We start from the raw sequence: 72,089 nt of genomic DNA, 5'->3' as shown, positions 1-72,089 counted from the left end.
AGCTTGATTATATCAAGAGAAATTAGTTCTTTTGGCATGTTTTGAGATAGATTAATGACAGGAATATAGAAACATAATAAAACAACGTCAACACATAGAAGGGTACAGTTTTGAACACTAGGGAAAAGAAACTAGTGTATAAGAGAAAGGAAATGAAAGCAAAGTAGCCCTGTGGCTTGGCTGTGAGCAGGGTGAGGTGGAAGGCTTGAGTTGAAATTCTAACTTTGCCATTGAACTGTGTGATCGCATGAGTGTTGCTTGTTATTAATATTTTGATTGTTACGTTAACATTACATTTTGATTTAAATAATATCAATGAGAGGATGGGGGATTGCAAGTGTGTGCAAGTGAGAGGGAGAGAGAGGGAGAGATGTGAAGCAGAATTAAATTTAATTCCTCATCTTCCAAAGAACAATGTTGAAGGACAAGTCAAAAGTTGAAAATCAGCCAACAGCAGTGTAATGATTTTACTAGCTGACACATTCAGAGCATACTTATTCTATATAAGGATTATCCTTTAACACACACACACACACACAATCACTCATTTAATCTTCATCATAAAAGTGGTGTCAGCTAGTAGCAAGAATCATCAGTAGGTGAAATGAGTCAAAGATGGTGGTGGTGGTTTATTCCCTAAGCTTTGCCAACTTAAAAAATACAGTCACAACCTGAAAGTTAGAGAGTTGTTTTATTCAGTAGGAATGTTTAGGACTCCAAGCCTGGGAGATAGCTTCTCAAGTAGCCCTGATAAACTGCTCTGAGAAGATAAGGAAGGAGTCAGGTTATATAGAAGTTTGCAACAAAGGGGCCGATAATCAATATCCAAAGTAGAAAGTGTTAGTCGCTAAGTCGTGTCTGGCTCTTTGTGACCCCCTGGCCTGTCCATGGAAGTCTCTCGGCAAGAATACTGGAGTGGGTTGCCATTGCCTTCTCCAGGGTATCTTTCTGACTCAGGGATTGAATTGAGGTCTCCTGCATTGCAGGCAGATACTTTACTATCTGAGCTACCAGGGAAGCAGTATCAAAGAATATCAAAGATTATTGTTACTTAAGGAAAATCAGATATCTCAAGGAATTTAGCACTCTTTTGTGTACAGAAAGATCCAAGCTTCTGGGCTCACTGAAATCATTTCCTTCATAGGCATGTCAGCTTCCTGGGGCCAGCATCCTGCTTTTTTCACATCCCCATCTACAGGAGTGGCTGTAGTCTGATGGCTATTAGATAGTAGGTATTTTCCTTCCTGAATTCTTTTAGGGCTTACCAGCTCACACCAGAGGGCTGCAATCCCTAATAACTGTGACATCTTTGTTTACTGATTTTGGCAGGAAATACTCCATGACACAGTCTTGTCGACTTATTGCAACTCCATGGGGTTGCAATAAGTCGACAAGACTGTGGATTTCCCAAGGAAGAATACTGGATTGGGTTGCCATTTCCTTCTCAAGGGCATCTTCCCAATCCAGGGGTCAAACCCAGGTCTCCTGCATTATAGGCGGATTCTTTAATGAAAGCTAGACTAAATATAAAATGTTTTTGTTTTGTAAATATAAGATGTTTTTGTATTGTCTTACTTGCTGTGATAGAAAAGTGCTTTAATTTCTGTTATTACCAAAATTTTGCTTTCCATGGGGTCACAGAGTCAGACACGACTGAGCAACTGAACAACAAGGATAGGAAATCATGAGCTGTTGAAAATTGCTCTCCTCTTACCACCTCTCTTCTTACCCTCTTCTGATCTATAGACTCTGAGGTAAGAAGTGCTATAAGAAAGCTGAGTTCCAGTCAAATGGGGGAAACTTTTTTACATACAACTTGCATGTTCTGATATTGTTTCAAGATTCATTTCAATCCTGAAGACCTTCCCCAAAGGAAAAAGAACAAGTGGCCAATGAATGGGGGTTCATTTGCTCCCGAGTCATCTCAGTCTGAAAGGAATGAGCCACTTCAGATCCACTGTTAGCTATTTCTGTTCTGAGGATGAATTCTGTATATTGTCACCCTGCTTATTTAAATTATATGCAGAGTACATCATGAGAAATGTTGGGCTGGATGAAGCCCAAGCTGGAACCAAGATTGCCAGGAGAAATATCAATAACCTCAGATATACAGATGACACCACCCTTATGGCAGAAAGTGAAGAAGAACTAAAGAGCCTCTTGATGAAAGTGAAAGAGGAGAGGGAAAAAGTTGGCTTAAAACTCAACATTCAAAAAACTAAGATCATGGCATCCAGTCCCATCACTTCATGGCAACTAGATGGGGAAACAATGGAAATAGTGACAGACTTTATTGTCTTGGCCTCCAAAATCACTACAGACGGTGACTGCAGCCATGAAATTTAAAGACGTTTGCTTCTTGGAAGAAAAGCAATGACCAACCTCTACAGTATATTAAAAAGCAGAGACGTTACTTTGCTGATAAAGGTCTGCCTAGTCAAAGCTATGGTTTTTCCAGTAGTCATGTAAGGATGTGAGTGTTGGACTATAAAGAAAGCTGAGCACCTAAGAACTGATGCTTTTGAACTATGCTCTTGGATAAGACTCTTGAGAGTCCCTTGGACTGCAAGGAGATCCAACCAGTCCATCCTAAAGGAAATTAGTCATGAATATTAATTGGAAGGACTGATGCTGAAGCTGAAACTCCAATCCTTTGGCCACGTGATGTGAAGAACTGACTCTTTGGAAAAACCCCTGATGCTGGGAAAGATTGAAGGCAGGAGGAGAAGTGGACGACAGAGGATGAGCTGGTTGGATGGAGTCACCGACTTGATGGGCACGAGTTTGAGCAAGTTCCGGGAGTTGGTGATGGACAGGAAAGCCTGGCATTGCGCAGTCCATGGGGTCACAATGAGTTGGACATGACTAAGCAATTGAACTGAACTGAACTGAACTGACAAGGGTACAAAAGTAAGAGTTGTTAATGGATGGCATTTTACTTTGACATTTTCCTTTTCTCCACTCACTAAATCAAAGTGCTAATTTTTCTTTTTAATGTCTGGGATCATGCCAGGGTTGAAACAGGAGAGTAGGCTAGGGAGAAATAGAATATACTTTTTAGAAATTAAGTTATCTTACAGAAGCAATCTCCCAATGCCATTTGAGTCCACAATTTTCAAACTGATCTAAGCAAGTGTTCTAATGATAGCTGTTGTGTACTATATCTATGTGTCTATAGGTAATTTTTCCTCAATCCCTGAATGAGTTAAAAGTCTGATGATAAAAGGGAAAAGAAGATTATTATTTTTTTAATATTTTATTGGCTTACATACAGCTATTACAGCAGTTACTTTCTGACCCTTTTATTTATCTTCTATCCATATACAATTCATCATACTGTAGCCTGATAAACTTCTAAGAATATTACTGTGCTTGATAAAATCATAACTTTTTTCCAATTATTCATAAAGAAAAAAATCTAAACTTCTTAATTAATATCTGAGGTTCTCTGAGAGTAAGAGGGTAAGTATGTGTCTTATTTTTTTCTTCTTCTGTAGTATCCAGCAAACGATTGAGCATGTAATTAAGACTTAGAAATATTAACAAAGATTTCACTGAATTAACTTAAAATTTAAGGCTTTCTTTTGTCTTACCCCAATCTGCTTTCTAATATTTTGTTCTATAATTACTCTTATATGACTCTTCCCTCTTTCTAGTGTTTTTAATTTGTATTTTAAACTTTAGATTTGTCTATCCATCCTTTTTTCATTCATCTGTTTATCCATTCATAGATATTTTCAAAGATGATAAATCAAAATACTCTGAGTTGCAAGTAATGGAAAATCTAATTCCAATTGGCTTGAGTGTTAATTAAATGGCATTGTTACCAAGTCCAAGCTCCTTCTGCTCACCTCAAGATAAGTCAATGAATCTCAGATGAAGTGTTGGCGTCATTAAGGGAGCTGGCTGACCCAGAAGATGGCAGCTAGCACCTCACAATAACCATCTTGCAGGGGCTGGGTTGCCAGGTTATTTTATGGGTCAGAGATGGAAAAGAAATGCAAAAAAGCAAAATGGCTGTCAGGGGAGGCCTTACAAATAGCTGTGAAAAGAAGAGAAGCGAAAAGCAAAGGAGAAAAGGAAAGATATAAGCATCTGAATGCAGAGTTCCAAAGACTAGCAAGAAGAGATAAGAAAGCCTTCCTCAGTGATCAATGCAAAGAAATAGAGGAAAACAACAGAATGGGAAAGACTGGAGATCTCTTCAAGAAAATTAGAGATACCAAGAGAACATTTCATGCAAAGAGGGCTTGATAAAGGGCTGAAATGGTCTGGACCTAACAGAAGCAGAAGATATTAAGAAGAGGTGGCAAGAATACACAGAAGAACTGTACAAAAAAGATCTTCAAGACCAAGATAATCACTATGGTGTGATCATTCACCTAGCGCCAGACATCCTGAAATGTGAAGTCAAGTGGGCCTTAGAAAGCATCACTATGAACAAAGCCAGTGGAGGTGATAGAATTCCAGTTGAGCTGTTTCAAATCCTGAAAGATGATGCTGTGAAAGTGTGGCACTCAATATGCCAGCAAGTTTGGAAAACTCAGCAGTGGCCACAGGACTGGAAAAGGTCAGTTTTCATTCCAATTCCAAAGAAAGGCAATGCCAAAGAATGCTCAAACTACCGCACAACTGCACTCATCTCACATGCTAGTAAAGTAATGCTCAAAATTATCCAAGCCAGGCTTTAGCAATACGTGAACCGTGAACTTCCAGATGTTCAAGCTGGTTTTAGAAAAGGCAGAGGAATCAGAGATCAAATTGCCAACATCCACTGGATCATCGAAAAAGCAAGAGAGTTTCAGAAAAACATCTATTTCTGCTTTATTGACTATGCCAAAGCCTTTGACTGTGTGGATCACAATAAACTGTGGAAAATTCTGAAAGAGATGGGAATACTAGACCACCTGACCTGCCTCTTGAGAAACCTATATGCAGGTCAGGAAGCAACAGTTAGAACTGGATATGGAACAACAGACCGGTTCCACATAGGAAAAGGAGTATGTCAAGGCTGTATACTGTCACCCTGCTTATTTAACTCCTATGCAGAAAGAAAAACATGAAAAACGCTGGGCTGGAAGAAGCACAAGCTGGAATCAAGATTGCCGGGAGAAATATCAATCACCTCAGATATGCAGATGACACCACCCTTATGGCAGAAAGTGAAGAGGAACTCAAAAGCCTCTTGATGAAAGTGAAAGAGAAAAGTGAAAAAGTTGGCCTAAAGCTCAACATTCAGAAAAATAAGATCATGGCATCTGGTCCCATCACTTTGTGGCAAATAGATGGGGAAACAGTGGAAACAGTGGCTGACTTTATTTTTCTGGGCTCCAAAATCACTGCAGATGGTGACTGCAGCCATGAAATTAAAAGACACTTACTCCTTGGAAGAAAAGTTATGACCAACATAGATCACATATTCAAAAGCAGAGACATGACTTTGCCAATAAAGGTCCGTCTAGTCAAGGCTATGGTTTTTCCAGTGGTCATGTATGGATGTGAAAGTTGGACTGTGAAGAAAGCTGAGTGCGGAAGAATTGATGCTTTTGAACTGTGGTGTTGGAGAAGACTCTTGAGAGTTCCTTGGACTGCAAGGAGATCCACCCAGTCCATTCTGAAGGAGATCAGCCCTGGGATTTCTTTGGAAGGAATGATGCTAAAGCTGAAACTCCAGTACTTTGGCCACCTCATGCGAAGAGTTGACTCACTGGAAAAGACTCTGATGCTGGGAGGGATTGGAGGCAGGAGGAGAAGGGGACGACCCAAGATGAGATGGCTGGATGGCATCACGGACTCGATGGATGTGAATATGAGTAACTCCGGGAGTTGGTGATGGACAGGGAGGCCTGGCGTGCTGTGATTCACAGGGTTGCAAAGAGTCGGACACGACTGAGCGACTGAACTGAACTGAACTGAGGTAACTAAAGACTATTCAAGGGCAAGCCTCAGGCAGGGGAAGATGTTAGGTTCATTTCCTCACAGTCCTTCACTGGTGGGAGGCTCAGGTTATCTCCCTGAGGCAGCCCATTATGTATGCCTACAGTAACAACAACAGCAACAAAATACCAGGATGAGGGTAAAGTCACAGAAGCAGATCTAGCATAAATTTAAAATTAACCCTTCCCGATTACAGGATTCATTGACTCAAAAATTTGGAAAATCACTCTAGTCAGTTCCTGCCTGGAGAATCCCAGGGACAGGGGAGCCTGGTGGGCTGCCGTCCACGGGGTCTCAGAGAGTCGGACACGACTGAAGTGACTTAGCAGCAGCAGCGACCAAAGCACAATGGATGACCGAAGGTATTGACACTCAGGATCTCAGTGAATGATCACAGTCTCTCCAATTTACACAGTAAAACCTACCCATTATGGTTCTCACCATGCTGTAATGGTGAATCTCCTGCTCATACTCAGTAGTTAAGTCATGTCCAGTCACTAAGTCATGTCCAGTTTCTAAGTCATGTCCAACTCCTTGCAACCCCATGGGCTGCAGCCTGCCAGGCTCTTCTGGCCATGGGATTCCCCAGGCAAGAGGACTGGAGTGGGTTGCCATTTCCTTCTCCAGGGGATCCTCCCGACCCAGGGATTGGACCTGTGCCTGTTATGTCTCCTTCATTGCCAAGCAGATTCTTTACCACTGAGTCACTGATGGTATTTTTACTATTATTATAATCCCACTAGCAGGCACAAACAATTGTGTAGATGGCATAGGATTATTCAACTATGATTTATCAGTGCCCTGCTATTCTTTGTACTAACAGAAAAACCACACATATAAATATTATTTGAAACATGTTTTCCTATTGACTTTCAAAGAATTAAAATTAACCTCCTGGTGTATGTTAGTTGCTCAGTTGTGTCCGACTCTCTGAGACCCCATGACTGCAGCCTGCCAAGCTCTTCTGTCCACGGGATTTTCCAGGCAAGAATACTGGAGTTGGAGGAAACAGACAGAACAGGCTCTATCTTGAAAGCAGGACTCCATCTTGGGCCAGACTGTGGTCTTTGAGCTATATGCCCAGTATCTATGGAAATGACATACGAACTGGGAAACCAAGTCCCAGGATGGAAGAGCCCCAGGGCTCCTACCTAGACTCTCAGTCGCCTAAAAGAATACCCTAATTATCTGTGTAACCGAATAGAATCGTGCATTCTATTATGCTTATTGGGGTATGACCACAGGTCTATTGATAATTGTCCACTGTTAACTACCTAGGCTTAAAGCATATGAATCACGGGTTAACTTTGATTATATCTTTCTTTTTCTTTGTTCAGACTAGTTTCAGGAAATTTGGGGAGGTGGGTTTTGGCATGTACACTTCGGGTGTATAAGATTTTCACAAAAACTGGTGGGGGTCCTTGGCTAAGGGGAGACTCTGCCTTGGGCCCGCTGGTGTAATAAACGGCACTCCACTATCTGGATTGTCTTTCTGAGTGAGTTTGTTTCCCAGAGCGAGTGGTTACAACAGAATAGGTTGCCATTTCCTTCTCCAACCTGCTGTTCAGTTCAGTTCAGTTCAGTTCAGTCACTTAGTCGTGTCCGACTCTTCGCGACCCCATGAATCCCAGCACGCCAGGCCTCCCTGTCCATCACCAACTCCCGGAGTTCACTCAGACTCACGTCCATCGAGTCAGTGATGCCATCCAGCCATCTCATCCTCTGTCATCCCCTTCTCCTCCTGCCCCCAATCCCTCCCAACATCAGAGTCTTTTCCAATGAGTCAACTCTTCGCATGAGGTGGCCAAAGTACTGGAGCTTCAGCTTTAGCATCATTCCCTCCAAAGAAATCCCAGGGCTGATCTCCTTCAGAATGGACGGGTTGGATCTCCTTGCAGTCCAAGGGACTCGCAAGAGTCTTCTCCAACACCACAGTTCAAAAGCATCAATTCTTCGGCGCTTAGGTTAGCCCTTTCAGCCCAAAGAAAATTCTCTATTTGAGCACTAGAGGGCAGCAGTTAGAAAACATTAATAGCCGCCACTGCATTTCACTACATTTTTGTTGTTTCTTCTCCAAAATTGCTACTTGACCAGAGTATGCTTACAGCAGTTAAATAGTGTATATTTTAAATATTCTATACCATTAACAAACTGTGTGTTCATATATTTACTTTGGAAAGTGTCACTTTAAATATTCTAAAGGTGAAAGCTTTTCACCTTCTGCCTCTCATAACTTACTTAAGAAAAACTTAGAAAGCAGAGTGAAGAAGTTAAATTGACAGTCTCTGGTGTGTGTAGCCAAGTGGGAGATTTCAATAATGTTATATGCTTTCCTTCGAGGAATATAATATCCCATAATCTGGAATGATGATGAAAGCAAAATAGCGTCCTTATAGGAGAGAGGGATTTCAATTAGGTAATATTTCATCAGACCATAAAAATATTCCATATTATAATACTTTGTCACTGTGTCTGTTTATTAGTCTGTAAAATACATTAAGGCAGGGTGTTCTCTGTTTTAGACTTCTTCATGTTGAAGTATTTATTTTATTCTCTTTACAAGTGGCACCTCTTATTTATTAATTTTTCCCAATTTTTTAAATTCAATCATACCTTTTACTTTAAGAAAAAAATTTTGAGAGTTTAAAGAAGCGAATGTTTTCAAAATCCTTTTGTAATATATCCCATTGCTCTATGTATATATGCTGCTAGGTCGCGTCAGTCGTGTCCGCTCTCTGCGACCCCATAGACGGCAGCCCACCAGGCTCCCCCGTCCCTGGGATTCTCCAGGCAAGAACACTGGAGTGGGTTGCCATTTCCTTCTCCAATGCATGAAAGTGAAAAGTGAAAGGGGAGTCGCTCACTCGTGTCCAACTCTTAGCAACCCCATGGACTGCAGCCTACCAGGCTCCTCCACCCATGGGACCCTCCAGGCAAGAATACTGGAGTGGGTCGCCATTGCCTTCTCCGATAGTATGGGATTCAAAACAAGGAATATGTTTCTGAAATTAGAAGAACAATAGTTGGTCTTCATTCACTTTAACACTTGGATTTTTCCAAGGCACAATGCTGTGAAAGTGAATAAGGATTTTTTCCCCTTGGGTACACAAGGAAAGGAATGGCATAAAATGTATATATCTTTCTAATGGTAACTTATTTATAGAGAGTAAGATGCACATAGAAAAGACTAATATGTATGTTGGTAGTTAATACATATATATATACTTGATTACAGTTTACATTTATTTAAAACTTCCTATTTCCAAATTTTTAATCAGACAGACCACAGGTAAATCAAAACATAATTCATATTAGGCTATTAAATATAGAAGTGCAGAGTACTGAGTTATATACACAGATGTGAGTAAGACAAACTAAATTATTTCTTCTATCTCTGGTTCTCAAGAAATTGTACCATAATTTATTGGTAATTTCTCTAAAGCTAACACTGCAAAGTAAAGTCAAATAAAGCTGAACTAAACTGTCCACTTAAAAACCCTTAGTAAGAAAAAAGTCACAGATGAATCCTAGGGCTTATTTGCAATGCTTCAGCCTGAAAGAAGTATGTAATTAGAATGAACATTGATTAAAGAATGCAAAGTCAAATAAAGTCATTCTATAAAAAGGCTTCTCAAAGCAGTTTTCTCTTTAAGAATATGCAAGCTGTACAACCTGTATAGAAAGCTATAAACCATACTAAGTCCATTAGTTTACTATACCCCAGGAAAGCACCTAGCTCACAGTGGGTGCAATATTTGTTGGGTGAATATTTGTTGATAGTAAACAGAAAATATTGCATTCAAAACAGCCTCAGAATTAGTCTCGTTGAAATATTCTTCAAAATAAAATTGCTTTAGAAACACCTTACCAGTGATTGATAAATAACATTAATTATGATAAAAAGGAAACATCAAACATTACTATTTCAAAAAACTTATAGCTATTACAACTAATTCTATTGTGAGTAAAAAACATTAGCCCATTTTTACCCCCATGATTGCCATGTCATTTCTAAATCTTAACAGAGTGAAGTATAATGACTCTTTCATTAACTGAGGGATTCCCAGACAACCAAATTATTTCCAAGGACGTTAAGTACCTGGTCACACAATTGGAAACACATTGCCCACAAAGGATACTTCATATTTTTAGGTGTATATCTTAATAAGTACCAAAAAAAGAAGAAGGAAATGGGAAAAGGAAGAGTAGAGAAGAAAAGAAGAAGGGACTTCTCTGGAGGTTAAGATTTTGTGCTCCCAATACAGGGAGCTGGGGTTTGATCCCTGGTCAGGATTTCCCCGGTGGCTCAGAGAGTGAAGCATCTACCTGCAATGCAGGAGACCTGGGTTCGATCCCTGGGTAGGGAAGATCCCCTGGAGAAGGCAATGGCAACCTACTCCACTACTCTTGCCTGGAAAATCCCATGGACTGAGGAGCCTGGTAGGCTATAATCCATGGGGTTGCAAAGAGTCCGACAGGACTGAGTGACTTCACTTTTACTTTTGTTTCAGGGAATTAGATCTGACATGCTGCCACTAAGACCTGGTGCAACCAAATAAATAATTTTTAAAAAAAAGGAAGAGAGAATAAAGGAAGGAAGGAAAGAAAGAAAACAGTTTTAATTATTAATACATAGACAATTGCTTCTAAAATGATAACATATCCTTCCACCAGAGGGCAACATTTGCAAGACATTTAAATGATCTCTCAAAAGCATTTCCTAACAAAAATATAAACAAATGCAAACTTATAACACTGCTATTGGGTAATATGTAATTTTGAAGAACACAAAATTTGATGATGATAATAATTATTTAAACAGTTGCTTATAAAACAATAATACCTAGTAAAACACAAGCAATAAATTGACTTCTTTAAAATATAAGAAGATAGAACTTTCAGAAAGGAATATATTGCTCTATGTCATTGGACTTTTTTTTCAGTTCATTATTAGCCATGTAACTCAAATATAATTAAAAAATTTTAGGGTAGAAGAAATGAAAAAATACTGTTTTACATCAATGAATAAATTAATGAAAAAGTCATAGAATTTTACATGTGGAAGGGATGATAGAGATTACATGCAAGCCTTCATTTTTTACAAATAAGAAAATCAGTTTATTAAAACTAAGTAACTGATTCAAAGTTGCGGGTATGATAATCAGCAGAACCAGGATCCAAACACAGTCAGCTGATCTCACATTTTTTACTCTACACCATTGATATTCAAATTGTGATCCAGGGGTGCAGCCATGGAAACTTGTTAGAATTGCTGCACTTTGGTCTCCACTGCAGAACTATTGAGTCAGAATCTGTATTTTAACAAGATCTTAAATGGTGAAAAACTACTCTAATCCATGCTGCTTCTTCATCACTGGTTTCATGACTTCAGGCAAATCATTAACTCTCATTTCCCTCCTCAGTAAACTGGAAATGAATTTTAAAAAAAAACTGGGAATGAAATTAGTTTGAAAAATCATTATAAAGAGTAAATGAGATCATGTAAATGAAAGTCATTCATAAATTATAACACTACACACATTAGTTATAGTCAATGAAACCTCCTTTTATTGATAACAGTGCTTGGAGAAAGGGGACAATTCTCTTAGATGAATTGTCTAATAATGCAATTCAAGGCTAAAATTGGATGGAATATTAAGGGTAAGGGAAGGTGTCCAGATAATGGAAGACTTTTTCAGTATTCCTAAATTAATACCATTTGTATACCTATGAACATTTCCTTGCATAAAATGAAAGCTGGTGATATTAAGATCACAAAGGTACATATTTAATGTTTGGATTTGGGGAGCATGAATGAAGAAAATATGTCAGATTAGTAAGTAATATCTGAATATTTGTCTCTTATATTGGGTGTAGCTATTAACCTAAGAATAGCCTAAATGGTAGTCTAGTAACAATTCTTGTAATTTTTCACATAAAACATTTTCTGCTTGTTTATGAATTTGCTCAAGATATCCCCTCAGCTGGGATCTCTCTAAGTGCCATCATCTTTCCCCACCCAATTTCCTGGACTGTCATCATTTTTATAGGACTAAATTTCTCTTCAATTATTAAGAAAGGAAACATCACTTCCTGAAATATTTTCTGTACACTTTCACTTCCAGGCTGGGTTACTTAACTTGTCCAATTTCACCCATAAATAGTTGTAATTGTATTTATGTGTCTATTTCCCATGCAGTTTGTGAGATCTTTCAGGGAACAGTCCCAGAACCTAGTGAAATTTTAAGCACTAAATAATTATTTTAAAAATGAATAAATGAATATTAGCAGTAATTCTGATTCAAACACTTACCCTTTCATCAAGAGAATGGAGAAGAGCCAAATGACAAAGATTTCAATGAGGTGAATGTAATTATTTTACACTACAAAAAATGCTTTTGTGTTGGATTTGTGTCGCCTATATATGACACTGAGCAATCAGGTTTGCTAGTGATTTAGATCTCTAGTTATTTGGGCTGAAACTTAGGCAGGAATTCTTAGAAAAATCATTTTTTATATCACCATCTTAACTTCACAGAAATTTATCTGACTTCTATTTTGTATATAATTTTCTGGAATTTCAAGATCACTGAAATCCCTAAATGAATTAAATTTAATGAATTTGGTCATGAAAGATTTGAAAAACAGATACTTTGAAAAGCACTAGATGAGTCAAGTCCTGATAAGCTGGAAGAAGGTTGTTTGGAATAAGGTAGTTTAATGTTTCCCCCTTCTTTTTATGGTTGATCACCTTTGGGGATGGATACTGTTTTGAGGCATTCCAGAGTTTTAGGAAAATCTTGTTTAGTATACTAATAGAATATATATATATACACACACAAATGCACATCAAAATAAGAGAAAGATGCCCTCCAGTATCCTTTCCTTTATTATATTCTTAATAAAATATAATTTGATAAATGTTAAATTTAATAATAGCAGATGGCCTCAGCTACTTTAGAAATTTTTCCACTATCCATTCAGTACATGCATATTCATTGGATTATTTGGCCTATCTGGAGAATATTCTTACATGATTCTGTATTTATATGCATATTTCTGAGATTTGGTACCAGAATCCCTAAGAAAAATCTACTCCCCCTGTTGGTTTAAAGGAAATTCAAGGATTTTGACTTTGAGAATGTAGCTCAAGGACAATCTGTTTTGTAACTATTTGCCTGAATTACATCTAAGAGGTTTGTGATTCATGTCAAATGCATTAATAATTAACATTAATCTTGCATAGTTTCCTCACTTTGCTTAATGAAATAGATTCATTGGTGCCATACTTACATACCTGAGAGCAAATGCCTTTCACGAATGTCTCTGTAATTCTGCTTTAGAAGATGTTACAAAATAAAAAACTTATATTTGAAAAGATTGTAATTTAAAATAAATCTTGAAAATATCATCAGCAATAATTTGTTAAAAAGCACAAGGTGTAGCCACAAATGTCCTCAATATATTGATATTTTAGTACTGTGTGTGCTGAAAATTAGTTAAAAGTGAAGAAGCATACAATTCCAAGGAATTTATATTAAACTGCTTGTCTTTTATTCAACCAAGATCACTGAGGAACAACTATTCTTTAAAAAAAAAAATTTCTCTACTCTCTCTCTCTCTCCCTCTCTCTGCCTTTTTCTGTCTCTATTATTCCTCTTTCTTGCTTCCTCCTTCTCTTTCTTCCTTTCTACCTTTTTTTTTTTTTCTCTTACCTTTCAGGGGTTAAAACAAAATACATGAACAATATAATTATGCAGTTTGTGTATATATAATTTATATTAAAGGGAGCCCAGGTGCCCCAAATCCCACAAACATAAGTAAAATATGTTGTATTCTTCCTTCCCTGAAACAGTCAGAGTTGGCATCAGCATGCTGGGCACAATGTAGCAAACTAGAAGTAACTTGTCAATTTTTAACAAAATCTTTCTCCCTTGCAGAGCTAAATGCACCATTCTCCCTGAAAACCCTGGCGACGATGACATCTTCTCACTTGGTTTCCATAGCATCCATTCCTGAATCCCCAGTATGGTCCTTGGTCAGGGCCATCCTTCCAGTTCCCCTAGAAAGTTGGCAACCTGACCAGCCAAAAGAAACCGCCCCTTTTCCGAAGACTTACTCTGTCCGTGGTGCTGAACCATTTTGCCAAGAAGCGCCCAGACGGGCGCTGTCAGCGGTGCTGAAAAAAATCTTTCCTGACGCTGCCCAAATCACAACAGTGTATCTGTTATTTACTCACGTCCTCAAAGAGCAGCAAGCTTTCTCCATCTTAATTCGACTCTACCGCAGAGCAGAGTTTGCGCTGGCGTGATGGGAGGAGATCATGGGCAAGAAGGGAAAACTAACAGCGGCATCGCTCACCTGAGACCTAAGATGCTCCCATGAGTTTCGGAGGTGCTCTGCTTCTTACAGCAAAGGCACCATTTTAAAAAGTACTATCCTTTTGACTTCGTCCTTACACAAGATTTCTGTGATATTTCCACCCGCGTTAGAAAGGCAGAGGGTTTGTCAGCAACAAGGCTTTTAAAACCGAGGATTTACATTGTTTTCGAGAGGACTGACTTCCAGGACAAGGAGTCATCTGCACCCGCTCAAATACCATGGCACTGCGTGCGCCCTTTGCCACCGGATCCTCCCCTTCCAATGAGACTTTCTGATTGTGTCTACCAACTCTCCTATTAGGAAACCCGTGGGTTGCATGCAGCTATTCTGTTGTATTCTCGTTCTCACTCTTCCTCCCCTCTCTCACTAGCACTCTAGCAAGAGGCACACCGATACCATTCTGCTGAGGAGGAAAAAAAAAAAAAAAAACACCTACAACTACCTTAAGCGATTAAGACAATATGCGCAACTCTCGCCTTTCATAGCGATCTCTGTTTAAATCTGGCAAGAGCCGACACCAAGCTTTGCAAGAATGGAGTCGGTAAAACAAAGGATTTTGACACCAGGAAAAGAGGGGCTAAAGAATTTTGCTGGAAAATCTCTCGGCCAGATCTACAGGTAAGGGAAAGCAAACCTATGTTTGCCTGGGACTCAGCATGAAAAAAAATCTGCAGAGCTATTTCCTTAAACCCTGGTTGCTTAGATATTGTAATACGATCGGAAAATCTTTCTTTTTGCTCATTGCTGAAGTGAGGCTGCTCTGGAAACCTACTTATTAATTCAGGAATGTTGCACTAAATTAACCTGTCTGCTGTTTGTGTGTGTGTGTGTGTGTGATTTTTGCTGTGGTACCTGCAGATTCTTATCCTTTCCTACTGAGGATTTATCCTTTTTACAATTGAGAAATGACCTGCACCTGTTCAAAGAGCCTTTCTTTTGTTGCTTATAGTGACACCAAATTAAATTCCTTTAATGCAGAAAAAGGAAAAAATAACACAACCACCTAAAAAATTAATAAAATTCTGAAGGGTAGTGGCAGAAAGAAAGCTGGGTTTTAGTTTCAAAACCACTTAGAGAATCCCCCAGTGGAATCTTCCTTCTGGACTGAAGGAATAATCAAAATATATCAATAATTGATAGCAATAGCAGTTCCTCTTTTTAAATCTGAAACAATGTATATATATTTTTAATTATTTGATCTCTCTTAAATGTCTATTTCTTGTGTGGGAAATATCACAGTGCTTTTAAGAAGAGCCATAATAATAATCAGCCAAATGACTTTGGAAGTATTAGAAACGTTTTAAAATTTTAAATCCTCTCTGTAGTCACTGTACTATTCTGTAAATTTTAAAACTTTAAATCTGTTCAGGAATATGACACAAATACACCCTTTCTTAATAACAGGAGCAAAATCAAGAAGAAAGGGCAGAAACAAAAGGAGAAATGATTCTAAGAGAGTGCTAATCTTCAAACTTGGTAAATTGAATCCTTTGGAAATGTATAGGAAATGTAAAGAAAATGACTAATGCAAGTCCCAGTTTTCCCAATCTCTCCAGCTCTGGTGGGCTTCTTGTAGGCACCATCATGCACCTATGCGGCAGTAAATGCTGCAAGGGCCCTGCAGCTCCACAGATGCCCTGGAAAGAGCTATCTTTCCCAGCCCAACTGCCATCAGTGGAGAGTTCAGGTGCAGAGTTTAACTTTGCATATATGAGCAGATGAAGCCAATGTGAAAAAAAGAATCTCATTAATGGAATTTTACTCTCCTAAAATAAATACATTGCCATATGCTCTAATGCTGGAATTAGACTTTAGGAATAAGTACTAACATAGCTACAGTTAGCTTTATGGTCTGTTCCCCAGTTTGTATTTTGCAGAATTTGCAAGTCTGACTTTTTTTCCTAGTAGCCTCAAATTGCTTAACAGCTGTCTCCCAAGCTAGGTATTCTTGAAATTGATCTATTTTGCTTTCCCTGTGTGTATGAAAATGATTCTGTGTGGCAAGATACATGGTGGATTGGAAAACATCTGCAAACTGTAAACTGAGAGGTTCTTTGTTTAAATATCCATCTCAAAGGTTCACGATGTGTTACCCTTCACATTCTTCTTTTTAATAGAAATTTCACGGATATACTGTGGACCAGAACAGCACTATCAGCTTCTAAGTTAAACCATTCCATCACTCTACTTTCCCCTACCCCCAAGGACAAAACCCAGAGCGATTGAATCAGAGGGGTGAAATCTTGTGAAACACTACACAAGTTAAAAAAACACACACACAAACAGAAACATAAAACTGGTATCTTCTACCTTGATGTGGGACATCTTCCCAGAGTTGATTTGGGGGCGCGTTCGTGTATCTGGGAGTCGCATTGTCTTTGGAAATGGGCCCAGGACATTTTTCGGTGTTTGTAACTGAGATAGTAATGACGCAAGATTGTGAATAATTAATTATTCATGTTCTGGCAGTAGGAAGCTTTGGTGTCGGCCATATGCGGCGGAGGCCTTTGTTTCAAATTCGAGTAAAAAGAGGGAAAAGAGTAAGCTGTGTCACAGGAGAGTGAACGTTGAACTGGCATCCTGGGGTTAGAGGAAGGGGAAGGGAGAGGGCGTGACACTCACGGAGCCTTCGCAGATCTCCGCGGGGGCACTGGACGGGACAGGCCTTGGTCCCCGGGGGCTCCCGGGCTCAGCCGGGGACGGTATCCCGGCGTCCTCCGTCCGGGGGGGTTAACTTAGCCGGAAAGGAAGGGGTACGCGGGTGCAGGAGCGTGCCTGGGCCCGCCGCCGCGGAGCAGCCCTCGGGAGACTGGAGGCTGTAGGACAGCGACTCGGGTAGAGCGCTGCGGCGGGGAGGCGTCTACACAGGTGCTGAGAAGGCGCCGTTCGGGTCACCCTTTTCCAAACTGCAGACCCCACAGGAAAGTCAGGCCCAGGCGATGGATGTGGATCAAGGCACTGTGGGGTGAATCCCCGAGGGAAGGGGGATTGGCTGCCAGAGAAGATAAAATATTGAAAGTTGAAGAGATGCCGTCGCGGGGAGGGAGCCCGGGAGTCCCTGAAGTCTGGTGTGGCCCCAGCTCCCTAACTCCTGAGGGTGGGCAAGGCGGTCAGGGACCCCCTCCCCCAGCTCTGACAGGTTCCGGGAACTGGGAAGGTCCCGGCGTAGGCGGGGTGCCTAAACCCCGCGTCCTTGCCTCCCCACGCTGTGCCGCGCAGGGTGCTGGAGAAGAAGCAGGACGCCGGGGAGACCATCGAGCTGACGGAGGATGGGAAGCCCCTGGAGGTGCCCGAGAAGAAGGCGCCGCTGTGCGACTGCACGTGCTTCGGCCTGCCGCGCCGCTACATCATCGCCATCATGAGCGGCCTGGGCTTCTGCATCTCCTTCGGCATCCGCTGCAACCTGGGCGTGGCCATCGTGGACATGGTCAACAACAGCACCATCCACCGCGGGGGCAAGGTGATCAAGGAGGTACGCGACGGCTGGCCCGGGGGTGTCGCAGACCCGCTTCACCTGTTTGAGCCTCGCTCTCCCCGCCGAATGCGGAAGGCGTGGTTGCCCCTTCAAGGCCCCCTCTAGCCCTGCCCTTCTAGATGTGGCCGCGGCAATGTTATCGATCCCTGTTCACTTTGGAGCACGCCGCTTCTGTTCTCTGGGCCTTCTTTTTCTCCCCAGCAACGTGGAAAATAGTAAAGTGGAAAAAGCTCAATAGCTTTTTGAGGATAGAGATTTCATACAAGGACTTGATCCTCAATACCGTCCGTAAAATCTAAATCGAACTAGTTTTCTTTTACCCGGAGGAACAGAGCAGCAGATCAGTTATTATTTCCCCCAACTCTCTGCAGTTCTCTCCCAACATTCTTAATCACCACAATGAAACAAAACCGAAAAACAAATCAAAGCAACCGTGCACACCTATCGGCAGTTTTAGCCAAGAGGTCTTTAGGAGCCGCCCTGACTGGCGGACAAAGAGGAGCTTGACAGGCTCAGGGTCACCGGGAATCGAGTGCCGCCCTCCCGTAATCGTACAATGTGCGTTGAGTGGTGCCTAGAGGGGGCGGGGGGGGGGGGGTCAAAGTCAAGGGCACGGAAACCCGCGGGTCCGGAGACTTCCTGTATAGAGACCTGAGAGAATTTAAGTGGCAGAGCAAGGGTTGGGGGTTGGGATGATAAATTCGGGATGGGCTTGTGGATGGGAAACTGTGAGCGCTGATGGGCCCTGGGTTATTCTTGGAGATCCTGCGAAGGGCGTTTGGTTTCAGAATTTTATTCAAAGGGGTTAGAAAAAGGGTCTCCAGTTTCCCACGCCGAATAAGGGCTCTTTCACCTTTCCTGTGCGGATAGTTAGCCCCAGTTTACTTAAGGTTCGCCTTGGATGGCAAGCCATGCTGGCGAGGGCGGAGTTAGGCCAGGACCTTCAGACACACCCCTCTTCTGCTCGCCAGACTACCCCTGAGTGCCACCTCTGTCTCCACTGACTCCCCCGGTCTCCCTGGGCCTTTTCAAATCTTTCTGGCCCAGACCCATCCCCTTTTCAGGGACCACCATCCTTCCCACTAGCTCCTCCGACTTCCGCGCGTTCCATCCCAAGCTCCCCAGCCCCTCTTCCCCAGCTTTTTCCCAGTTGGGTTCCATTCTCCCAGCGATTCCACCGCTGCAGCCGAACAGGTCGGCCTGGGCTACACGGACCCCCGTCAGGTGTCTCTGTCCCCCGCTAGCGAACAGAATCTCCTCGCGGAGAGTCCTCATTTCCCAAACTCAAGCCCTGCCGGCTCATCATTCATAGAGGCGATCCGACCTGCCAGGCAGTCGTCGGGGAGCAAATTCAAGGCACCCAGCTTCGCTATGAATCCATTTCAAACGAGCACTGTTTTTCAGTGAAAAGAGGATTTTCTTCTCTGTAAGAAGGTATAGATTTAATTTTGTTAGGAAACGAACATTAAGCCATCCCCACGACTAGAAGTCAGGGAGTACCTCGGGCGGTGAGGGCCGTTCGGCAGAGAACTACTGATCGTGAATTTCCAGCCCAAAGCCCTGACTAAACGATCTCCCTCCACCTGTTTCTTTTTTCCCTACTCCATAGAAAGCCAAATTCAACTGGGACCCGGAAACCGTAGGGATGATCCACGGTTCTTTCTTTTGGGGCTATATCATCACCCAGATTCCGGGCGGCTACATCGCTTCTCGGCTGGCAGCCAACAGGTAAAGCTCCGGGGCCCGACGGGGGGCAGAGAGGTGGGATTTATACCCCCCGAAGGGTAGCGGAAGCCGGGGCGAGAGCCCCGTGGGACTGGGGAACTCCTGGACGAGGTCTCCTAGTCCCCTGGAATACACTCTCGGGGCTGGAACATGGTGCCTCCTTCCAGAATAAGGCGCCCTCAAGGATGTTGGTGCAGGTTCCCGCCGCCCCCTCCCAGCGCGGGTGTAACCGGCTTCTGATGAAATGGTCGACGTGCCCCAAGGCCTGGTAGGTGCTGAGGCCGGCCGGGGAGCCGGGCAGCTGAGACCGTGCCTCCCGGTGCACAAAGGGTGGGGGCGTCACTGCGCGCCGCGCCGCGCATCCCGCGGGTACCACGGCTCTGTGTGATGCTGACCTGGCAGGGCGCATCGAAAGCCCGCCCAGATGGTGCTCTGGGTCTGCCGGATTTGTTTCTATGGAGGCAGCGCCCCGGGTGCGATTCCACCTGTTAATGAGCTCGGCGGAGTAGGGGCGGGGTGGGGAAGGCGCTCAGCTGCGTCCAGCGGCCTCCAGCCTGGCTGCGGTGGTGACGGCGGCCGGGGTCCTAGCGCCAGCCCTCGAGTTCCCCCGCCGGCATCTGCAGAGGCATCCCGAAGTGCGAGGCAAAACGACTGATGGGGTGGGGTGGGGGTGTCAAGGAGCATAGCCTGGCCCTCCGACGGTGAGAATCAGCCTCACTTGCTTCATTGTGTGCACTTAAATCTAAGTGTTAAGCTGAGAAAGAGCAGATGCTCTCGCCTTTCCTGGTATTGCTGCATAGTGGTTGGTGGTTTAGTCGCCAAGTCTTGTCGGACTCTTTCAACTCCGGGGCGGGGGGGGCGGGGGGGGTAGCCCGCTAGGCTTCTCCATCCATGGCATTTCCCAGGCAAGAATACTGGCGGGGGTTGCCGTGCCCTTCTCCAGGGGATCTTCCCAACCCAGGGATCGAATCCTGGTCTCTCATATTGCAGGCAGATTCTTTACCCTCTGAGCCAACAGGGAAGCCCATTTGCTGCATAGAGACCCCAAATAAAGATTTTGGGTCTTCTTTCAGAGCCTACCTAGGACTTCACCTCTCTCCTTCCCCGCCAAAGGTTAAGTGTTTCTGGGAAGTGATCTAGAACTGGTCACCTCTCTAGTCTTGATCTCCTCTCTGCTTCCCTAAACTGGTCTCTCATCCCTCAGTGACATCTCCCTTCCCAGGCTTTTGTCACCTGCAGTCCCATTCAGGAGAGGCGTTTTCTGGCCCCAATTTTCTCAGTCATCTCCAAGACCTAGGGAGAGATTCTTGGGAATTTATTTTCGGCTTAATGCCCCTAGGGTGAGGATTTTTGTCCTCAAAATGTTGAGGAGAGTGCAATAGACTAGAAATAATGCCCCTTGAATATTATCTTTACCCTAACATTGTGATGGCTAATACTCAGGCTCAACAGGATTAAAAATATACATATATATACTTTTAAAAATGGTATCAGTTTAAACTGAAAATTATTAACTGTGTAGAGAACCCTATTTTATGGATGGGATAAATTTTAAAAATTGACATAAGGCAGAAAAATTTAAAGAACTATTTTCTTAAATATTACTGGCAATAAATATGTTACATTTTGACTTTTATATCCATAATGCAGTGCCAATAATTTTTTCCTAAAAATATTTTCCAAAACAAACTTCCCAGAAAGTACTCCAAACATACATATGTAAAATATTTTTCACTTCAGTGGAAAACCATGCATAAATTCACACACACACAAGGAAACTCAATAAAAGGCGAAATAAAAATATAATGGCTATGGCTTTAAGTTTTTTTCAGAGTCAAAACCTTCAGCTTGCCAAATGTTAAAATGCTAACATTTTCCTGCCAGGAAAAAACATCAGGGATGCTTTAGCTTTCGCTCTTTCTAACACTGGGAGGTCAGTAAACAGGTTTTTCTAGGTTAAAAAAAATGCAAGCTCATTGCTATCACTTGTGTCATGTCTAGTAAAGAAAAGGCTGATGCTGACTCAGGTTCTAATTTATTTGAAGATTTTCCTCAAGAGAAAATGTCCTGAAGCTTAGAATTTTTATTTGGATCCAAAACCACATTATCTTTAAGTAGATATTTAGAAGAGAGAAACAATATTTTTCATATACAATGTTTTGTGTTATCCAAGGCAGAGAAAACAAAGTCAAATTTTATTGTAAAATATTGTGAACAGATAAGAAAGTGAACCTGTTCACTTTTTAAGATTTTGATTATCTGCTTTATTTTTAATATTTTAAAAAATATTATTAAAAGCATACAATGAGAAATATACACTGGAAACCTCTTGTGAAAACAGGTTTAAAAATGCATAACATTTCCTTTTCTGATTATAAAAGGGTTACATATCAAATAGGAAAAGTATAGTAAAAAGAAAGGACAATAAAAATCTTACATAACTTAATCACCCAGAGACACTTTCATTGACTAGTTGGTAAATGTCCAATTAGTCCTGTACATGCTACGTATAATTTTATCTTAGAAGACTTTTTTTAACATAAAGTTTTATAAATTTTTAGAATTGGCTTGAAAGCTGTGTGTTTCCATTTTCAAAACAGCAAAAGCAACATAGCAAGACCAATTTTCCACCTACAAGCACTGCGCACCCATTCTGCCTTGCCTACAGATCATTTAATAATAGAACAAGCTTTCCCTTGAGTGGGATGCTGGGGACAGAGTCCTTTCCCTCTTGGTGTAAAAAAAGCTCTCTTTGGAAGTGTTTGCCATCAGTGTTGTGGGTGGAACTGGAGTAGAAGAGCTGACGCCTGTGGAGACATCTCCCCTAGAGAGAAGGGCTTCTGGTCACACCTCCTGGCAGATTTCTCAATGAAAAACAAACAGCAATGATTTGGCTGCTCCATTTTATGAATTAAACAAAAACAGCCCCACTCTTGGTCAGAACACAGATTTCTTGGTTCTTTTTCTGGTCCAATTCTCAGAATTCTTGCTTTTCTGCTCATTGAGAAGAGGAAGTAGGGGAGTTGTGAGGGAAAGGAAACTGGGTCTCCAGGAAAGCTCCTGAATCATTATTTTCTTTACCTTGCCTTAAAGGGCTATTGCACACCCTGGATAGGAGAATTTGGTCAACTCCCTCTATAGAGGGTTTTAAAGTGGGGAATCAAAGGAAGATTTCTTACAAAACCTGTAATGCTTTTAGATGAGAACATATTTCATACAGTGATTAAAAAGTATTGGGGGTAAATTAATTTTGTCTTTAAACAATAAGACTGTAGGGCTTATGGTAACTCAGATACTTACAAATGTGAAATTACTAAAAACTATCTTTATCTTGCATTTAGAGAGTGATGAGGAGCCTGGTCAATGACTTAATGGAAGAAACAACAAAATTTTTGCAAAGGCATAACCAAAGAAGGTCAGATTTATCAAAGGAAGTTTGGTCAACATTATGTTTTTAGTGGATGATGTTGTATTCAGAGACTATTCTTGCCTCTGTCTAGGTGGAAATATTACTTAAGCACTATTTAAAAACATTCCCTATTCTGCTCCTGTTCTCCTGATTTCCCAACTCTGCTTTAATTTTTTATGTAGCACCACTGCCAGCTATCATACCAGTATTTTTCTTAATCATCTATAACTAAGAAATGACTGCTTTCTACAGTAAAATGTGAGCTCCAGGAGTGCAAGTAGCTTTGTCTTATATTAACACCACTATATCTCTAGCATCTCAAAGAGTGCCTGGCTTATGATAGATACTTACTGAGTAAATGAAATAACATCTCAACAAAGTGTTTCACACTCTAACTACAGATTCTAAAGCCATTAGGGTTGTGTTCAGACTCCTGAATGTACTACTTAATAACCGAATGGCATGAAACTTTATTTAAACTCTCTGAGCCTTGGTTTGTATTTCTGTAAAAGGAGTTGTTAAACTATTTACCTGCTGGGAGTATCATGACGGCTAAATAAGAGAATATGTGTAAAATTCTTAAGCATGCCTGGTACTCAATAATTGTTGACTGTTACTTATTTCTAATAGCATTTTATATTCAGAAAACAATGAAAGAAAAAGACCCTGATCATTCAGTATCACTTGTGTTTAAATTTGCCTTAAGAATTAGTAATGCAAAAAGATTATTTCTCTTGTGATAAAAATAGCTCTTTTCTCATATCAGATTTCTGCCTTTAAAATTATTTTCCCATATATATTATTCATAGTTAAAATTATTGTTTGCTGAAAGTGCCATAAGTCTCATGTAAAGGCTTGTAAACAGCTGTCTTTAAAAATACTTTTAGCCAACAGTATAGGGATTATAGAATTTCAGTATATGGAATCTTTGAATTCTAGCCAGGCATTATAAATGTGCTTAGAGAAATCCATATAAGTTTGAGGTTAGACTTCTCTGATAAAAATTAAAGATTATTTCCCACACCCCTATCCTTTATTCAAAGAGAGTTCAGTTCCTAGTGGAACATTTTATCTTTTCAGGTATTCTTGGGTTTCTAACTTGACTTTTGCTAAAGAGAAAACAGTTCTTTATTCAGATAACAAACTGACCATCACATGTATCTGTAGCATGTAGTGAACTCCTGATAACAGAAAAAACAGCAAGTGAAGAAGAACTAAAGACCCTTTTGATGAAAGTGAAAGAGGAGAGTGAAAAAGTTGGCTTAAAACTCAACATTCAGAAAACTAAGATCATGGCATCTGATCCCATCGCTTCATGGCAACTAGATAGGGAAACAATGGAAACTGTGAGAGGCTTTATTTTGGGGGGGATCCAAAATCACAGCAGATGGTGACTTCAGCCATGAAATTAAAAGACGCTTGCTTCTTGAAAGAAAAGCTATGACAGACCTAGACAACATATCAAAAAGCAGAGACATCATTTTACCGACATGGTTTTTCCAATAGTCATGTATGGATGTGAGAGTTGGACTATAAAGAAAGCTGAGTGCCAAAGAATTGATGCTTTTGAATTATGGTGTTGGAGAAGACTCTTGAAAGTCCTTTGGACTTCAAAGAGATCTAACCAATCCATCCTAAAGGAAATCAGTCCTGAATATTCATTGGAAGGACTGATGCTAAAGCTGAAGCTCCAATACTTTGGCCACCTGATACAAGGAACTCTCATTTGAAAAGACCCAGATGCTGGGAAACATAGCAGGCGGGAGGAGAAGGGGATGACAGAGGATGAAATGGTTGGATCCCTTCACTGACGTGATGGACATGAGTTTGAGTAAGCTCTGGGAGTTGGTGATGGACAGGGAGGCCTGGCGTGTTGTAGTCCATGGGGTTGCAGAGAGTCAGACACAACTGAACTCAACTGAACTGAGGGTTCAACTCATTTGATCCTCTCATTTTATCTATTGGGAAAGGAAATAGAAAATCAGGGAGGTGGTGACTTGTTCAAAGTCACAAAGAGATTGTGACTAAAACTCAGGTGTCCAGTAATACATGACTACAACCTCTCTCAGCATTGAAAGTTGACATCTCTGCCTGATATTATATGGCTTATTGCAATATTCACTTTCAGTAGCAAGTTGAGCCCTCTACTCTCTGAATGAGTGCCTACAATCCATCATACCCTAAATCCAGGACAGAAATCCATGAATTAGAGAGAGAAGCCTTTAGCAGGCCCCAGGGATTCTTAGATTTTTGTGGCAGGAGAAACATACTATATCTGTGTGTGTGTGTGTACTGGCTCCCAAATGATTTAGCCATAACCCAAGTGATTCTGTTCTTTTCCCTGCAAAAGGCAAAATGCATACATGATAATGACTTAGACAAATAGTGTGATTTTTCTGGAGGGAAAAAAACATGGTATTTGGAAGTTTTTCTACTGACCCAGCCCTTTGGCAGTTTGAGCTTCTAGAAGATTGTAGAGATTTGAGCATGACTGGGATAGTTTAGACCCTCTGTCTAGAAGAAAGAGGTTCTTGCTTGCAACTCTAATTGATACAGCTCAATTTGTACTACCGCTATAAAGAAAAGAGGATTTATACTTAAAAATTAATAAATTCTAATGTACAGATTATAGAACTGTTTACTAACATGCATTTGCATTTATATAAGTGGAATTTGATATACTTTAGGTAAATATTCTGGCTTGCCTGATTATGAAAACTCCTCTTGGGAGAATGATTTTCAGAAAGAGGAACAAAGGTACTTTAAATACAATGCCTTCATACTTTCAGCCTAGAGAGAAATAATGTTACTGGTACTATTCTGTCATTTTCTTTCACAAAAATAAAATAATGAAGATATTTATTATAATAAGCATTGGAAATAGATCCTTAAGTCTCATCACCAAACTCTCTCTTTCTCTGTCTCTCACCTGTTTATCATCTTTTGCCTTCTACACTTACTTAGCCATTGCAACACTGATTGCCTGCAGGAGTTTCTTAACTCTTCCAGTGAGAAGCATTTACAAATTCCTTTTGGTGAGAAAATAATTCAGACTGTGACTATAAAGCCTGCTGCAAAATACCACCATCTTGCTATGAGGGAACTGGTTCATAGTGATCCAGTCCTTTAGGGCCAGAGGTGACTATCTCTATTTCAGTCATCTGGCTGCCTATCAAACATCTAGCCATTTCCCCATTGTGGGCTCTATAGGTTTGGTATCTGGGGCAATGCAGAAAAGGTCTTCTTTTCTTCTGACAAAAGAAATACCCTTTCCAGGAGATGAATAGATGTATTGGGGAGGAGGGGTCCCTGAGGGTTTGCACGTGGTTTGCTGACACGGGCTTCTCTCGCCTTCCAGTCTCCTCTCCTCCCGCCCTTACTAGGTCTGGCTTCCGCTGCGGCTGCCACATCCCACTACTGCAGTGCAGAAGCAGCCTCTGGGGGGAGGGACATGATTCTGAAGGAGGAGAGTCAGGTGGGCAGCTGGTAGAATGATGCGTCCGCTGCCATATGCCACTGTTGGGGCTGTCTAATTTCTCTGTCATGAGTGATGAAGTCATTTTTACACCATAATGAGGTACCAAGGGACCCAGAGGGCTGGCTTGCACTTGTGTATTCCTTTTTTAATTTGGGAATGGGAGCATCAGATGTGACAAAGGGAGGCACCCAAGCCCTGATTTGATTAGATTAAATCCATTAAACAGCCTGGCTCAGTCTATTCCTACAGATCCTCTCCAAGAGGATTAGTGCCCCACCTGGGGTGAGAAACACTAGATCCTTGTTAAGTGACAAGCCACTACCCAAATGGAAACTGATTGATTGATTCCAGGAAAATAGATATCATCTGTAGAAATGACAAGTCACCAGTGTTCCTGTCACCTCTTCCAGGCAAATGCTTGTCGGGTGGGCTTGATATGTGAGGTTGTTTGTGGCTATGGGTCATAGGAAAAAGAAGATGACTGGGAATTTCACAGCGAACTCACTGTGGGTCACACTGAATGTTAATCATCAGGCAGATTGTGATGCTGGTTTTCAGAACTGCCTTTGCTTCTTCCGATGTTTCTGTATCAGGGATACTGTATGGTTCTCAGTTCTGGTAATCTGTTTATAATATAGAACATCCTCTGTCACTCACACTTACACAGACACACAGACACACACCTTTCCTCTTTTTTTTTTTTTTGTCCTACAGTATGAAGTGATTATATTCTCTTACATATAATCACTTTAAGAAAACACTGGGAGGGTGTGTGTGTGTGTGTGTACATGTGTGTATAACAGAGGAGAAACAAGTAAAATGAGGTTTTAACTTAAAAATAAGCAAATCAAATTCATCTTAGTATGTCATTTACTGCAAAGGAAATCATGAGGAAAACAATTTTAAGTAGCTTTCAAGTAGTTCATCATTTTGAAAAGCAATCTTAATAAGCAAATGGCTGTTATTTCATTTCACAGATATTGTAATAATGCTCTTTGATACATTTAGAGCATGAATTAGTTTCTAATCCTGTTCTTCAGGCATAGAAAAGTCAAGATTTTTTTTATATTTACTTTTGCATATTTCTTTGCTTTTTTCCCTCAACCAAAATGTATACCAGGAGTGGATTTTTTTTTAGGTAGCACCTTAGTTGCCAATTATAAGGACAAAGGCTTTAAACAGAATAAAATATTTAGTTGAGGTTCCTCTTATTACTTGGAACTTCATCAATATTTATCTAATTAATGATTTTATATATTGACTATTGTTCAGATAAAGCAATATTTTAGTTTATTTCATTGCTAAAAAATTAGTAGAATTTGCATTGATTGCTTGTTTTTATATATAATACTAATATAAATATACTGACATAAATATACCACCTGATATTACATATACTGATATAAATATTGTCTGGTATTATTGATAATGTACATTTACAAGTCAGAAATTAAGCAAGTTATTTTAAAATGAAAATATATTTATTTGGGGAAATTTATTTCTACAAAATATTTTATGTAAAATATAATATTTACTTTTCTTCTCATTATTCACCTTTATTTGGAAGAAGCTATGATCAGACCTTACATGAGTTTCTTAATTGAAATGGATTATAAAGCCAAAAAAAAAAAAAAGGAAAACTCAGGCTGTGGATCAGAAATTGGATTAATTTTACAAATGTGTAATTGATTAATTATATTGAATAATATCTTAAATGTATATTCTATAATCAATTCATTAAAATAGTCTCATATAAAATACATTACTGTTTACGGTTTAACATTTTACCTATGGTGAGACATTGAAAACCCACCTGCAAGAAAGCTACAGTAGAATTTCAAAAGACAAAGGTGTTATAAAAATGAACCTGAAAAATAAATATTTCCTTTGAGCTCCTGAAGCCAAGCAGTAGCATGGCTGTTTAACTCATATGATACTGTAGAGTACAACCTTCTCCTAACCCATAGTTAAAATGAATCCAGAAATCTAGCTCTTATATTAAAATGGGGGAAAATAGAAAGCCAGCTCTATTGCATAGCAACACAGAAGAGACACTCTAATCATGTAGAGTGGAGAGGGGGTGAGTGAATATCAGAAGAGCTTTTCAACCAATGTGAGGTAAATCATTCAGGTATAAAATTTTTTCTTCTCCCTAAACAGTGCAAACAGTACATATGTATTGGGGATAGGAAGAGAGAGCATATGAAATATAAATTGTCTTCATAATTTTCTTAGTTCTCCATTTTAGGAGGCAGATGCAATTGCAATTAGAATTAAATTAATAAATAGACATATCACTAAACTTTTTATATATCATCATTCTTCCTTACAGCAGCTCTATAAAGCAGACATTCTTATATATTCAAAGACATTGTGTTACTGATCAGAGGACTGAACAGAATAGCAGAGTAACTTTCCCAAAAATCACTACCTGGTAAAAGGAAGAGAAGTCTTTTGATCAGAGGATAAACTTGAAAAACAGATGATGGTGGGTATTATTTTCAAATGCAGTTGTATGTCAAAGTCGAGACTAGTGCTAGGGAAATAAAACACACGTGAGTAGTAAATGTTTCTCAGTACATAATCTATTTACTATTTCTTCAACTTCTTTATGTTCAATGCTTATATTTGTTGGTTTCTGTAACATCAGGCCAAACAAAAGTGATAACTGTCAAGCATAATACAACAAGCACAACTACGTTAAATACTGATAAATGGAGAAATTCTTTAGGAGGACAGTATATCACCTCTGAAACATTACCACCTAATTTGATTTTGAAAGCAGAGCTTAAAGAGAGTCATTTCAGAAGCTGATGATGTGCTGAATGGAAAGTGTAATGGCAGTTGATTTTAGTATATCCACAGTGTTGTTTTGAAGACTTAAGGATGAGGCCAAACTGGGCCACGCACTTGCTATTTCAAGTGCAGATTGATCCACAGGAATATTCTCAATTCTATTAGTCCAGAACTACTATCCTACAGTTATTCTAGGGAGTAACTCAGCTTTTTAGGACTGTTAGAATACCCAGAACAGTAGGTTGCCCCCATTAAAGACTCAAGAACAAATAAATGGTCAACTGATCTTAAAGGCTATTGGGATAAAGAAGGCTCAAGGAAGAAAGACCTGTCATCACCTACATTTAGGGAAGGGAAGATATCACTTCCTCAGATTTAAAATCTTTATACAAAAGGAGCTGGTGGTGGTTTCTTAAGCACATGCCACATGCAAAGTATTCTGCTACCATCTAGGAATTGGAAGAAATAAAAGACCTAGACTGTGTTGTCCAAGAGACACAAATAATATGGAGGATCTTGGGTTAAGTCTTTTGAAAGTGATCTACAGTGCTTTAGAAATATCTGAGAGAGACAGCTGGAAAATAAAGGTGTGTATGTGTGTGCATGTGTGTGTGTGTGGTGGGTAGGTATCGAAGGCAAGTGTGTAGGGGATACCAAGACAAGTAAAACTGATCTGAAGAAGACTGTCAATTTCTGTTTGCTTGTTTCCTGTCAGATATTTTAAATAGACTGTTGAGGTACAGATCAATGTACTGATGTATTTCAGTCCATACTATGTGCCCTCAGAATGGGAGCCAAGATTCAGGCACTTTAAGCTTCCAGAATTTCAGGATGACACAGAACAACTTTGAATCCATAGTCACAGAAATAGCATTATTAATTAGAGCAAAAACATTCTGGAGAAAAAAGACAATAACAGTTCTCTGGAGAACTCTGTTGAATGTTAGGGAGTTTCTATATCATGATAGCTGATATTATAAACCACTTACTGTTAACCAGATACTGTCTCCTTTCATAATTGATTCATTTAATCTTCATGATAATCCCTTAAAGAATGAAGATACACTATCTCCACTTAACAAATGGAGAAGGTACGGCTTAGAGAATTCAAGTAGTAACAACTGCACAAAATCAGATCTAGCAAGAAATTGGAGTTGGAAGTTGAATTCATACAGTCTAACCATAGAACATGTATTCTTAACTAATGTTATGTTGTACTGTTTGTATGTCCCAACGAAAAATATGGCAGGCACTCAATCAGTTTGGTTAATGAACTGAAGTGAAAATTGCTGTCATGTCCGACTCTTTGCGATCCCATGAAGTATACAGACCATGGACTTCTCCAGGCCAGAATACTGGAGTGGGTAGCTGTTCCCTTCTCCAGGGGATCTTCCCAACCCAAGGATCAAACCCAGGTCTCCTGCATTGGAGGTGGATTCTTTACCAGCTGAGCCAAAAGGGAAGCCCAGGAATACTGGAGTGGTAGTGTATTCTTTCTCCAGAGGATCTTCCTGACCCAGGAATTGAACCAGGGACTCCTGCGTTGCAGGCAGATTCTTTACCAACTGAGCTTTCAGGGAAGCCCCCAATTTGGTTAATGAGGACAGTCAAAACAAGGTCAGAGGACTCCTCTTTTGGCCTTGATCGAATGATCTATGTATAATCTGTATTTTATCAAGGAGATTGCCCTTTTCAGCAGGTGTTTCCACTTCACCCTTGCTGCTCCCCTCTATAATAAAAGGCAAGGCTCTTATTTCAGCTATGACAAGCTCCATTCTCTCTGGGCCTTTCCCTTGCCCCAGATCTGTCTCTTTTGTGAAGGCTGGGGGGAATATCTAGCAAATTACTGCTAAATCAGTTATTCTCATATCAGGAAAAGCAACATCAACACCACCAGGGTACTTGTTAGAAATACAAACTCTCAGGCACCATACCAAGCTAGGAAATCAGAAGCTCTGGTCCAGCCCTCTGTGTTTGAACATCCTGAAGGTGATGTTCATACATGAGGAACTCTGGAAATCACAGTGCTAAACTATGTTACATTCCAGAACTTTTTTTCCATCCTCAGTTTTCCTATTTCTTTGACTTCTTTTCTGAAGCTTAGATTTTGTTCATAAAAGGACAAAACCCTTCTCAAATGAGCTCTCTATTTAACTACTTACTTCAAATCAAACTACTAGGTATACATTAAATGTTACAAGCATGGAAAACACATCACAGGAAATATGGGCATTCGTTTATGATGACTTTGCATGAGTTTTAATCTATAAAGATATTGAATCACTGTGTCCTACACCTGAAATAGTATAATGTTGTAAGCCAACTATACAAAATAAATAAGCAGACAAACCATAGGAGGGACAGAATAGAGCTCTTCTCTCACTCCCCACCGCTGTGGCCATTCATCTTTCAATAACATTTTGGTCTTTCAGAGTTTTTGTTATTTTATCTGCTGCTGGCACTGTTAGGGCTAGAATTAGTTCTGCCTCTATTAAAGTACAATATAGCTTAGGGGTTAAGTATTTAGAACCTACAACCAGACTGAGTCATTATAAGACATAGTTCTCCACTTAAAGTGTCTATGTGACTTCAGCAACTTATTTAACTCACCAGGACTTGGTTATTTTATCCATGAAATAAGAATGGTAGTAGTAGCCCTCCAACATAGTTTTTAGTTTAAAATGAAAATCTGGAACAGTGAGTGGCACGCAACTAGCACAATACCATTGGGTGTGATTATTTCTCCCTGACTGACTCACATTTATGGATTTATTTTTATGTGCCAGGCACCAGTCTAAGCCTTTTAGGTATATTGTCTCTTTTAGCCTCACAACAGTCCTATGAAGTGTGATAGACTAATACAATCATTGACCAACTCCTAACACCTTTTAAATGCTTAGGATATGTCAGACATTCTTCTGGGTCCTTAACTGGTAATAAATCATAGGTTCTATAAATATCCCTGTTTTGTAGATGAGGAATGAAGCATAGAGAGAAAAGTACACTGTTTAAGATCACTCAAGTAGAAAGTGACAGGAGTGGACTTTGAACCTCAGACGTCTGGCCCTAGTAAACACGATCGAGGCCATTACATTCCTTTTTATAGACAAGAAATCAGAAGCCAAATGAGGCTAAGTAGCTTTCCAGTCACATAGTTATTAACCAAGAAAGCTAGAATCTTACAAAAATTTCTGTACAATACTGATATCATCTTTTCTTCCTCTCCCACTTTAGTGACTTTGACTGCTTTACTCCCTTGCAAGCCTTCCTCTTATCTGAACTCACATGTATGCTTCTCACCTTCTGACTCCCTGACTTCATCATTTCCTACCCCCTCGATTTCAGTAAGCTTTTCACGTCTTCTTAACTTTAGGGGCATAATTGCGTTCCCTCTGTGGTCACCCTAAACTCTATCAGCTCCAAGATGCCATGGACTTATGATTTCTTCTCTTGCCTGCCCTACACCTACTTAAACCCTCCTTACAATTTCCCTGTTCATCTCACTCCTGATGTTCTTCGACTCACGTGTATCACTATGTTCAGCCATTTTCAATTCTGCCTTCGTTTTGGATATGTAATGTAATCTCTTCCATGATTTGAAACTTTGCTGATTCATTTCCTCTTTGGAATTGCTTCATATTAATCTTCCAAAGCCCAACTTTAAAGGTTCCCCCTGAAGGACTTGCTTCCTTGCCACGCCAGCTGAGATGGACTTTTCCCTCCTTTGCTTTCCATTTGCACTCTGGTTATGGCCTTTAGCGTAAGCTGTGTTTTGGCTAGTTGTCTTTCTTTTGCTCTCCTACTACACATAGAGCATCCTGGTCTTTTTCTAGGTGCCTAGTTGCATCATGTGGGCTCCCCTGGTGGGTCAGCAGTAAAGAATCTACCTGCCAATGCAGGAGACGCAGATTTGATCCTTGGGTTGGGAAGATCCCCTGGAGAAGGAAATGGTAACCCACTCCAGTATTCTTGCCTGGGAAATCTCAAGGACAGAGGAGCCGGGTGGGCTGCAGGCCATGGGGTCACAGAGTCAGACATGATTTAGCCACTAAACAGCAATAACAACAAGTTACATCTTGTAGATAAAAGAGCAGAGATTTATAGATTTCCATGTCAGAGAGTTTGGAATTCAGATACCAGCTCTATCGCTTGCTTTTTTCTCTTACACAGTCTGTCTCTAGTCTCTGATTTGTAAAATGAAAGGAAAGTGTAACTCAGAGTTGTTGTGAGGATTAAATGAATTAATGTAGGTGGAGAAAGTATAGCAAGTAAATTTTGGCTCCCTTTTCCTCCTCAACACAGTACCCTAAATATAGTCTCACAGAGGTTTGAAGTGTGAAAGCATAAATCAGTGTTGATTGAAGTGGCTGTCTCAATTTTGACTATCTGTAGTACATTAAGAAAAATGTAAAAATGTTCCATATTGGCCAAGAATTTTGATAGTCATCATTTTAATTACTTGGATATTGATTTAGATATCATTTTCATAAAATTAGAAAAAACTAGATTCTGAAAAGTTTTATGAATTATATTCTTAAATAGTTGGAAAAAGTCAATCCATTTTTATAATGCAATGGCCACTAATAATAAAGAGGATAGCTAAACAAATTAAGAAAGTTAAAACTAGGAAGCATTTGGAAATGTCACAGATTATATAATTAGAAATACTATTCAGGGTAAGAATGGAAAGTAAACATTGAAAGTAATCTACCGACATTTTAAATCTCAGGAATAGTGTGATTTCAAGTAACTTAGTGAAAAATGAGTATTTAAATTTTCAGTTTTAATTCTGAAACACATTACTGACTACATATTATGTGCACAATTAGATGTAAATCCCAGCAATAAAACCCACTGACCTTGGAATTATATAGACTAGATTTAAAACAAGATTCTTGTTTTAACTTGGAGCTGCTTAACAACTTGGGCAAGTGATATCACTTACTTCAGGCTTAGTTTCTTCATCTAGAAAATGGGTATATTAATAATGTCATGTCATTGGGTTGTTAGATTTTTGGTATGTGAAGTATAAGCATGATGTCTTACCAGTTGAATAGTCACTCATTAAATTTAGTTCTGACTACAATATGAGTTGGGTAACAAATAGTTCATGATTGATTCGGCTTTACTGGCAGATGATTTTGTCCTCCAAGGGATATTTTGTGATTTCTGGGGACATTATTTGTTGTCACCATTTGCAGGCATGGGCTACCGGCATCTTGTGCATAAAGGCTGGGGTGCTGTTTACATCATCATACAGTGCACAGGACTACATCCCACAATAAAGAATTTTGTTCATCTCAAAATATCAACAGTGTGGGGGTTGAGAAACCCTAAACTAAAAAAAAATAAGATTAATCTCTCTCCAGTTTATCTAGCGATAGCAATGTTTTCAAATAGGCAGAAAGAAACTGATGATTGAAAGATATAAAATAAATGTCATGCACCATTCTTTCAAAATAAGTATTAGAAAAGAAGACACATATTAGCTAAGCCTGTTAAAAAAAAAAATATATATGTATATATTTGCAAACTTTAGCATGCACATGCAAAATTATCACCTGGACTGCTTATTACAACAAATTTCCAGGCTTCACTCTTAGCACAGTCTGTTTTGGAAAGTCTGGAGTAAGAAGTCTGCATTTTTAATAAGCACTCCAGGGAATTCTAATGCATCTGGTTCATGGACAACAATTTGAAGGAATTCTTCCAAAGAGCTGAATGGAGTAGTTGGATGTATAACTCATATAAACACTTTCGAAACTCCTTTAGCATTATGTAGCTTTGGTTCTCTTTATCCTTGATGTTGTAAGTAGCCTCAGTCTCATTTTTATTGAGCATAAGAAATAAATTAAGATGGATCTACAGAAACAACAGTAGTTTTCCAGTATACAGAAACCTACCCATAAGCCCAAAACTCCCGTGTCATTTTCTCTCTCTGCTTTCACCCTTTCTGGTGCACAGGTTCAATATTCAAACTCCCAGAGCAGGGGAAAGACATTGGCCTTTGGGATCAGGTACCATTTCCACTAGGTCCAGGAAGCTTGCTTCACGCACGCCCTTGTATCTAGTTCTTCTCAGCCCTAAAGGAAACCTCCAAAATATTTTGGAGTTTGCACATAAAAGCATGTGGATTTCAGCCTTGAGACAGGTGAAAAGTCAACTGAAAATAACCAAGCATGAAAATACATTTTAAAACAATTTGGGGGGCAGGAGGAGAAGGGGACGACAGAGGATGAGATGGCTGGATGGCATCACTGACTCGATGGATGTGAATCTGAGTGAACTCCGGGAGTTGGTGATGGAGAGGAAGACATGGCGTGCTGCGATTCATGGGGTCACAAAGAGTCAGACAGCAACTGAACTGAACTGAACTGAACTGAATAATGATTTTAAGTTTTTATATTTTAAAGATAGGATATGGGATTTTTGCATTTAATTTCTGGAAAATAAATCCATAGTTGGCAGAAGTTTAATATCACTGGGCATTTTAATGGGGATAATCATTTCTAGAAATAAAAAGTTTCTATTTTGTGCCAAACATTTAGGAAATAAGTTACTCTGACTCAGAGCCAAAGGTACCTATTCAGGAAATAGGACGCAGAAAGAACAGAAGAGAATATTCACCTCTTAAGTGACTGTTTAACTCTGTGAAGAGAAGCCACTAAAGACAGGTGGATTATTAGGCTATAGCAAGTAAACAAAAGTTTGTATCCCAGTCTATGATTCATAGAAAAAAGCTGATCTACTTCATCCTTTCATAAAGTCATTTCTCAAATTTCAGTCGCAGATTAATAATGATCAAGGCTCTTTCAGAAACTCACGTCTTTAACAGTTACATTTAAACGTGCTCCTGGAAAAATGAGAACTTTTATGAGGCAGCCAATTTTGACTGAACTCAAGGTTCAATGTTTGCCTTGAAAAAATTTACTGACTAGAGACAATGTGTCCCCAGATTTCTCTGCAAGAGAAGTTTCCAAAGTTACCTGGTTAAGGGGATGTATTTCTTGCTTAGTTTTACATTAGGAAAGATTTTTTTTGTTAATAATGGAATATAATTTTTACTTGTAGATGGATAAATGTCTTAGCAATTCTATTTTGAATTGTTTATATGTATGCAGAAAGAGGGGTACCCAAAACCCCTCCACTCAACCACCTACACAGAAAGACAAACCTGAGGTAGATATATGAAGTACTAATTTTTTCTATTTTAAAAATATGTCCTGTGGGAGCTGATCATTAGATCTGGGGAGCATTTACATATGATTCCCTTCATAAAATTTTATGAATGGAGTTATAATTTCCGTACTTCAAGGTATCAGACACAACTAGACACAACTCCATTTAGGCACTTACTATTTCTTCAGCAGCTCTTCAGTGAGTATCTCCTATGTATCAGGCACTATGCTAGGCATTAGGGATACAGCAGTGTATCTGAAAAGCAAGCTCTTGCCCTTCAGCAGCTTACATTGTAGATGATATATAGACTCAAACAATATACAGTGTTTAATTAACTATTTACAATTTGTAATTATATCTATGAAGAAAGTGACTAAAATTGTGTATAAACAGATTTATTCAGTTTAGTTCAGTTGCTCAGTTGTGTCTGACTCTTTGTGACCCCATAGACTGCAGCACACCATGCTTCCCTGTCTATCATAAACTCCCAGAGCTTGCTCAGACTCATGTCCATCGGGTAGGTGATGCCATCCAACCATCTCATCTTCTGTTGTCCCCTTCTCTTCCTGCCTTCAATCTTTCCCAGCATCAGGGTCTTTAAGAAGTCAATTCTTTGCATCAGGTGGCCAAAGTATTGGAGTTTCAGCTTCAGCATCAGCCTTTCCAGTGAATATTCAGGACTGATTTCCTTTAGGATGGACTGGTTGGATCTCCTTGCAGTCCAAGGGACTCTCAAGAGTCTTCTCCAACACCACAGTTCAAAAGCATCAATTCTTCAGTACTCAGCTTTCTTTATAGTCTAACTCTCACATCCATACATGATTACTGGAAAAACCATCACTTTGACTAGACAGAACTTTGTCGACAAAGTAATGTCTCTATTTTTTAATATGCTGTCTAGGTTGGTCATAGCTTTTCATCCAAGGAGCAAATGTCTTTTAATTTCATGGCTGCAGTCACCATCTGCTGTGATTTTGGAGCGCCCCCCCCCCCAATAAAGTTTGTCACTGTTTCCTTTGTTTTCCATCTATTTGCCATGAAGTGATGGGACCAGATGCCATGATCTTTGTTTTTTGAATGTTGAGTTTAGTGCTTCAAATGATGTAGCAATTCAAGATAGTCCAATATCTATTTAAAATGGCTAGCCAATCCAGTTCAGAACATTCTTATTTTTTTAGAGAAAAACAAAATTCTATCTTGAAATTGCTTGTAATTAACTTGATCTGAGAAATGTAGATCTGTTAACTCCTTTTATTTTTCAGAGTTTTCGGAGCTGCCATACTTCTTACCTCTACCCTGAATATGCTAATCCCATCAGCAGCCAGAGTGCATTATGGGTGTGTCATCTTTGTTAGGATACTGCAGGGACTTGTTGAGGTATGGAACTACAGGATGACGTCATTTTAAGGTTGGCATGCTAATAAGAATCAGAAGATTATCTTTGTTTTGACCTACAAATAAATATATTGTATGAGGTTGTGTCTACACAGTGGTAAAAAAATTGAAAAAGTTAGAAACCAGATATCTTTAAATGATGATAGACCACCACTGTGGCTGTTTACCCTCACTTCTCTGGAATTGAGTGATGATGAAGTGTTTCGTGAATGACATAAAAAAAAATTTAAAAAAGAACAGGCAGTTTTGTTAATGTGCTGTGATAAAAATTTTGAGTCCATCCTCTGAATTAATATGTTTGGAGAGTTTTATAACAAGTCCCTCTTGGCTTTACCTCATGATCTGAATTTTCACTAAAAAAAAAACCCAAAAAACATTTCATTGAATGTATTCTTTGGGCATCAACTCTAATGATTGACTTTTGCTCCATTAACCTGTAGTCTTTGAAGGAATATCATTTAAAAACTTGACAAGGGCATACTTATTGCCCTTTCTCTTTTCATGAAATACGGTGAGAGTAGATAAGTCAAATAAAGTATTAAGGCACTGAAAACAGCTTCTTGTCTTTCCAAAAAGAAAGAAAAAAATGATAGGATCAAAACAATACAAAAAAGAATATCTTAAAGATTTTAAGTTTTAGACACTCATTTCAGGAAGTATAACAACCTTCAAGGATCTAAGCTGTACCTTCTTCAGTAGGGATTCCTTTAATTTGGGAATCACTAAGTTTAACTCCTTACAAAATTGTCTCTCAAATTGTTCAGAATTGCAGATGAACTGAATAGTAGAGGATCTTTTCTCCGGCCTTAATCAGAAGAAAACTGACATAGAAGGAAGTCTTAAAGGGTGGGAATAACTTGAACACGTGACTAAAAAGAGGTCATGTCTTACCTGGTCTGGGCTGAAAGTTTTTAAAATGGAATTTTATGGAATCAGCAAAGAAAGGCCCTCAAATGGCAACTGGAGACCCTGTGCCCATTCTAAGAAAACAGCATCACATCAGAGAAGTGAATATACTTATTTTCCTATGATCCAAGATTCTAAACAGTGCTGATATATCTCTTTCCATCACAGGGTGTCACCTACCCAGCATGTCATGGGATATGGAGCAAATGGGCTCCCCCTTTAGAGAGGAGTCGGTTGGCAACCACCTCCTTTTGTGGTGAGTATTATGTGCAGATACAGTTATGTGCATAAAAGCTTAGGAACAACTTTTGTAAGAATTGCAAGTTGGTAAAACTCATCTGTAAAACCATTTGAGGTGTGTCTGTATGTGTACATGAAGAAAGGTTTTTGACCCACCATTCGATTTCTTTAATTATTACTGGTCTACTGAAATCTTCAACTCCCTCTTACATTTTGTATTTTTCTCGGAGTTTATTCATTTCTTCTGAATTTTCAAATATATTCATTAATTATTTTGTTATAGTTTTTTGAATTTGTTTTTTATTATAGTGTTGTACTATTTTTATATCTCTGACTTGGGTGTGTAGATTATATTCACTTGTGTAGTCTTGTACTCCTGGATATGTGTTTGAAGTATGTGGATGAGAGTGGATATACATCCAAGTGTGCAAGGATGTGTTTGTAAGACCCAGTCAAGGAAAATGAGATGAAGTCAAGAATGTCTGTTGATTTCACTTACCTTTCTCTCATTTTCTCTTCTACTTTAGGATCCTATGCTGGAGCTGTGATTGCAATGCCTTTAGCTGGCATTCTTGTGCAGTATACTGGCTGGTCTTCCGTATTCTATGTCTATGGTATGTAGCATTTCTGTACAATAGAATTAAAAGAAATGTGCCTAAACTAAAGCAGTGTGATAGATCAATGAATATACTTCTGTGTTTACTTATTATTGTTTTTTCATTGATTCTTTTCTTTATAATCTAAGATCAAGGGTAATATTCTATATCTGTGATTTTCTCTGCAATGTTATTTATTATTTTTAAAAGCAATCACATTGCTGATGGAAACTTTGTAATGTACAGTATGTGATGCCCTTGACTATGAAAAATTTAATTTAGCTCTTGATTCAAAGCTGATTAAAAGGAAGAAGCTAGGCAGCACCAACTTCTCTTTTGATTCTTGCTTTCTCGGTCATTTCCCTGATTCTATTTCCTTGAGACTCAATGGGATAGGAAGCTGAAAGGCCATATTAGTGTTAAGGCAAACATTCAATCTTGTGATGAAATATTAGCAGTCGCTGCAGGGGCAGTACATTTTAGTCCACATTTCCCCAGGATTAAAGAAGATTAAGCCCCCAAGGAAATAAAAATGACAGGAAGCCCAAAGCCCAAACTCCCTTTCTATTCACTTTCTAACCAGAATATGGAATCTTACCTCTTGAAAGTATCCCATAGTCTCTTGCTAAGATACACTTTTTTAATAAAGAGAAAAGAAGAAAGATAAGAGATCTGGATTCCAACTGATGTTGTCACTGATTAATACCAGTTTTGGACATGGGCAGGAGAATCTGAAGATTAATGAGGTCATGTAGGAGAACAGAACAGAATTTGGCTGCTTCCAAATGTGCTATGATCCATTTTCATTTTGAAATATTCTCATCAAAGCAAATTCTTATATTTGTAGAATATAAATAGTGGAGGATCTTATCCTGGTTTAAAAGCCATAGTTGGGTTTTGAATTCATGAATATCCTAAATGGTGAGCTATATATGCAGTAGAACATATTTTTGTTTTCTAGGGAAATTTTGTTGTTGTTGTTGTTGATGTTTTGTTTTCTTTATTTTTATTTTATTTTACTTTACAATACTGTATTGGTTTTGCCATACATTGACATGATTCAGGAATGGGAACTCATGTACACCTGTGGCAGATTCATGCCAATGTAGGGAAATTTTTTTAACAGATTTTAATCCATAGCTTTTGTTTGATTTTATTTTAAAGCCCATAATTCAAAGATATTTAAAGCACTTACTTACAAGGTATATAGTAAAGTTGGTATGCTGCTGTTGCTGCTGCTGCTAAGTCGCTTCAGTCATTTCCGACTCTGTGCAACCCCATAGACAGCAGTGCATCAGGCTCCCCCGTCCCTGGGATTCTCCAGGCAAGAGTGGAGTGGGTTGCCATTTCCTTTTCCAATGCATGAAAGTGAAAAGTGAAAGTGAAGTCACTCAGTCGTGTCCAACTCTTTGCGAACCCGTGGACTGCAGCCTACCAGGCTCTTCCTCCCATGGGATTTTCCAGGCAAGAGCACTGGAGTGGGTTGCCATTGCCTTCTCCAAAAGTTGGTATGGCCATCCATTAAATTTTCTGATTTGTGCCTTAGTCCATTATTTAATTGAAGATGTCATGTGACTTTAAGAATATGAATTTTCCACAAAGGACCCAAGAAAACCTACCTCATTATTTCAAGTTATATCTCATTTAATACTTATCATTGAATGCCTTCCCAAGTGGCACTGTGGTAGAGAATCTGCCTGTTAATACAGGAGACATAAGAGATGCCGGTTCAATCCCTGAGTCAGGAAGATCCTCCGCAGGAGGGCATGGCGACCCACTCCAGCATTCTTGCCTGGAGAATCCCACGGACAGCAGAGGCTGGTGGGCTACAGTCCATAGCATCGCAGAGTCATACACGATGACTGACGTGACTTAACACGCATGCGCAATCTGAAATATCATAATAATAGTACTTACTTACTTGCTGTATACGACAAAAGCTTGGTCTTTGAGCCACATATTCAATATTCATTTTTTTAGTTAATGAGATAAGACCCATATGGCAGCTTAAGTTTTAGAAAGATAATGCATATATAGCAATTAGCTGAGTGTCTAGCACTTCAGATGTATTCAGTTAGTGGAAATTATAATTATTACTCAATTACAGGAGTTCTCATTTATTGAGTGCTTATCTTGTGCCATCCACTATGCTAGTTTCTTTATGTATTGCCTTCTGTAACTTCTGTTTGCAAAAATCTTATTAAAAAAAATGAATTATCTCATTTGGTAGTAGAGATTTTCAGAGATTTAGTTACTGATTAGAAGATATGGCTAATGAGTGACACAGTTGCAATCTGAATACAGGAGAACCATATTCTGCAACCACTACACTCTACCAAACTGTCACACACCATCTGATTCCAAATTGTGTTTGCTATCACATTCAGTATTTAAAAGGGCACAGTACATCAGAAGTTATAATATTAAGAAGCACTTAGAGATTGACTAGCCCCCCACCAAAAAAAAAAAAAAATACAGCATTATAGCGATCAGGGATTAGATTGTTACCCAGGGGAGAAATAGAACAGTATGAGGAAAAAATGAAATGGCCAGTTGATGAGAATCAGGATACATTATATGAATTTTTTCTGTTATTGATGCTTCAGTTTTATATTGCACAATAAGGGCATATTTTAATGGTGAAAGTGCTAAATAAAGGGATGAAATAGAGCTTGCAGTAGCATGTTTATTGTATTAGAATTTATAACTTTCATCTGTCTAAACAGTGATCCATAGGCAATAGTATATGCTGTGGTATACAGTCACATAAACTGTTAAGTATTACCACATTAGTTACAGAAGCCCATTTTTCATGTACAGTATCTATTCAGGCTAAAATATTCTTCTGAAAATTGAAAGTGAAAGTCACTCAGTTGTGTCCAACTCTTTGTGACCCCATGGACTAGTCCATGGACTTCTCCAGGCCAGAATACTGGAGTGGGTAGCCTTTCCCTGCTCCAGGGGATCTTCCCAACCCAAGGATCCAACCCAGGTCTGCCACATGGCCAGCAGATTCTTTACCAGCTGAATCACAAGGGAAGCCCACCAATACTGGAGTGGGTAGCCTATCCTTTCTCCAGGGAATCTTCCCAACCCAGGAACTGAACTGGGGTCTCCTGAATTGAGGCCCAATTCTTTACCAGCTGAGCTATGAGAGAAGCCCAAGACTATTCTTTTAGATTTTATTTAATAGTCTGTTTACTAGATCTGGGAATTCCATGGACAGAGCAGCCTAGTGGGCTATCATCTATGGGGTTGCAAAGAGTTGGACACAACTGAGCGACTAACACATACACACATTACTAGATCTGCACGTCCTAACCGGAGAGGGGAAAAAGCATTTCTTTTCCTTGGAAATGCAGACCACTACCCACATTAAAGACAGACATAAATAAAAGGATTTACTCCCAGCAAAATTTTTTGAGGATAGGAATTTTTTCTTGTTTATCATATTTCTCTCATTCAGCAGAGTACCCGGAAAAGTAACTGTTCAGCAAATATTTGTTGAATGTACGAACGTGTTCCAAACTATACCATTCAATAATTATCTATTGTGAGTTTCCTGTGTTTCAGCATTGTTTAACAGTGATAAAGATTAAATTACAGCACTAGTCTTCAGATTGCATGAAGTCTAGTGACAAAAGACAAGTAGAGATGGCTAGGTTCATTTGGAGAAGCATAAGCTCAAATTCACATTTTATAATCCTGTCACAAGATTACTGTAGTTTTATCCCAGCTACTGACTGTTAAATGGAAGTAGTTAGGGGAGTATGCCTTTCCTTGACTTCCTCCTTTTGAACTCTTGCTTTCAGGAAGCTTTGGAATGATCTGGTACATGTTTTGGCTTTTGGTGTCCTATGAGAGTCCTGCAAAGCATCCTACTATTACAGATGAAGAACGTAGGTACATAGAAGAAAGCATTGGAGAGAGTGCAAATCTTTTAGGTGCAATGGAAGTAAGAACTTTATTATGGTGTATATTCCTATTCTCGTTCTCCATCTCACATCTCTTCAACCAAGCAGATTGTTTTATGTGTCCCTATTCAGCAAAACTAATTTGGTATCAGTCATGATTGCTTTTTTTTTTTTAACTCCATGCATATTCCCTGACTTATAAATGATTGCTCCTTCTTCCATCTATGATTTCTTTTTTTCTTTAACTTTTCTTAAGCACCTTCAAATTTTCACTGGATTATAGCTTTAATACTGTAGCTGTAAACCTCAGCGAATTTTTTAAAATAGCTCAACATAGCTAACTGAAACAAAATTCAACCAATATTTGTTAAATTTAGATTACAGGAAATGTCAAATCACCTAACACAGTCATGAAAGGAGATATTTTTATTCATTGAATATTCTAAATCCAAGTCTTATACATGTGTATTTCTACATAATTTAGTAAATACTAAAACATTAGCATGCCAACCATAGGTAGCTAATCTGAAAAATATTCTTAATATAATATAACCCTTTTATTGATAAAATATTACCATTTTTAGGATTAACATATGAAGATCGAGTATTATAATATTGTAAAGCCTTTTTCTGATTATAATTTAGTTTCTTGGGCAGGATTTGCTGATAGGGAAAGAAATGCACTTCTATATCAGTAATACAAATATTTCAGTACACATATTAAGACATCATAAATAGCAACTAATGAATACCCATCTGATGCTATAAAAATAAAATAAACCCCTTAAGCAAAAATATTGTAGACAGTCTCATTAATTCAGGACCTAATCAACTCAATTTCTTTTTGTTAGGAGTTGAAAGTTACTGTGCATTTAACCAATGACTCTTATGCATTATGCTTCCCTCAACTTTTGTATTTGATTTCCACTCTGATTCTCTACTTCATTTATTAGGGAAGGCTTGTCCTTGGCATCTCATTCTAGAAAAAAATGTCTGTCACCCATTGTTGCTGAGGGCATCTTGGTCTTTAATGAATAAGAAAATGCCATATTGGGTAACATTTGAAATTAAGCCGGTACTTAAAAAAAAATCTTACATTGTATTTGTTCCATTAGCTAAACAGGTTGGCATTAGAATGCACCCCTTCCTGTTTTCTTCTGTAAATAGACTGATAATTTTTTTTCTGATGGTAGCTACTCAAGAAACAAGTGATGATGTGGGGGCGGGTTCATACTTAGCTTCCTGTTCTAGTCCAAAATATTCTGATTAGCCCATATCATCATTGATAAAATATGCTTCTTTTATTTACCAGTTCTTGAGAGATTGTGTGGTGTTGAGGTGAGGTATATGTTTTTTAAAACAGCAAGAAAAGTGAAAACCAATTTCTGGAAATGACTCAAAAGAGAGTAATCGGTAGATTGACAAAACAGTATAGGTAAACTCAAATGCTCCATTTCTTAGACTTTACTATTTTTCTAAACTCAATATTTTACTTCTTACTGATTTTTTTTTACTCTCCTGAAATCAATTTAAAAATGAGATCAAGTGGGAATAGAACTTGTATTTTAATTATTTTGAACTTTTTATTGTGATCAAGTTCAACATTTAACAGAAAGAATAAGTAACAGGAATATCTATATATCCACTGCATAGAAACAAAAGTTTTTAACATCTTGCCTGATTTACTTCACTTTTCTTTTTGTTGAGCAATTTTAAAGTAAATGAGATGTCATAATACTTTACCCACAAATACATGCTTCTCTAGAAAAATAATATTCTCCTTTATAATCTAAGTACTATCATCATACCTAGTAAAACTAAAAGTAATTCTCTAGCATTATCCAATACTAGATCATATTGAAATTTCAGATGCCCAGTTCAATCCTAATATCTAATCAATTTTCATGTCTTTTGTAGCCATTGTTTGTGGAGTTTGGATCAAATTAAGGATCATATATTGTAGCTGATTCTTGTGTCTTTTAAATCTGTTATTTTTCTCTACAAAATAATTAAATATGTGAACAGAAAAATATACAAACATAAGCAAATAGCTTGCTGAATTTTTACAAATTAAACACACCAATGAAGCAAACAACCAGTTCAGTAAATAGAATGTTATCAAAATATCATAAGTCCCCCTACAGCCACCAACAATTTTCTAAGAGAGATGAGTAGACACTTTCTTTTACATTTGATGAAGTGCTTTGTGGCCTGAAGAAAAAGTACTTAATGAAGATGATCCTGATATAAATTTAAAACAACACCTTCTCGGCAAGAAAAATATTTTCTTCTTAAAATCTTCTGAACTTATTACTTATTAAAATGCAATGCTATAATAGACATTCCTGTATTTGGTCATTTTTATTATCTTTGAAATAAGTATATTTATTTGGCACCATTTTTCTAGAACTTATCAGGAAAAAATTCTTTTAAATTTGCACTTTTTGAATGCATCTATGATGGTGTCACTAGAAACTTTTACCTAAAGCCAAAATACTCACTATTTATTATTAGGACAGGTTTTTGTTTTTTGATTTGTTCCCTGTGATCAACACAATGTATCTTCCTACTATGTCACTTTAAAGTGATCTGTAAAAAGTTTCATTAGATTCACTACCACTGCTAGTAATTATGAGGCTCTACACTCAGCAATAATGACTAAATCTTGTAAAAAACTGTTTGCCACCTCTTTTACTAACTTATCAGTTTGAGAATCCAAGACAGGGCTTCCCTGATGGCTCAGAAGGAAAGAGTTCACCTGCCCATGCGGGAGACGCGGATTCGATCCCTGATCTGGGAAGATCCTGCGTGCTGGGGAGCAGCTAAGCTCCTCCTCCTCACCAAGAGAAGCCATCTCAATGAGAAGCTACAGCTACAGAGTAGCCCCTACTCGTCACAACTAGAGAAGAGCCTGCCCAACATCGAAGACCCAGCACAGCCTAAATGAACAAATAATATTAAAATAAATAAAGCCAAAACAAATAAATAATACTAAAAAATTCCAAAACTAGTGATAAACATTAAAGAGTATTTCTGTGTTCAAAATAAAGAATTGAGGAAGTGTTTGGAACTATGAGAGCTTTTTTAAGGTCTAAAAATATTAATCTTGAGGGAAGATAATTGCTTTCTATTGGGCATACACAGCATCTTTAAATATACCAGGTGTAATTTTTTAATGAGTGTCATAAGCAAAGCCAATCATATTTAAGTTAATTTTGAATCTCTTGCATATCTTAAGTAGCTAGTTATGGTGTGCTGGGTGGCCAAATGCTTAACCCAGATGTATACCATGTGAATTTTAGAGACTCTTACACTCCAGTGTCACAGAATTTATACTGATATCCACTGGCTACCAAGAGAATTTGTAGTTAGGTAATGTTGTCATTAACTCTTGATGGGGTCTAGAATGCTGCACATTTTTCTTATTTTTCTTCTCCTAACTACGTTGAATTTTCAACATTTTATATAAAATATGTCAGATACCAACAAGGTCATTGATTTGGCAGCGAGTTTTAGCTGAGGCCTGATCTATCACTGCCAAAACAAAACAAAAACCTTGGAAACTAGGGTCTATGCATTTGGAATTACTTTTTGAGAAAAATAGAATCTTATATATTTCTAAAACTGAAACAATTTAATCAGAAGGAGAACCGTATCTTCTTTTCTTCTTCCAACAATTATTTATGAAGCTAAGGTTAACTGGACTGTTGCAATTAATGACTCACTGCCTCCTGCCTATCTCCTACTCATGCTTCAGCATACACATCATAAGAATGCAAAGGTATCTATGATTCTCATTTAAGTTAGGAAATATTTAAAATGATCAGAATGGCTCTTTTTTTTGAATTTCAGAAATTCAAGACTCCATGGAGAAAATTTTTTACATCTATGCCAGTCTATGCAATAATTGTTGCAAACTTCTGCAGAAGCTGGACTTTTTATTTATTGCTTATTAGTCAACCAGCATATTTTGAGGAAGTCTTTGGATTTGAAATCAGCAAGGTATGTAAGAACTATCCTTCTTTAAATAGAGCATTACTTTTGTACTTTAGTGACTATTAAGTTCCTTTGCCAATATTTTATCTCCTAAATTTTATCTTGCAAATTAGAATTACAAATGAATTCTAGTAATCAAAGACTAAACTAGGCATCTGAGTGCCTACTACATTTAAATGCCTGCTAAAAACTGTTGCTGGGATAAACAAAACAAACCTAGTCTTTGCCCTCACAGAGTTTACCTCTTGGTTGGGACGGGCAACAATATAGTCTTTTTCTTGTAAACAAGCATAATTCCCTTTAAGTTTCAGGTCAAAGGCAATACATCAGTGAACAAAAAAATATTTCATTTAAATGGAATTGAATTTATATAATTATCAATTTAACTCTGCTTCGACACCCTCAGAAATCTATCTGGTTAAAAGATTTGAGGATAGCAAAAATATCTGAAAACAATCTTGTATCTTATTTATCCAGTTTAATCATTTGGCAAGCATTTGTTGAACATGATATGTGAAGATTTATGTGTTATATTGAGAAATAAAAATGTGGTTCCTCAAGTGTTCACAGCTTGGTGGTGTAGACAAAAATAAAACATTTCCAACTAACAGCACAGCATGCTCAATGCTACAGACATTTATTTGTAGGTATGAAAATATAATCATTTTAAGATTCTTGTAAGGATTAAATGAACATAAAATACTACAATATAGTGAAATTTACAAGCTCTTCTCATATTCATGAGTAACGTATATCGTCCACCAACTGAATAACTATCATCATCTCTATTGAAATGATGGAGAAACAGAAGCTAGGGAAAGTATTTAAATTATCAAAGGGCAAGCTAACAATAAGCAGCAGAATTAAGTTTAAGCCCATATGCTTCGGTTTATGTTTCAGTTCCCTTTACTATGCCATTCAAATTCAGGTAAACCATAATTCATTTCAACATGAAGCAAGTATTTGCTCAATGCCATCTCTGTGACAAGTGCTTTGCTGAATACATTTGTCTGCATTGGCCGTGGACTTGCCATTTCTCTTCATGTCATTACATAAGTCCAGCTGGGCTCGCTATTCATATTATGCCTCTTTGAATGACTATCTGAGGCCTGAAACTGAAGAAAACCCGAGTTTAGGAGTAGCTATTCTAAGAGCTCTTTTGTAATCCCTGTTTCTAAGGAAACTGCTTCCTCCATGCCTGAGAAGAATGACTGCTTTAGACAGGGCTCTTCTCTCTGGAGCTGATCAAACATTGCACGGTAGCCTTTGGGAGCTCTGAGAGGTGTTATACGTCTCAACAAAGGCTGCTGGAGGTGTGAGTCCATTTTCACAATCTAGGACAAGTATGACACTGAGAGGCTATTAATAAAGTCTAGTCTCATCAGGGAGAGTGAGGGAACCAACTGATGTTAATGAAACTGTGTGGTCATTCTGGCCCTTAGCTCCAATTAACAGAAAATGCCTGAGTAAATGATATTTTGCAAAACCTAAATGTAATCACCATTTATGTTGATCTAATTCACTTATTATATTTTAATTACAATTTTGATAAATTCTACACACACAAATCGGCCTGAAGATTTTGATTATACTGGTTTTTAAAAATTACTGACTTATCTAAAGTATGTGAAAAGGAAATGATGGAGGCAATAAAACACGAGGTTTGGATCCAGGCTGACATGGTCCTAAATCCAAGCTCCACAAGAGAGTATTGATACATAACCTTGGTCCTGTTCTTGAATAACTGTCGCCTCAGTTTTCTGACCTGTAAATAACAATATTAAGACTGTCTTTCACCACAGTATATTAAGTAGAGTTCTCTGTGCTATACAGTAACACAATATTGTAAAGCAACTATACCCCAATAAAAATTAATTTTTAAAAAAGACCATGCTTCAGAAGCGCAGGAAAATTTAAGTGAACTAAAGTATTTATACAGAGTATTGTTTTAATAAACTTTAGTTAAACTGAGTATCCTACAGATAAAACCACAAATGCAATGACTTTTTTGTATGTGTGTATACATACACACACAGACACACACATACACACACAGACACACACATACAGAGATACAGAGTCTCAGCCTATACTCGTATATGAAACTTCCCAACCTCTTGAGAATGGCATAATCCTTTTAAGTCATAGTTTCTTCATCACTGCAACGAAGATAATAATATTAAAAGTTTCTGTCTGGAATGAAAGAAAGAATAAAATTGCCTGGATATTTAAGCTATTTAGAGTTGTTTAATATCTCAATTAGTCATTAGTCATCCCAAGCCCATGGTCGTGACACCACAGTATATAGCATTGTAAAATAAAACAGAATCTTTTATTAATCCTTTAGGAATCTAGTTTAGAAGGACACATTTATACAAATAATGAACATTTATCTAGTATTTACTATTTTCTAGGAATTGGTCTTCAAAGTATGCTTAGTAAAAATCTTCCTTATATATTGATGTATATGAAATTTACTAAGTCCATATGTGTGGTAATACATAATTGAAATACATTTTATTCACAATTTCTGCCTGCATGATGCCCAGAGGACAGTGTTTTACATGTAATTGTTGATCAAAAAAATGTATGTTGAATTGATGCTGGCAGGTTAGGTTTTAGATTGGGCCCTTTAGTATGAAATTAGTTCAGAAACTAAGAATGCTATGTGACAGTGTAACCAAATATTGGTATTTGACATGGAAAATGCCTAAAACTGAGAATCGATCTGGATTTTTTGAGCTCTTAATCTATAGAAACTAAATATCAAACTCATAAGTTTATCATAATATAAACTCATGCATATTTAGCATGCAATTAAGATTTTATCTTTATTGTGAAATAAAAACAAATTTTAAAATAGTCTCTTCAAGGTTTGTCAAATGTATTTCCCTTCTCTCTGGTTCTGTCTCTCTTTCTCTTTTCCTCTGTTGCTAATAATGAATTTCTACAAATGTATTTAAGACTATAAAATAGGCACATAAATGTGAATCATTCTGTGATAAAATTCAGGATAGTTTACTCAGAAACTCAAGATTTACTGACTCATGGCAGAAAAGAAGTGTTATCATCTGGAAGAGAAAAAAGAATCAAAGTAAATTTACTTAATTTTTTCTCATTTGTTCTGCGGAAGTTATTGCCTACTCTGAGAATGAGTAAGTGGTCATTTACTGACAGTAGTTTTTCCTTCCTTTGTCCATAAAGAGCTTACAAGACCAATAAATTGCCCACATTACTTATTTCTCTCCTTTTTGTTTTTCGTCAGGTTGGCATGCTCTCTGCTGTGCCACACTTAGTAATGACAATCATTGTACCTATTGGAGGGCAGATTGCAGATTTTCTAAGAAGCAAGCAAATTCTTTCAACTACGACAGTAAGGAAGATCATGAATTGTGGTGGTAAGTATGTTAAGAATATGTTTTTACTTAACAAAGTTCGAATCGAAATAAATCAACTTTTTCTATGCATATCACATATGCTATTAAATTTGTACCTTCAATGTTCATTCATAATCATTCTCCCATCTTCAAAGATTCACAACTTCTAGTTTTAGATAATTGCAACTTGACCCATCCCACTATTTAAACTTAAGGTTGTCTTTGTTGTTTTTCTTAAAACACAAAGAAGGCTTCCGTAACTTCTGTGAATAAATTACTGTTATTATTATTTTGAAGATAGAATCCCTGAAGTGTTTTGCTAGGTCAAATAAGTGTGATCATTTTTAATAGTTTTGACTCACTGGAAACATTTACATAAATTTCTGAAGTATTTTTGTATGTCTGTTTCTGAAGGTTTTGGCATGGAGGCAACGCTGCTTCTGGTTGTTGGTTATTCTCATACTAGAGGGGTAGCAATCTCATTCTTGGTACTTGCAGTGGGATTCAGTGGATTTGCTATTTCTGGTAAGATGCTGTTTTAAAAAAATGTACTTGTAACATTCTGACTTTTGCTAGTGATAAAAAGAAATTTATATTCTACTTTCCTCTAACATTTTGACTGTTGAGAAAGTTTACTCAACATATTTCCACTAGAAAATAACAACGATGAAAGTAGCTCAGATGGTAAAGCATTTGCCTGCAATGCAGGAGACCTGGGTTTAATCCCTAGGTCAGGAAGATCCCCTGGAGAAGGAAATGGCAACCCACTCCAATATTCTTGCCTAGAGAATTCCATGGACAGAGGAGCCTGGTGGGCTATCGTCTATAGGGTCGCAAATAGTTGTACACAACTGAGCGACTAACACATTGGGATTCATTACTATTTACTACTTACTTACCCCCTGCTTATCCCCCCCTTCCTTTTTTTTTAATGAGCATCTTTGGAGTAAATATCATGTGTTAAGTATTCGATAACAAATCATACCTCTTTCTATTCTCAATATATCACTGAGCTAAATTATCAAAAATAGTTATTAAGCACATGCTATGAACCTGGTGTCTTTTAAGGTGAGGGTGGTGGAGGATACTCTGTAGTCACGTACTTCTGTAAGGTTTGGAATTCTCTGAGTCACACCTTCTGTGTGTATTTCAGGTTTCAATGTCAACCACTTGGATATTGCTCCAAGATATGCCAGTATCTTAATGGGCATTTCGAACGGTGTTGGCACATTGTCAGGAATGGTTTGCCCTATCATTGTTGGTGCGATGACAAAGAATAAGGTAAGACAGATCAAGAGATGTTCATTTGTAGAATATTCTCTCTCATGATTAGGAAAAGCATCTGTATGTTCTTTGTGGCATTCTGCTTGTGGTCCAGTCACCACATCTCTGAGTAGGGGAGATAACAGGCTCAGAAGAAAATCTCTTTCAGAACTCTGAGGGAGCCTGCTTCTCCAACCAATAAAGGTTATACTTTCAACACCTTCTAATACTTCTGGTATCCCTGGTGTGGCAAAACAACAACATCCTAGCTCATTTGAACAGACAAATGGAAATCTTCTCAGCTTTATTTGTAAACATCAATTTAAACTTCTCTGTAGTAATTGATGGATGAATATTGCCATCAGTATTTGTCTTTATAGGTAGAGTTTCTAAATTAGGGCTTCTCTGGTGACAAGAATATTGTTATCAGTACTTATCTTTATAGGTAGACCTTTTAAATTACGGTTTACCAAAAGGAAATAAAAGAAGTGGGAGAAAAAAACTAAGTAACTCAATGGAATTTAAAGAGAGCTTAGGAATTTAAAAAAATTAGCAGACCATAGACATCTTTGGAGTTCTATTTCAGAACTTGAGACTAAAAAGTTTTGAATAATGAGAGTCACAGTAATATAGAATGTTTCTCTCACAGTGTTTGTTTAATATAATCAGAACAAGGGTTTCCCCTGAAGGTAGCATTTTAGGAAACGCTTAATGGTAGAACATTCAGAGAAGATGTTAGGCTTTTTAGACCCAGGGAGTTTGTTCTCACAATGCCACTTTTGTCACTGCAGTCGCGTGAAGAGTGGCAGTATGTCTTCCTGATCGCTGCCCTCGTCCACTACGGTGGAGTTGTATTTTATGCAATATTCGCCTCCGGAGAGAAGCAACCCTGGGCAGACCCTGAGGAAACAAGTGAAGAAAAGTGTGGATTTATCCATGAAGATGAGCTCGATGAAGAAACAGGGGACATTACTCAAAATTATATAAATTATGGTACCACTAAGTCTTATGGTGCCACAACACAGGCCAATGGAGGGTGGCCTAACGGTTGGGAAAAGAAAGAGGAATTTGTACAAGAAGAAGTACAAGACTCATACAACTATAAGGACCGAGATGATTATTCATAACAAAGCTAATTGCTGGATTTATTTTTAGTGTTTGTGATTAAATTAATTGTGATTGCACAAAAATTTTAAAAGATGTGGTGTAAACATGTACACATATCAACCAGGCAAGTCTTGCTGTAAAGATGAAATCAAAACAAACTCATGAAGTTACCATCAAGTGCAATCTATAGAAGTTGTGAAATTCCATCATTTCCATTCAAGTCATCCATTCTTGCATCTGTGATTTAAAGGTTGACTGGTCAAAATTGTAGGAGCAAGTAGTTACTCATTAGATTCATATGAGTTAAAACTCATCACCATTTAATAAAGCACAACTAAAACAATTGGCACATCCCATCCAACAGAGGTTAGGAAGCCAAAGCTACTTGATCATGCAAAATGCACTTACATATTTGTTACACTGTATTGCAAGATATTGTGCAGAAGTCCTGTTAAAAAAAGGTGAAGTTGTCATGTTGGCTGCATCAGGTGTTGGCAACATTTATTGAGTATAAATCATAGAGTTGAGATATCTCTCATGTAGAGAAGAATGTTGTGGGCTAGCAACTAGCAAGGTGTACTAAATAATTATTGTTATTACACAATGTAGACTATTTTGTTGATTCTCAAGAGGAATATCTTGCAGTGTTTTATATGAAATGCTTGGGCACAAACACTTTTATCTGTGAAAAAGAAGTTGTAGAGTGAGGGGTATGCTTCATGTTCTTCCATTCATTTACCTAACAGTATAAAACACTTCACACTTCAATAAAATCTGACTTTTCATGTAGCATATCACATAACTTTTTTGCAAAAATATTAAAAATAAATGGAATTCAATGTATTTTTTATTACAACTTTGTACTGGTTGTAACTTGCATTAGGAAAAAAAAAAGATGCATACACCATAAAGAATCTAATAAGAAATTTACTATGGAGATATAGCCCTTAAAATGCAATATTAACAGCAAAAGAAATAGACATGATAGAAGTATCTTTCTTCCTTACTGATTAAATATATATGAAACTTGTGCCACAGAGCTATATATAATATGAAAAGGTAAACTTAATAGAGATATTGTAAGTAGATGATTTTATTATTTAAATTCCCACTGAAATATTTGTCTTAAATATATAGGACAATAAATTATATTAAAACTATATCTATATATATATCTGTATATCTTATACATATCCATACACATATACATAATAAACGATCTTCACAAAAAAACAAAAATAGCATACACCTAATGTTGGGTTAGGGGACTGCAATTTCTACTTTCATAGAGTCATAGAATTTTAGATGGGGCAGAGGCATTTTGCTTGTCATTTCTTAATATAACTCAACAGAAATTGCAACATTTGTGTACCGAGCAATAAGTGCAATGCATAAAATTTCCTGTCTGTATATTATCTTCATTTTGCTTGCGGTGGCTGTTCGGGTGGTTGGAATGATTTTCTTCCTTTAAAAAGTTAACATCAGACCTCTTTATAATGTTTGAAAATGACAATGATACATTTCCCAATTCAACTTAAAATATTATTGATGTGTTTAATTGTCTATTCTGGATATTTGATCTGTTTATTGTATCGTGCTAGTGACTGGAGGCCCTGCTACTGCAAATATAAAACATAAAAGTTTGTTTTAAAAACGCAAACCATTCTTGACCTTAAGATAATAAAAATATCTTTTGCTTTGTGTCTCAAAGTGATGTAATGTGATCATCGCTTTTACTGTGTTGAATGAAAAGATATGGACTATCATTTTGTTGCTGCAAAAAAAAAAAGTGTTAATAAAATGCTCTATTTATCCTTTTGCACAAAAACAGTACATTAATTTGGGGTCATTTTTGTTGTTGTTGTAGCTTAACTTTATATAGTTTAGCTTGTGTACCCTCCAGTGAAGTCAAACGTAGTCTCAAGAAGATTAGCTTTTTCAGCTGCTTGAGATTTAATGGAAGAATATGGCATTCTTTAGATTGTGTGGGATTCTGAAAAGAGAGTTTTATATCAAGAAATAGGTCTCTAAGTCAAATTCTATCTTTCAGTGCCTGGTTTCTCATAACTAGTGCTGAGCTTTAAAACATTAGGAAAAAACCTCAAAACTTGTCAGATCAATGATACTACTGAATTTTCATTGTACATGTACCTTGTGCTTGAACTGATTTAATCATTTGTGTTGAGTATTTTATGTAACGCCACAAGGACCCTCCAAACTGGGTCCTCTTTTTGTTCCCAGGTTACAAATGAGGGAACCGAAACTCAAAAAGTTTAAATAACTTTCCCAAAGTTAAATTGAGTCATGACATGTTAGTAGTGTGTCAGCCAAATCAGCAAACATTGAGCAAGATTTCTCAGTGAAGCCAGAGGAATGTCTGTGTCACTGGAAAGATGATCATTTGCTCTGATTCCCTATTTTACAGATATGTAGGAAGGGATGACCATCATTTTTACAGATATGTAGGAGGGGATGATCATCATTACATAAGACTGGTAACTGAGACCCATAGAACTTACTATTTAAAGAGACTTATGGGATGACTTAGCTGATACCTCTTATTTAACAAATGAGGACCCTGAAGGTCCACAAGGGAAACGGACTTGATCAAGAGGACACAGAGGATATTATGGATTTGGAAAGAAGTTGTTATGATTAGTTATGCTTTTGCCTTTATCTTTTAGGCAGGTTTTTATTTAAGGAATTAAGTAAGAATATTTACTGGTTCAACCACTACCTTGTATTCACTACTCACATAACCTCTGAGTGGGAGGTGAGGGAGTGTATTTTCTCTTCCTGTAATCTTGTGTATAATGAAACAAGAGAGACCTAGTTTAATTTTTAAGGAGGCCCACATGCCATCTTTATACAACTTGATGGCAGGAATGAAAATGTCATAATCTAACACTCTATATAATTTTTTCAGTTCCCATAAGAAAATGGTTCTAATGATGCCTCTAAATGTTACCACGGGCTACACTCATTTACTTTGATCTTAAACATTTGAAGTCATCTTCCCTTTCATTTTCTTCCTCATCCCAATGCCCTTCCCCATCTACACTGTTCTATGCATCTAGTATTTTGCAGTTTGCAAAACGGTTTTCTATGCATTCTCTCATTCCATCCACACATCTGCTTTGTAAAATTGAAAGGCCACATATCCGTATTTGTATTTCTGTTCTCCAAGTAAGGTAACTAGGTCTAAGCTGTATAATTAACTTCCTAAAGAGTCCCCAGGCAGAATTAGAACAAGAATACATACTATCTGACTATAGCAGGAGAGTAATTTACTTTTTGCTCTTGTCTTATTACTCTTCTGATTATGAATATAGAATAAGGGGAGGGGATCTTCATTAAAGGAAGAACAGTATTAAAAACAGTGAAAATAAGAGTAATCAAAGCACTGTTAACATTTTGGGCTATTTTCTGTGAAAAATGCATAGGAAACACCCATATACTTTATGATTTGCAAATTTGAAGTCGTACTTAATCTACTATTGCCAGCTATTTTTTTCATTTAATTGTATGGCATGCATATTTTCCTATTTGAATACTAGAGTTCTATAGTTAATATTCTATTACATAACATGGGCTACACTTACTCTATTTATGCCTTCGTTATTATGAATATTTCATTTTTGCATCTCTTTACCTTTGTCTCCCTGCTCCAGTGGTGTTTTGGGGAAACATGAAAGACTATACACCTGTATTAAGACCTTTCACTTCTCTAAGTGTGATATTGTTTCTGCGTCTAGATATAGATATAGAAATAACAATAAAGATATTGTTCCTAGAGCTACTGGCAATTAGCTTTTCTGGGGTTCGTTTACTAGTTCACTTGTTTACTCAATAAATATCTATTAAGCAACTACACTGTGCAGTCAGGGTAGGATACGATGGGGAGAAAAGTGGACCTCTGTCTTGGACCCTAGAATCCAGTTCCCCTTCTGGAGGTATTGGTGGTACCCCAGTTGCCCAGTCTGACCACACAGAAGCTCCTGGATACGAGAAACTCACTAACCTCCCTCAGAAAGGTTTTTTCTTAAACTCCCAAAGACTTAAAGTGAGCTGCTTTCAATGTGCTCCCCATGTCATTTTTTTTTTTCAATTTCCGATAAGAAAGATTTTTCTCATCCTTTTGTTCTCTAAATTTCTTTCTGTTTGTGCTTCTCCCCTGGGTTTCTAAGGACCTATGTATTTTATCCTTTCACTTTTTTTTCTCTTCATTAATATAGTGCTTCTCTAATTTTTAACTGCACAGTGACTATTGACATTTAATTCTGCTGTAGGTGTTATAATTAGCAGGTTTTTCTGCTTTTCTCTCCATCCTCATGCAAGACCTCAAACCTCAATTTTCATTCAGCAGCTGTCAAAAGCACTTTATTTGTGAAGGTTGGTCGATGCTATACAGTCCCTTAAAATGCTCCAGCTTCTCCAAGCTTTCCCCTGAGTGCAGCAGGCATCTGAAAGCTGCATCACCTGGACTGTCACCCTGACCCTTGTCCAGATTCAGCAGCTTTTATTGAATAAAATCCTAGACTATCACCAAGAGCAAACAAAGTGAAGAAACCTCTCCAGTGTTGTTAAATCCCTTTCTCGTTTTTATTACCCTGCTTAACATGCTTTAGATAAAGATCCTTGCATTTCTAAGAGTTTGAGGGATTCCTTTCCTGATGCCTTAGAGCACTGTCAACACTTAGATAGGAAAGAACCTGGGATCTCTCTTCCCACCCCCATGGCACCTTTGTCTGCTTCTCAAGGAACTTAAAGACTTATTTTTTGGCTCAATTGCTGCTTGTATTTCCCTTCCTCATTTTCATTTGTTAATTATCTTTTACTGTTTGTTGGTTTGTTTTGGTGTTATTACCTTTGATTTTATTTTGAAGGAGGAGGTGAATTAGTGATCAAATATAATAATTATGATATGCGTGCCTGCATGCTCAGCTATGTCTGACTCTTTGCAACCCCATGGACTGTAGCTCGCCAGGCTCTTCTGTCCATGAAATTTTTCAGGCAAGAATACTGGAGCCGGTTGCCATTTCCTACTCCAGGGGATCTTCCCAATTCAGGGATTGAACCCTGTCTCTTGCATCTCCTGTGCTGGCAGGTGGATTCTTAATCCCTGTGCCACCTGGGAAGCCCAATAATTGTAATAGGAATTATTTATAGTTCATGAAACACCAGACACTAATCTCATGGGTTTATGGGTTAAAGCCCTGCAAACATTATTAGATAATGTTCACAATACCCTTTTGTGGTAAATACTACTATCAACCCCATATATAAATGAGGGAACTTTGGCACAGAGAAGTTAAGTGACTTATCTGTGGTCATATAACTAATGGAGTGAAGTCGGAAAGTGAACTCAAGCCATATGGCTCTAGATTTGTGCTCTTCATCACTATTGTCCATTGCCTCTGAGGAGTTGTATGACTTTGGGAAGTTACTTGACTCCTCTGAGGCTCAATTTTTCATTTGTAAAATGACAATCTAATACCTTATTAGTAGCTGGTTTTGCAATCTAATCAAATAACAGAGCTTATTAGTACAGCAAGACACACATGTAAAGAGTTTAACAAATGTCCTTTCCCCTTCCTCATTATACTAAGTAAATACTAGATATTAACTCTTCAAGTGTAACTTCAATGCCAGCTTCATCAAAGTGGACCATTTTGGAAACTGTCTCCAGAGAAAATTTTTTTTTGACCATAACTAAATTACTCAGACTTTTTCCCTAAATTATTTTTTTGTATTTGTATTTATCAATTATGTGACACAAAACAAGTGCAGAAAACTAAGCACCATTGCTATTTATGTAAAATATAATGTATACTTATACAAATTTAAGAAACTGTATACTGTGTATAGTAAAAGGTTAAATACATAGATTGGAAAGATACAAAAGTATTCATTAAGGCTGTATCTGGAGAGCAAGAAAGAAAATGGATCTGGGAAAAGAATGAAAGAAATTTATAATTGTCATCCTTTAATTTCAAAGAAGATCTGAAGCATATATGAGAAAATATCAATATCTGCTTATTTTCAGAATTCGTGTGTGGCTTTTTATTATATTTTCATGGTAATTTTCTTTATTTTGAAGTACTAAAGCAAGAAAAGCAGATAAGATATAATTCCCAGAGAACACTAGTCTTATTTCTCCCCAGTTTTTTTTTTCTCATCTCTGAGCTGCCAATGAAGATATTGTCATGATCTTCAAGAGCATTTGACAATTTTCTGAAGCCACAGAATTTAATACAATAGCTTTGAGAGAATGTTTTTATTTTATAAAGTCAAGGTAAAGGTAGAATTATACACATTTATGAACAGATTTATGAATCCAAATGAAGTTCTTCTGCACAAAGCCAACAAAAATTTGCCTGAGAATAAATGTCACAGATGAAAGCCATCATTCTGACAGATCTCATCATATTCTACCGGACTGCTTCTCGAAGATTAAAAACAGGAGTGTGGTGGGTGGAGGAGCATGCCTCTCTTCACGAATTCAGGGTGGAAATTAGTATAAAAAAAATAAAAGTGAAGTCGCTCAGTCGTGTCCAACTCTTTGCGACCCCACGGACACCAGGCTCCTCCGTCCATGGGATTTTCTAGGCAAGAGTACTGGATTGGGTTGCCATGTCTTTCTCCAGGGAACTTCCCGACCCAGGGATTGAACCCAAGTCTCCCACATTGTAGACAGGCACTTTCCGTCTGAGCCACCACTTGATCTTAGCCAAAAGGCCAAGAAGCGATATCTCCATTCAAAAGGTTCATTAACCCTTTCAATTCCAGCTGCAATGGGATCACCGAAAACAAAATAAAACAAACAAAAAACCCACAGTTGTCTGGATTCAAACTCTTTACCACTGCCCCCTTTATATAACCCAAGGCAAGTCATGTTGGTTCAATGAGCTTGGGCTTTCTCATCTGGAGGATAAAGGGATTGGTTATTTTAAATGGGTATTGAAGATCCTCCCAGCTCTGAAATTCTCTGACTTCATTCTCACTGATAAACAGCTGAGTTCCTCAAATTAACTTGGTGAAATATTATAATTGTTCTCTAAAATTCTGCTAAATAAAAGACTAAATGTTCACTTTCTGCTTACTTTTCTAGTGACTCTAAAAAAAATAGCCACCCATCTCAATAGCCAAAAGGAGGGACACTTGAAAGTTTGCTTCATCCTGGTGGCCTTGATTCTGTGCTGCTTCTTTCATCCTGACCTGAGAGTTGAGGATCTCATGAAACCACTTATTAACTAAAAGCCCTGCAGTGAGCTGAAATATTTGTTTGAAAAACATGAGTTGAATTTCCCATAACAGGTCATACTCACCTTTTACTGGTTTAATGGAATATGTTATAGAGTCCTGGCCCTGGAAAGATGGAAATGCATGTTCAAACCCCTTCTTTCTATAGTTAGGGAAGTTGGGAGCAGAAAAGTAAGAAGAAAGGCTCAAGTCTATCTAACTAGCTAGTGGTAGAAGGGTAACTTGGAGTCATATCTTGGACTCATAACTGGGCTCTTGAGATTTAAAAACCACTCTTTCATTAAGTTAGTATTTCAAGCAATAAATATTTATTGATAATGTACTACATGGCTGGTCCTAGGAATATAGAGGGTGAGGGGAAATGACTAAATGAATCCTGCCTTCATAGAACCTAATACGGTGGGTGACAGATGGTAAAAATGATGAACAGAAAAACCTATTACAGTTGTGATAGATGTTATGAAATACAAGTATAGGTGCTCTGAGTGTTTCAAATGAGGGACTTGATCTATCTAGCCAATGCATTGAGGAAAATTTCTTCAGCGATGTCACATGCAGTGTGAGACATCAGAGGTGAGATGAAGATAGTCTGGCAGAGCAGTATTGGGAGAGAGATTCAAAAAGAGGGGATGGTATGTGCAAAGACTCCAAGAAGGAAAGATCTTGGTAAGTATTTTAATATTTAGTGTTCAGTTCAGTTCAGTTGCTCAGTCGTGTCCGACTCTTTGCGACCCCACGACCGCAGCACGCCAGGCCTCCCTGTCCATCACCAACTCCTGGAGTTCACTCAGACTTACGTCCATCGAGTCGGTGATGCCATCCAGCCATCTCATCCTCTGTTGTCCCTTCTCCTTCTGCCCCCAATCCCTCCCAGCATCAGAGTCTTTTCCAATGAGTCAACTCGTCGCATGAGGTGGCCAAAGTGCTGGAGCTTCAGCTTTAGCATCATTCCTTCCAAAGAAATCCCAGGGCTGATCTCCTTCAGAATGGACTGGTTGGATCTCCTTGCAGTCCAAGGGACTCTCAAGAGTCTTCTCCAACACCACAGTTCAAAAGCATCAATTCTTCGGCGCTCAGCCTTCATCACAGTCCAACTCTCACATCCATACATGACCACAGGAAAAACCATAGCCTTGACTAGATGGACCTTTGTTGGCAAAGTAATGTCTCTGCTTTTGAATATACTATCTAGGTTGGTCATAACTTTTCTTCCAAGGTAGTGTTAGCACTCCCCAAATGCTAATGAGTGTACCTGGAATTTAACTAATGTGTAGAAATGCTAATCAACTAAAGGTTAGATCTAGCGTGCTAAAACATGTTTTTTCAAGAGCTACAGTGCCTATTCATGGCCTATTCATTATGTCATCCAACATCTATTAAGCTATGTACAGGCCTACCTATATTACACTATGAGGACACAAGAATAAGTTAAACATGGTCTGTGCTCTTGAGAAATTCATGGTTTAGAGGTGAAGAATGATACATGTAGAAATAGGTACAGAATGACTTCAGAGCAAATGAAAGAAACTTGTGTATATATAATCTTTCATTTGGACAGCAAATCCTGCATATCAAAAGGTACTCACAATTATTCCTTACACCATTTAAAGTTTTCAGAACACTTTTACATATGATTTTTCACAATTTGCTCTTAGGCATGTGTTTGTTTATAACTTTAGTATGTATGCCCACTAAGCCATTAATGCTATGAAGTATATCTTTTGTTCTCTATGCTATATCCAAGGTCTAACATAAATAAAGAACTCAACTAATAATGAATGGAAAAATGAAAGATCATATTTGATATGCACAGAAAATTATATAGGTAGGCAGATTATTGGGCTCATTAAATTAATTCTCCTTTCCAGAAAGGAAGCTGGGGAGAGAAGACATAGAACTGGATTTTGAAAGTGGGATAGTTATTTGCCCACCTTATATGGGGCTTCCCAGGTGGTTCAGTGGTAAAAAATTTGCCTGCCAACACAGGAGATGCAAGAGACATGGGTTTGATCCCTGATTCTGGAAAATGCCCTGGAGTAGGAAATGGCTACCCACTCCAGTATTCTTGCCTGGGAAAGTCCAAGTAATTTGGACAGAGGAACCTAGCAGGCTACAATTTGCGGCATCACAAAGAGTTGGACACGATTGAGTGATTGAACACACACACACAACCTTATAAATGGAGAACAGGCATAGAGGCAGAGGCCCCAACATTAGCAGATGGTGGGGGTGTATCTACCACGGCATGTGTCTGGAGGAATGAGTATGATTGGACTATCAAGTGTGCATAGGAGATATGAAGATAGAGAGGGCATTAAGCCAGCTGGCTCTGCAGTGCCATAGATGCCGGGGTATGGTGTTCAGATGCTATCTTATAGTGGAGGGAATTTTAAGTGGGGCCTGAGTGATTAGTAATTACTCCATCTGGCAAGATGTTGCAGAGGAGAGGCAAGAGACTGGAAGCAGGTTCCATACAGGAATGCCAAGGAAGATACGGGAGGGAGGAGGTGTGGAGAGATGGCATGACCTGGGGATTGTGGCGTAGTTGCAGATATCAAGACAAAAGTCTGGTATATTCATCTCCATATCTATCCACTCACAACTCAAACCACAGAGCAAGAGGTGGATAATGAAAATATATTAACAAATACGCGATTCATGCTTTCTGCACCTTGAATGATGTTTCCAGGCCAGGGTGATCCACTTGTCCCTGGCTTCCACAGCTTTAGATAGAAAGAAGCATGCACAATATTTTTGAGAAAATACTCTCTTGTTCTTCTTTTTCAGAATTCTGTATGAAACTAAAGGTTTATACACATTCTCTCTCATGTCAAGGGGCATATTTATTCCAGAAGTTTCTCAAGTTAGTCTCTTTCCTCAAGGAAATTGATGCATTCAACCAAGGGAATGATAGTTAGCTCACTCGCTTTAAGGGTAGATTCACCTTAAGCTTTGGCTGTATCCCCATCATTTTGTTGTGCTTTTTCCCTGTCATATTTCTTCCTTTCTCTCTTGATAGAGCACAGTTATTTATGATGTGTCTAGAAACATAAATGAAAACTTGATGTATCACTAGAGAGCTTTCAAGGTCAAAATCACATTTCTTCATCAGTAACAGTGGACATTATTGTTGCCTGTATTGGGATTTACTTAAAAAAAAAAAAAAAAAAGCATAGAAAGGGCTGGGTGATCCAAAATATCCCCCTTACTAGGGGTTGGCAACTGCAACAAGGCAAGTATTGAACTTGCCTCCACATCATACCTGTAATCACATAAGCAAACCACTTCATTTCTCCGAATTCAGTATCCTCATTTGCAAAATGGGTATCACAATGCATATTTCATGAACCCTAATAAACATAATGAGAGGTGGTTTGATTTGCATATTTTGTAAATTTTTATAGGTGTCAAGCAAAGGCAGGAATTTCAAGTTTCTCCATTTGAATGATGGTAACACCCAGAGGCTCCCAGTAAAAGGGAAGTATTAACTGGATGCAAATATATCATACCACTAGTAACTATGAATATTTTATGGTATATTAACAGGTGTTCCAAATGTCTCCAGATATTCTCTCTTATTGATCCTCATTCCAGTGATGTAAGGTAGAATGGAGAAGGATCGTTATCCCCCTTCCCCACTTTCTTTCCAAATTAAAAAAAAAGAAATTAAGACTCAGAGAGTATTTGATTTATCCATCCGGGATTAGAGCCCTGGACTAGTACTAATTGAGATACACCACAGTACTCATTCTTAGATGGGACAGAGTCAAGTGAAATAAGTTCCAGGAGAGGTGGTAATTGGAAAGAGCTGCTCTCCAGGAAAGGTAGATTCAGTAGGGAGACCCTTGAGTGGGGGTGGGCAGGAGCAGCCACATGACTGCATGGGATCCTCGTGCGGAGTGGGGAGAGAAGGAGCCCCGAGAAGGAAGGGGATTGGGCTGGTGCATCACGCTTTTCTCTGCCCACTGGCAAGTTACTTTTATTTCCATGTAGCCCTCATTTATCATTGTCTCATTGTTTGTGCCTTAAAGAGTATTCCTCAGTGAACTCACTGAAGGTAGGAATCATGTTTTATTTCTTTTCATATATTCCCACATTATGCAAAACTCTGCCTCCCACCTAATGAATTCAGAGTTGAGATGCAGAGAGCTCAGAACACCTCTGTACTAGTTTCTTTGGGCTCTTGTAATGAAGTACCACAAGCTGGGTGGCTCAGAACAGCAGATTGGCTCACAGTTCTGGAGGTCAGAAATCTGAAATCAAGGTGTCTTTGAAGTCAACAGGACCATGTGCTTCCTGAAGGCACTAGGGGATGATCTGTTCCAGGCTTCTCTCCCAGTCTGGGGTATTTCCTGTGCTTATTGGTAGTATAACTCCAGTCTTCACATGGCATTCTTTTCCCTGTGTGTTTGTCTCTTCATGGGAATTCCTTTTCTAAAGATACCAGTCACATCAGATTGGAGACCCACCCTAGTCCAGTATGATCTCATCTTTATTCAACTAGTTACATCAGCAATGGTCCTATTTCCCAATAAACTCACATTCTGAAGTATCAGCGGCTAGGACTTTTGCCTATGAATTCAATCTATAACAGCCTCCCTCTGGTCTTATGAGAGTCTACCAGGCTCTCTGTTTTTCAGAGCTTGTTCAATTAGTGATCACAAAGCATTTATTTTTAATACTCTCTTTCCCATGGGTAACATGTCTCTTGCAAAATGTTACTCTTGGCTTCTTGTGGTCATTGATTTCCCAACATTTTCTTCAAGACATGCAGGACTATGACCATCTGATCCCACCGCTACATTGGCCAGAAATGGGAGGGTGAACACGCATCCTGGACAGCGAGGAAAACATCACAGAGACACTGTGGCCATTCTGCTGACAAGGAATCCGTCTGACAAGACATGTTGTCGATCCCCTCAAGGATCAGGTGGCAGACGTCCTAGATGAAAGGGCAAGAAATAAAATGAGCGCCGAAGACAAGGGCATGAAACCAGTGTACTTGGCTGTGTGACTAGGATTTCAAATCACTCGAGACACTGGTTTCTTCCATTTGGCAGTGTGTATCTTACTCTATGCTTAACCTCACTCAGAAAATTCAGTACAGCTGCTCAATGGCAACAGCAGTCACTGCAGGAGTGGGGTAATTATTTGGTGCAAGTATTTATTTAAGAATCAACATCTGTGTATATCTCAGTGTGAGACATCCAGGATATATGAAACTGAAAAGCTACCTGAAAATCAAATAAAACCAGAATACCTATAGGTCGTTCTCTTTCTGGGGTCGAATGAGGTTACATAACAGTTAAACCTGAAGTTCCCTTCTGACTCATCATCCAACTTTTTTGAGGGGAGCTTCTCTTTGGCTCCCATATGTATCTGAGTCACTGAAAGGACCTCTCCTGTTTTTGGTACCAGGGAGCTAATCCACCCACAGGTCACTGGTAGTGCTTCTTCTGAAAGTTTCAGCGTGCTACCCCATGCTGACCTGAGGGGGTATGGCTCTCCTTCACACATAGCTTCTATCTATGGCTTGCCCATGGGGAATGGATTACAAAAGGGTGGATGAGATTTGAAAGGGACATTGTTCCTACCAGTTTAGATGGATTGATATCAGGATAGATTGCTTGCACACAGGAGTCTGGCCTTTGTGCAAACTACACCTTGCATGAAGTTATGAGATGGTTCTACAAGCTCCTATTTACCACTCTAATCCTCCATACAGTCATGCACAGCACACCACAAGACAAACTAAAGATTTGGTTACACAAAGATTCATCCAAGAAAGGATCCAAAATTACAGATGAAGTTTTCAGTACAGAGATTTTCAACTGCCCACTACTGGGATTAGAAACTAAATAGGGACCAAGCATATAATGCAAAAGAAAGACCATATCCTAGTGTGGATATAGTGACAGGGAAAACTCATGCCCCCTGGAAAAGGGTAGCAGATCCTTAGTTGCAGTAGACAGTGGTCACGTGGGAATGATGCCATTTTCTTTTTCAAGAGGCTAAAAATCCAGATATTTTTGTGACATGTCAATTGAAAAAAAAAAAAGTGCAACCTAAAAGTTGAGAGTTATATTTCATTTGACAGAAACTTGGAGGACTTAAGTCTAGAAGGCAGGAACCTCAAATAAACCTGAGAGAACTGCTCCTAGGAGGCAAGGGAAGGAGCCAGTTTATACAGAACTTTTGCACCAAAGAACAGGTGGTCTGAATGTTAAAAGATTACTGTAAATTAAAGAAAACCAAATATCAAGTAAAGGAATTAGGGCTTTTTTTTTTTTTTTCTGTATGAGAAGATGCAAGAGTGTGGGATCACTGAATTCATTCCTCAGCTCCCTGGGGCCAGTGTCCTGTGCTTTCACATTCTGAGTTTCCTCAGGGTTCAACCTTGGGGAGTGGTTGCAGTCTGATAGCTGCTAGAGGGCAGGTATTCTTTTCCTTCCTGAGTTCCCTCGGGGCTCATCAGATCACCTTCCATGGTGACTGTAATTGCTGATGACTGTGACCATCCTTCGTTTACTGCTGCGGCTGGAAATGTTCCATTTCTCAGAAATCTCATAATTTTTTCCATTGTTGGCAATCATAATGGCAGCTTAACAATCAATGTTAACTCAGCAAAATATCTGCAGATCAGTCTGGCCTTCAGGCTCCTAGATGGAAATTTCTGGGCTCATAGTTTTATTAGAGGCTACATGGCTCAGAAATTCCTCAGGCATCTTCTAGGGTGCCCCACCCTCATTAGAAGCCTGACTTGCTGGCAATAGCTAAGAATAACTCCCTGGCTTCCTCTTAGCTGATGTCCCTATGCAAAGATCACCTTTTCCCTTCAACTTCTTAAAAGCACCTACCCATTTCAGAAGCCAGGTTCGAGAGATCAAAGTCCAGAAAGAGAAAGCATTTCCCTCCTCATCTAAGTCTAAATGCCTGAATTCCATTCATTCAACAAATATTGACTATGTGGCCACACACCAGCAGATATTGTTCCAAACATAGGTAGGTATGCGATGGAGTTTGTTACATGTCTAGGTGACCAGATTTTTCTAAGTAAATGAATAAAAAAAAGATACTTTAAGAATGGCATGTGTTAGGGCCAAAATTAAGGAGGGTAATGAGATGGAGAATGGTGGGAAGGTGTCTAGCTGTCAAGAAAAACCTGAGTGTGTGAGTGAAAGTTGCTCAGTCATGTCTGACTCTTTGCAACCCTCTGGACTCTAGTCTGCCAGGCTCTTCTGTCCATAGGATTCTCCAGGCAAGAATACTGGAGTGGATAGCCATTTCCTTCTCCAGGGGATCTTCCCGATCCAGGAACTGAACCCAGGTCCCCTGCATTGCAGGCAGCTTCTTTACCATCTGAGCCACCAGGGAAGCCCAAAGCTTCTGAGGAGGTATCTTAGATAGGGTTGTTTTTTTTTTTTTTTTTTTTTTTTTAAAGTAAAGCCTGCCATGGGGATTCTTGGGTGATTTATTGAAAGTATACTTTCCCCCAAGGCAAGATCTCATCTAGTAAGTGACAGTACTCAAAGAAGGATTCAGACCCTTTTTCAGGCAGGATCTTTTCCTGGACCCTAAGAAAACCTTCTTTGGAGGGCCTGTGCTTTGGACCTGCCCTTTTCCGTCCTTCAAATATGGACATTGATGGGAATTGGATTCCTTTCTTCCTTACATTCATCAACCCTGACTCTCCCCCATTGAGTCAGATGTCTTCCCACTGGGTCTGCTGTTTCCTTCTCTCACAAATCCCCACTCCTTCCCCTTGCCATTTCTCCCTTCTACTTGAATTTATCTCAGTGTGACCTTTTGATAAGCTTAAGAACCACAGCAATATGTGCTCTTTAAATACTAGAGAAGAGCATATATTTAAAAGAAAGATTTGATTAAGACAGTTTAAAGTACAGCCATATTTCAAACCCACTTGGTAAGAATGATACTGCCTATAAAATCATGATCAAGAGAAGTTTCACAATTAGTCCTTTGGCTTACAAGGTACATTGTCTCTTCCTTGCAAAAACAACTGGAATAAAGAAGAGAAATACAGGTCCTGATGGAATAGAGACTCTTTTCAAGCCAAAAGTTTCCACAGATTTCTCATTAAGATGAACTGAATTGATATTAGAATAGATGTATTAAACAAACATGTGTTGAACACCTTTTTAAGACCACAAAACAACACAGAATTTAAGTGCATTATCTCTCACAGTAAACAGATCTCCTTTACTAGCTCAGTGGTGTGAAATGAAATATTTCCTGCCATATTGGTTGGCAAGAAATGTCACAGCTATCAGTGATTTCTGGCCTCCAAATGTGAATGAGGGCTCCCAAAAAGGAACACAATGCCTGCGTTCCAGCAAATGCCATTCCATCCCTAAGGGTGATTGCTGAGGAGCTGGGAAGGGGGATGCAAGAAGCAGTCATCCACTGCACCCGTCATCCCTTATGATGAACAAGGAATTAAGGATTTGAGCAATCAAGAAACAGGATTTGGCCCCAGGTCGCTGAGGTGCTTCTGAAAGGAACAGATTCAGTGAGCACAGAGGCTTGCATCTTCCCATACACCAAAGAACACTACATTCCTTAGCTTGATATCTGTTTTTTCTTTACTACTTAACAATAGTCTTTGATGTTCAGACTGTCTGTCCCCTTTGATACAAACTTGTGTGTAGCCTGAACCCATCTCCTGCCTACTTGGAACAATTTTCTCGGAGCTACTAAGATACTGCCTCCCGGGCTCGTAGTCCCTAGCATTCCCACATAAAATAACTATGTATGGATTGTGACTAATATTTTCTAGAGGCAGTGGCTTAAAAGTTGTGAGCTTGAGAAGAAAACCTGTTTGGTGCCTCCTAAACCTTATCTTGGGCTTCCCTGGTGGCTCAGATGGTAAAGAATCCACCTGCAATAGAGGAGACCTAGGTTCGATCCCTGGGTCAGGAAGATCCATTGGAGAAGGGAATGGCTGCCCACTCCAGTATTCTTGCCTAGAGAACCCCTTGGACAGAGGAGCCTGGCAGGTTACACAGTCCATGAGGTTGCAAAGAGATGGACATGACGGACTAACACACTTTCAAACCTTATCTATGAAGCAGAGATAGTCAGAGATGTAGAGATAGTATCTACACACTACATGATAGTATCTACATGATAGCAGTTGTGAAGATTAAATGTGAGAGAATGCATAAAAGATTTAGGGAAGACCCTGACATTCAGTAGGTACTCAATAAACAAAGGTTATTGGTATAAAATGGTGCTAAGATTGGAGATTTAGTAATAAGTGTCAAGATTCTTAGCTTCAGGAGTATTTGATGGGCCACTCTTGAGAGGATTCAAAGACATAGGGAAGAATATTGAAATAAACGGGGCTTCTCAGGTGGTGCTAGTGGTAAGAACTTGCCTGCCAGTGCAGGAGACGTGAGAGACTCATCAGTCCCTGGGCTGGGAAGATCCCCTGGAGGAGGGCATGGCAACCCACTCCAGTATTCCTGCTTGGAGACTCCCATGCACAGAGGAGCCTGGTGGGTTACAGTCCATAGTGTCGCAAAGATTCGGACACGACTGAAGTGACTTAGCACGCATTGAAATAAATTGTTCAAGATGGAATTTCAAGTTTTATCAGTTATTGAAATGTGAATGAGAAGCAAAGAACTGAGAGAAGATTTTGAGAAGAAAGCAAGATGTTGGGCATGTGAAGGAAAGGTGGTTAAGTCTGAGTTGAGAAGACCTTGTCGAACTCACAGTGTTCCTGAGGGACATAACTAGCTTGAAAACAACAAAGATTTTCTCCTCTTTTCCTCTCCCTGTTCTGTAAAATTCTAGGTGTGCAGTGGCTGAAATAATGAAGTTCAACTATATGTTGTTTTTTTTTTTATAATTTATGGGGAAAGTACTTAATTTGCAAAAACAGCAGTTTTATAAATCAGATATTCTACACATGGCAATATAGTGAGATAAAATATTTAAGTGTGTGAGCATTTTTACTGTTCTGAACAGCCCTTCTGATTAACAAGATGGTGTATACACTATAACCTAGTGCTTAATCTCTTAAAATGTCAGGACTAACTACAGGTTGGCTTACTATTTGACTATATTACAAAGGGCAAGTATTTCTTGATAGTTGAATAATCAGTTTAAAATTTAGAGTTTATCCCTTACAAAGCGGAAAGTCAAACTAATATCTGCATTTATTTAAGCAATAATTTCTAGATGTTTCTATTATTGCTTTAAATATATGTATACATGCACGTTGCTATAGTTTCGTCACTAGATCATGTCCAACTCTGCAACCCCATGGACTGTAGCCCACCAGGCTCCTCTGTTCATGCGATTTCCCAGGCTAGAATACTGGAATGGGATGCCATTTCTCCAGGAGATCTTCCTGGCCCAAGGAACCTGCATCTCCTGCTTGGCAGGCAGATTCTTTATCACTGAGTCACCTGGGAAGTCTCCCTCTCACCTTGCAAGTGTGTATACCTCAGATATACTGTCAGTTTGATTCCACACCACAGCAACAACGTGACTATCTCAATAGAGTAACACTTTTTTTTTTTTTTTGGTTTCCCAGTGCATATGAAAGTTGTGTTTACAATATTCTGTAGTCTATTAAGTGTGCAACAGCATTATCTAAAAAACAAAGTTCATATCTTAATTAAGAATACTTCATTGCTAAAAATTGCTAGCCATCACCTGAGCCTTCAGTGAGTTGTTATCTTTTAGCTGATGGGGGGTGTGAAGCATTACAAGACTAGGCACATAGACACACAGTGAGCAAATGCTGTTGGGAAAATGGTGCTGATATGCTTGCTTGATGTAGGATTGCCATGGACCTTCAATTTGTAAAAAAAGAAAAAAAAATTATCTGCCAAGAATAATAAAGCAAAGCCATGCCAATTTCACAACAGTAATTCTGCTTAACAAATAACTATATATTATCAGTGGGATACAACAATAGACACTTATTTCTGGCTCACTGAAGATCGCCTGGAGAAGGAAATGGCAGCCTACTCCTGTACTCTTGCCTGGAAAAATCCCATGGATGGAAGAACCTGGTAGGCTACAGTCCACGGGGTCGCAAAGAGTCAGTCACGACCTCACTTTCACAAGTCTGTAAATGAACTGAGGTTGACCTTCTCCTGGTGTCTTTCATGCTTCCTCTGGAAACAGCAAGCTCATCAGTTCAGTTCAGTTCAGTCGTTCAGTCGTGTCCGACTCTTTGCGACCCGACCCCATGAATTGCAGCACGCCAGGCCTCCCTATCCATCACCAACTCCCGGAGTTCACTCAGACTTGCGTCCATCTAGTCAGTGATGCCATCCGGCCATCTCATCCTCTGTCGTCCGTTCTCCTCCTGCCCCTACTCCTCCTCCCCCCATAATCAGAGTCTTTTCCAATGAGTCAACTCTTCGCATGAGGTGACCAAAGTATTGGAGTTTCAGCTTTAGCATCATTCCTTCCAAAGAAATCCCAGGGCTGATCTCCTTCAGAATGGACTGGTTGGATCTCCTTGCAGTCCAAGGGACTCTCAAGAGTCTTCTCCAACACCACAGTTCAAAAGCATCAATTCTTCGGCACTCAGCCTTCTTCATCGTCCAACTCTCACATCCATACATGACCACAGGAAAAACCATAGCCTTGACCAGACGGACCTTAGT

General features: G+C 38.7%; 1 protein-coding gene across 1 annotated transcript; it reads left to right on the top strand.

Moving 5' to 3' along the window:
- Positions 1-14,851: 14,851 nt before the first annotated feature.
- SLC17A6 (solute carrier family 17 member 6) lies at positions 14,852-53,195 on the top strand. The gene is made up of 12 exons (XM_069565352.1): positions 14,852-14,937; positions 17,539-17,791; positions 19,404-19,522; positions 37,644-37,758; positions 38,851-38,938; positions 39,450-39,536; positions 43,331-43,473; positions 47,285-47,434; positions 50,694-50,826; positions 51,220-51,330; positions 51,959-52,086; positions 52,860-53,195. Exons 1-12 carry the CDS (start codon positions 14,852-14,854, stop codon positions 53,193-53,195), a joined length of 1,749 nt encoding a protein of 582 aa, XP_069421453.1.
- The last annotated feature ends 18,894 nt before the right edge of the window (positions 53,196-72,089 follow it).

This window comes from Ovis canadensis, chromosome 21 (genome assembly GCF_042477335.2).
Source record: "Ovis canadensis isolate MfBH-ARS-UI-01 breed Bighorn chromosome 21, ARS-UI_OviCan_v2, whole genome shotgun sequence".
In the NCBI taxonomy this organism is placed as follows: domain Eukaryota; kingdom Metazoa; phylum Chordata; class Mammalia; order Artiodactyla; family Bovidae; genus Ovis; species Ovis canadensis.
Note: the sequence above shows the minus strand (reverse complement) of the source record. Positions and strands in the feature narration are given on the sequence as shown.

Excerpts from the sequence above, each read along its gene's own strand:
- SLC17A6 (XM_069565352.1), top strand. The coding sequence starts at position 14,852 with ATGGAGTCGGTAAAACAAAGGATTTTGACACCAGGAAAAGAGGGGCTA. Across the intron at positions 19,523-37,643 it reads TCTCGGCTGGCAGCCAACAG|AGTTTTCGGAGCTGCCATAC; the intron begins GTAAAGCTCCGG and ends TTTATTTTTCAG. Across the intron at positions 51,331-51,958 it reads CAGTGGATTTGCTATTTCTG|GTTTCAATGTCAACCACTTG; the intron begins GTAAGATGCTGT and ends TGTGTATTTCAG.